Source organism: Pyrus communis, chromosome 4 (assembly GCF_041283825.1).
Source record: "Pyrus communis isolate YQ-2024b chromosome 4, ASM4128382v1, whole genome shotgun sequence".
NCBI lineage: Eukaryota > Viridiplantae > Streptophyta > Magnoliopsida > Rosales > Rosaceae > Pyrus > Pyrus communis.
The window spans coordinates 16417532-16482570 of NC_142568.1; the positions used below are offsets into that span (position 1 = coordinate 16417532).

The 65039-nt window shown below is 36.0% G+C and overlaps 5 protein-coding genes across 8 annotated transcripts in view; 2 read left to right on the plus strand and 3 right to left on the minus strand.

Moving 5' to 3' along the window:
* Positions 1-297, minus strand: part of LOC137721878 (expansin-A4) — a 2183-nt gene extending 1886 nt beyond the window's left edge. Inside the window, exon 1 of the mRNA XM_068460906.2 lies at positions 1-297. This exon is cut by the window's left edge and continues 6 nt beyond it. Within this exon, the coding sequence (XP_068317007.2) occupies positions 1-142 (142 nt within the window). The 5' untranslated portion in view covers positions 143-297.
* Positions 298-17474: 17177 nt separating this feature from the next.
* Positions 17475-24289, minus strand: LOC137723584 (ribonuclease II, chloroplastic/mitochondrial). The gene is given in 14 exon segments (XM_088692656.1): positions 17475-18210; positions 18573-18797; positions 19077-19445; positions 19834-19993; positions 20582-20731; positions 20807-20913; positions 21026-21088; positions 21250-21432; positions 21649-21870; positions 22671-22802; positions 22872-22949; positions 23057-23175; positions 23341-23477; positions 23902-24289. Coding segments are annotated over 14 exon segments (2349 nt in total). The 5' UTR covers positions 24183-24289; the 3' UTR covers positions 17475-18087.
* A 695-nt stretch (positions 24290-24984) lies between these two features.
* On the minus strand, positions 24985-28525 carry LOC137723020 (RHOMBOID-like protein 1). The gene is made up of 6 exons (XM_068462175.2): positions 27974-28525; positions 27184-27347; positions 26837-27000; positions 26474-26739; positions 25790-25916; positions 24985-25271 (listed from the first exon to the last, which is right to left on the minus strand). The coding sequence occupies exons 1-6, from the start codon at positions 28303-28305 to the stop codon at positions 25149-25151; spliced, it is 1176 nt and encodes a 391-aa protein (XP_068318276.2). The 5' UTR covers positions 28306-28525; the 3' UTR covers positions 24985-25148.
* A 4879-nt stretch (positions 28526-33404) lies between these two features.
* Positions 33405-38464, plus strand: LOC137723052 (oxysterol-binding protein-related protein 3A). Its single transcript, XM_068462204.2, has 10 exons — positions 33405-33818; positions 34300-34393; positions 35289-35405; positions 35503-35575; positions 35726-35844; positions 36037-36158; positions 36384-36560; positions 37131-37275; positions 37651-37829; positions 38028-38464. The coding sequence occupies exons 1-10, from the start codon at positions 33715-33717 to the stop codon at positions 38272-38274; spliced, it is 1377 nt and encodes a 458-aa protein (XP_068318305.1). The 5' UTR covers positions 33405-33714; the 3' UTR covers positions 38275-38464.
* A 13711-nt stretch (positions 38465-52175) lies between these two features.
* LOC137723574 (telomere repeat-binding protein 5-like) lies at positions 52176-57766 on the plus strand. Of its 4 annotated transcripts, none has more exons than XM_088692657.1 (12): positions 52176-52290; positions 52823-52900; positions 54061-54197; positions 54301-54667; positions 54752-55087; positions 55257-55448; positions 55586-55645; positions 55732-55811; positions 56399-56634; positions 56785-57099; positions 57186-57249; positions 57350-57766. In XM_088692657.1, the coding sequence occupies exons 3-12, from the start codon at positions 54117-54119 to the stop codon at positions 57500-57502; spliced, it is 1884 nt and encodes a 627-aa protein (XP_088548783.1). In that variant the 5' UTR covers positions 52176-52290; positions 52823-52900; positions 54061-54116; the 3' UTR covers positions 57503-57766. The 4 variants fall into 4 exon arrangements, with proteins under 4 accessions (XP_088548783.1, XP_088548784.1, XP_068318871.2 ...); XM_088692658.1 differs by having other exon boundaries at positions 55589-55645; XM_068462770.2 differs by having other exon boundaries at positions 54301-55087.
* Positions 57767-65039: the final 7273 nt, after the last annotated feature.

The following is a 65039-nucleotide window of genomic DNA, read 5'->3' on the forward strand; positions in this document are numbered from 1 at the left end:
TTCCAGAGGCGTCGTTGCCACCGTAGAAGGTGGCGTGGGCGCCCTCCCATGGGCCACCGGTGTAAACTCCTGGAATTCTAGCGTTGGCCGCCATGAAGAGTGAGAGCATGAAAGCAATGTAGAGCACGCGAAGGGAGGCCATTGCCGGAGAGAGAGAAAGGGGAGTGAGAAAGCAGAGAGAGGAGAGAGAGTGATGAATAGGATTGGTGTTGGGGCGAATAGAAAGCGGGAAGAAGGTGGGGGTACTTATGGAGGTTGCGAGCACGCATTAGGGTTCTGGATATAATTTACCCCTCTAATTAATGCCCACTCTCATATCTATTTATTTATTTATTTTTAAAAACATTTATAATTCTTTTTTTCTTTTCTTTTTTTTAAATTTCTTGTTTTCATATTTTCCATTGGGAAAACATGAATTGACGTGCATGTGCACCACACATGGGCTCTCTTCATGTTGATTTTGTTCGGTCCAGTGGGGGCAAGTTAAAGAACCAATGGGAGAGAGGGGGATTCAATGAGATAACTTGACTATTTCTGAAATCTCAAATTATAAAATTCAAATTACAATCCATAATTAATGTGGCAATTTGTTTTATGTTAAATTTTATCATTCTCTAATCGAATTGTCAAATATCATTTTATTATTTAAATAAAGCTTTAAATGGTCCTAATTATTAGAAAATATAGAAACAAAATTTTGTTTGGTTGAAATGTTAGTAGAATAAGAGACCTCTCATTAAAATGAATTAAAAATAGGATAATATTAGGGAGACCAAAACTTTAAACCAAATTTGCAAATTAAATGATGTGTCACCAATAAGAAATAAGCACGTTACTCAACACTTAAGTAATAATTCAATCATCAATATTCACATCATTTGGTTTACAAAATTTGGTTTAGAAATTTGGTTTACAAAATTTGACATTGATGTTAACTATGACTTCAAATTACAAAGCCTTTAAATCCAGTCAGCAAATAACAACTATGTTGGATAGACTTTTGATGTCAAATATGCACAGTGGGTTCCACCTAGAATTTTGACATCTCCCTTGAAGATGTTCTACACATTCTATTTTTTTTCTTGCTACACATTCATGTTTAATTATATTGGTTGTTTTCATTTGATTTATTCAATCCGATAGTAAGAAAGGTTAAAAATGATATTAAAAAATCAGTTCTCATCCTACCTAGCACGAAATTAATTGTGAAGCTAGGCAGGGCCAACCCCATTTGATTTTTCAGATTGATGAGGGAACCTTAAGTATCATTAATCCAGCCACTTAGTACTACGGTCTAGTACTGTTCCTCTTCACTTGCAAGTGAGAAATCTTAGGTTCGATTCTAGGCAAAAGCGAATTATCTACACTAAACGGGGAATGGGGTGGGCTTGGTCTTACAATGGGCTAACAATAATTTGATTCAAATTCGCATTTGGTGAGAATCTGTGACATCCCACATCGCCCAGGGGAGTGATCCTTAAATGTATATTCCGATCCCTACCTAGCGCGAGGCCTTTTGGGAGCTCACTGGCTTCGGGTTCCTTAGGAACTCCGAAGTTAAGCGAGAAGGGGGCTAGAGCAATCCCATGATGGGTGACCCACTGGGAAGTTGCTCGTGAGTTCCCAAAAACAAAACCGTGAGGGAATGGTAAGCCCAAAGCGGACAATATCGTGCTACGGTGGTGGAGCGGGCCCGGGAAGTGATCCGCCCTGGGCCGGGATGTGACAAATTGGTATCAGAGCCTAACCCTGGCCGCTTGTGTGCCGACGAGGACGTCGGGCCCCTAAGGGGGGTGGATTGTGACATCCCACATCGCCCAGGGGAGTGATCCTTAAATGTATATTCCAATCCCTACCTAGCGCGAGGCCTTTTGGGAGCTCACTGGCTTCGGGTTCCTTAGGAACTCCGAAGTTAAGCGAGAAGGGGGCTAGAGCAATCCCATGATGGGTGACCCACTGGGAAGTTGCTCGTGAGTTCCCAAAAACAAAACCGTGAGGGAATGGTAAGCCCAAAGCGGACAATATCGTGCTACGGTGGTGGAGCGGGCCCGGGAAGTGATCCGCCCCGGGTCGGGATGTGACAGAATCGAACCTAAGACCTCTCACTTATAAGTGAAGAGGAATACCACTAGATCGTAGTACTAATTGACGGCTATTTTTTAATAATTAACAATTATCTATGCCTTAATTTGGACCTCCATGTAATACAATGAGTAACCTCATGATTCAGGCTTTTGCATGAAGATATTGGAAACATGATCTCCTAGAGGATGTAGGAAGATGAACAGTTCGGATTGTTGATATTACATTTCGAAATTTATCAATAGTGAAAATATAGCTCGAAGTTTATAAAGTCCCTAGAAACTATATAACATCAACTCATATTTTAGTTAACCGTAAATATCGGAATGTTATATCAACGATCTGAACCGTTCATTTTTCTACATTGCTAAAAGATCACTTTTCAGAAAAGAAAATCTAAAAAATGAAATTCGGTGAGTAGAATAAAGCGTAAACAACAATCGACAGTTAAATTTAAATCTAAAGTTTATGGATTATGGTGTCGAATTTAGGAGTTGACCCTTCACGAAAGTTGTAAAGCTTGCCATTACGAGTGATTGTATTTTTTTTTTTTCACATTTGTCACACTTCTACAATAATTATTATTTATTTTATTTATTTTGCACTCAAATAAAAAACACTATTCATGAGATTTGGAGAGTTTTAAAAATGTAAACTACCATGTAACAATCGTCTAAGCGTAGAGGATGCAATCATGAGTCTGCTTTCACATTTTTCAAACTTATACATTATTGATTATGAATTTTATTTATTTTGAACTTCCTTAAAAAATACTATCCATGAGGGTCTGTATGGTTTTAAAAATTCAAATGATGTTGTACTTATCCTCAAAGCATAGATGATGTGATCACAAGGGTTTGCATATTTTTTTTCACATTTTTTGCACTTGCAAATTAATTATTATAATTTTTAATGTGTTTGATATTTTTTTTAATGTGTTCTATAATTTTTTTAATCTCACTGTTTGCCTATAGTATACTAAAAAATAAACAAATAAAACTTAAAATTTTAAAGAACAATTTAAAATATACACCAATTTATGCATAAGACGGTCTTATTTTCCTCATATATTAATTAATGAATATGCAGCAAAGTCAAAAATAGCAACAACAATGCAGCAAAACTGCAAAAAAAAAAAAGAGGAAACGTAAAATCTAGCAGCATCTAGATGTCAATCTTCCTCAAATTAAGGGATTAGACTTAATAGAGAATCTCATGGAAAGAGTTTATATAGAATAATAATAATACAATAATACATATTTAATAAACAATATATACAAATCCACTATAGCTATTGTATTTTATAGTAAGTTTTTTTAGTAGTTTAAAAAATTAAAATCATCACAATAATTTTTTTTCTTATTGTGTCGAAATAGGTTACTTATCTGGCGCTGCAGCCTATGAATTTTGTTTCAACAGCTGCTGTCACATCCCCGCCCGGGCCGCCACCACATCTTGGGCTCGACTCCACCGTAGCACGATATTGTCCGCTTTAGGCCTCGACCACACCCTCATGGTTTTGTTTCTGGGAGCTCACATGAGAACTTCCTACTGGGTCACCCATCATGGGAGTGCTCTTGCGCCCTACTCGCTTAACTTCCGAGTTCCAATGGAACCCGAAGCCAATGAGCTCCCAAAAGGCTCGTGCTGGGTAGAGATGGGAAAATACATATAAAGCTTACAAGATCCACTCCCATGGGCGATGTGGGATGTTACAATCTTACCCCTTCAGGGGCTCGACGTCCTCGTCGGCACACGTCCGCTCGGGGATTGGCTTTGATACCAAATTGTCACATCCCGTCCCAGGCCCCCACCACATCCCCGGCTCGACTTCACCATAGCACGATATTGTCCGTTTTGGGTCTCGACCGCTCCCTAATGGTTTTGTTTCTAGGAGCTCACATGAGAACTTCTTAGTGGGTCACCCATCATGGGAGTGCTCTCGCGCGCTACTCGTTTAACTTCGGAGTTCTGATGGAATCAGAAACCAATGAGCTCCTGAAAGGCCTCGTGCTAGGTAAAGATGGGAATATACATATAAGATTTACATGATCCACTCCCCTGGGCGATGTGGGATGTTACAGCTGCTACCCGGGATATCTACAGATAATGAGAAGCTTAAAAAATGAAGGAAGAAAAACTTGTTGGAAGAGAAATATGCCTTGAAGAAGCAAGCCCATTTCAGAGAAAGCCATTGCTAGCTAGCCTAGCCTAGCTAGCGTTTTTCCGTGTGTCACCCTCGTGTAAACCTGTTAAGGACGCGTTATGAAATGGGTTCTTATTATGTGACCAAATAATGATCCAATTAGTTATCATGTTAACCTGAAACTTATTATCTTCATATCGTTTACGTGTCGTGTTAAAGGAAAAAAAAAAAACTATAATTATTTGTGATATTACTTTCACTCATTTACTTTTTCTTTCTAAACATTTATGTATATTTTCGTCTCTTGATTCTCCTATAATTTATTTAATTTAAAAGTTATAAATTAACAATTTTTTGATGTCTTGTAATCATGATAATAACTTCAGCGATGTGTGATCTCAGTAATACGTTTAGTCAATTATTTTTCAATGTTAACCACCAAGGGGTGGCCAGTGGTTCGGGATGAATTTTAGTTTCATATTTCACACAACTCATATTGAGTTTGATTCCTAACGCTGATGAATTGCAAGATGGTAGTCAGGACGGGGCTGAAAAGAATTTACTGGGCTCCCAAAAGGGTGGAGCCACCAACTTGTCTGTTAAAAAAAAAAAATATATATATATATATTCAACGTTGTTTATTACAAGATATGTAGCGGCGCGCTCTCCATCCCACCAAAAGCATGAAAATCTTGTATCGATCCACAATTTGTCCGATGTAAGTTGTGAGATTTGTTTAAATACCAAACCCATTAAGGAAAACCAAACAGTAATGAAACTAATTGATTCTTTTTGCTCAAAGAATGCTTGAGAATATGTACTCTCACTCTCTCTCTCTCTCTCTCTCTCTCTCTCTCTCTACCTTATCCTTTTAGTATATGAACTTTTCCCCAACTTGTAATTTGGGGAAAAAACTAAGTCCAACCAAAGCAGACATGTTTAAAAGATCAAGGAAAACAATACAAAATTTGGGCAGCATAAATTACAAAAAAAAAAAAAAAAAAAAAAAAAAAAAAAATTCCATAGAATTTGTTCAAATTCATGAAGAACAACAGAAAAAAAGGAGTAAGTGGAAGCCACATTTGGCTTGGATCACAAGCTGAGCCATCAGCAATGGCTGCAATTTGTCGAGAAAATTGGCATCTTCCCCTTTTTTTTCATGAAATTAGGTTTGTTTTGTAAAATTGAAAAAACGATAAGAAAGATGAACGTGGGAATCCAAAGCCCCGAGACCACCACCTCCGACTCTCCTCCTAACCTTAACTACAAGCGCACAAGGGACAAAATAGCAACCTTGAGACTCGAGATAAGTTCCAAACTTATGAATCTGCTCGACTACGGTTACAAGTATGGTGAAATTCTCTATAATCTTTTTGGACCCGAAAGAATTAAATAACCGTGATTTGTCACCAATTATCATTTAAATTTTTTTTTTAAAAAAAAACTCAAGGTGTAACGAGCATAAAACTTTGGGACCCAATCTCTCCGTACATCCTCAGCAGGGTAAGAGGCTTAAAAAGGGGTTGAGGACGGTTGGTTCTTTTTGGAATGGTTGCTTCTTTGTATGCAATGAGTAATTTTTCTTTATAGTTGACATGACATTATTTCATACAAATGTTTTTTAATTTCAAACGTTTATTTTTTGTATCATCGTCTAGAGATGATACGTAAGAAGAATTCATTTGATAAGGAGGACGTTTTGTCATCTATATAAATCACTACAAATTGAAATTTCATAATAAAAATATAACTAACATAATCGTTGATTTGTTTAACACATGTGAAAGGATAAACAATCTCTAAATCTAATGATTTTTTTTCGAGAAATAATGTTTTAGATGATAATAAAAAGAATGAACGGTTCTGATTTTAACGTTTGTCGATGAAATGTTGCCATGTCATCTTTGATAGATAAATGAATACTCACATATATAATAATGACTAATTATTGTTTGTAAGCCATATTCATTGTACATAACAATTTATATGAAACGGTTCGCTATTATTATAGTGTGCTAGTCTAACACTGTTCAGTGAAAAAGAGACATACACGAAGCATTACATTATTAAATCATTGACACGACATTGGTAGTGAATCCGTTTTGTAGAAGTTCTCTTTCATCTTGCGGCTCATTGGCAATGAGCCTTAACCATAAGTAGGACCCACCTTGGAGGGTTCACTGTGATGCACAACTCATGCTTACTGGGACGAGCTCGGCTTTTATTCCGAGTTCTCGAGTCCCCTTCCGAGTAAACTAGGTAAACCAACATTTTGGATCAAATTTACAAATTATATGATGTGTTATTAATAAAAATTAAGCACGTTAATCAACATTAATTAATAATTCAATTATAAACAACTACGTCATATGATTTATAAAATATGTTTAAATAGATGTCACTTAGTACTACGGTCTGGTGGTATTCTTCTTCACTGGTAAGTGAGAGGTCTTAGGTTCAATTCTCGTCAAAAACGAATTTGAACCACATTATTACTAACTTATTATGAAGTTTAGCCGACTCTAATGATATCGTTTGTTAAAAAAAAAAAAAAAAAAAAAAAGTGTCTGACTCCCTCCTTTATAATCTAGTTGCCTATTTTTGGGTTGAGCACATGGCACGTCCACCAATATCAACTGCCTGCCCTCCTCTTTTGTGAAAATCCATTTTAATAGCCTCCATTTCTTTTTCCATTTATAAACATCATGCATTTATTTCGGAGAAAGGGAATTCAATGATCTACTTCTTATATGAAATATTCAAAAAATAGAAATATCTTCCAACAAAAAAAAAATATGTAAATATATAATCTATATGTATCAAGAAGCAGAAACCCAACTTGAAAGCTACTTTACAAATATGGTAAATTGCTTCAATTGTATCTTGAATTTGTTGGGGGCTAGTGTGAGCTTATTATCTATTTAGCTTGTATATGCGCTCATGAAAACTTCTCGATACCCATTAGCTAATCTCGTGACGAAAGATGTATAAAAATGATTGAACACTTGTTTGGATGACAAATCTTTTTCTAGGGTGATCCTTTTAACGACTTGAGTTATACAAGTCGAAGAGATATCTGCGTGGTTCTAGCAATTGAAAACCAATCAAATTGTACTGTTATATATATTGTCTCAACCTAAACTTTTGTGAGTCGTGACTTGCATTAACAATTCAATAATATAACATGCTAAGCTGAATTTACATTGTATTAAAAGACTACTCACAATTGGAGAATTGATGTGTACCTTAACCCTAACCAAAGGATTAGAAGTAGTAGTTGCAAGTTGCTAAGTATCTAAGTAATGGCCATCAAAGACCATAAGGCGCCGTGAGTCAAAGGGCGCAGGGAGGGAAGGACCAAAGAGTGATGATTCAAAGTTCATACCTGGCTAGCTAGCTGAAAGTTGAAACCCTAATTGCTGAGATCCTTATCCATAAAGGTTCAATATCTCCATGTAACTGGAATTTTGTACTTGAAGTATCATAAACTTGTCCTACATGAGTGCTTTTAATATAAAAAAAAATTTGTTATTATGGCGCGGAGTCTTTTGAATTAGGCCCAGTCAATTTTTCGTTTAACTCAGCATTCATGTTGTTTCGATTAAAAATCTAATTTTGCATTTATTTCTTACCTATACATTCAGTATCAAAATTCAACCAAAGGTATCTATACATTCGGTATTAAATCCACCTACGGTACCTATATCAAATCACAAAATACATATAAAATGGGTATCAAACCCGCCAACAGACTTTCATGAACAAAGATATATACAGAAGATCGAGTAATCAACCTGTAACTAAGGTATTCTACCTCTATTATAAAATCAAGTTCAATTGCAATAATTCACCTCTCAAACCCAATATCATTTTTCATTTACTTTTGAGCGTGAGCTTCTCTATGACCAGATCATGAAAAACTTATCGAACGATTGTGTTTGAAAATAAAAAAAATTTAAATTTCAAACTAAACAATCCAAAAAAGAAATAATATTTACAACATTGATGACAAATGAAGCAACAAATTCAAGGCGTCGTTGCTACATGCTTGCATAAAATTAAAGCAGAAAATTCAAAATTTTAATATATTTTATAAATCATATGATGTGGCAATTGATAGTCGGACTTCTTTCTTACATTATTAAAAAAGAAGTCCAGCCATCAATCGCCACGTCATGTGGTTTATGAAAAATTGTCTTAAAATTTGGTCATCCTAATATTTTACTATAAAAACCTCGAACCAAGGGAGCTAGCTATATATGGCTAAATAAATTAGACAAATATAATCATGTTACCATCGTGAGATAAATGGAGAAACATGAAACATGATCAAATGATAATACCCGCACACTAAATTTGACAATATCATAATAATGCATGGATTAATCACTTTAGCTAGTATTTATTCTGCAGAACATCCCACAAAGAGTCGATATTATAGTCTCTGCGCAGTTTTAACCCACATGTTATGTGTTTCCTTCTTCTTCTTCTTCTTTGTTTTATTTTGGTTCTTACATATTATTCTCACGTGACAATGTGTCAAAAAAGGTGCACATATGTTGCTTTGACCACCACCTTTAATTGCGCGTTCATTTGTTAATGGACTGTTGGGTTGAATGTGTATGGGAAATACTTGTGTTCATAAAACGCTTTTATACGTCGAAAATTTTGTTAAAATTACAGTGCTTTATGATTAAGTACATTTTCAGAACATATTGAAATTGTTTTAGTAACATAAAACACTTTTGAGTTTCTGTTACACTAAAAACTATAAATTTAGTTATCTAAAAATGCTTTTAGCATTCTGAATACAGTTACGACGAAACCCTCAACTCAAAAGATGGCATATTGGTGATCTTATGGTTAGAGATTAGAGAGGACATGTGTGGGCTGGTAGGTGTAGCCAGCTAGCTAGTACTTTTTTTTATGGAAAGAGATTCTTTCTGAATCCCTTTCTTCTAATCCACTAAGTTTAAGGATTCGGGTCATTGAAATTTAAACCAACGGCTACAAATAGGGATTCACTTTAAAAGTTATAATAACTTTAGCCGTTAGATCAAATTTCAATAGCCCGAATCCCCGAATCTGGTGGATTAGGTGGAAGAGATCCGGAGAGGATCCCTTTCCCTTTTTGACACCTAATGTGTTTTAAACTTAAAAGGTGTCCCACTCATGCACCGAGCAACGAGATCTAGCAAATCTGCCAGGTCATCATCATCACCAATATCGATCGGCAATGGAGTTAAGAAGGTTGGCTTTTGCCTCAACTAAACAGCACCAACCCCATGCATGGCAAGACATGTGAACGTGCCCCCCAGATCGCCTTTGAGCCCTACCTCTTCGATCTCTCCTTCTGCTCCCCGATCCAAATTTTCCACGTTGTGTAATGTGAATTTGTGAAGGAGATTAGTGAGGCATGTGATGAAATGTGCATCGATGGTGTTGCTTTAGCTTATTACGTACGTACTCAGCTGCTGCATACTGCAACACTAGCCCCACTTGGCCCCCCTCCCAACACGGCCTTCCATTTTTGTGCGTACGGAACTCAAACTTTGTTAATTAATTCAAATGTATCAAGTCAATATGCAAGCATGGGCTTTGCTTAGTTTGTAATTTGACCCCATTTGTGATGTTTACCATCATCAATTGTCTTTTTATTGATTCTATACATTTTATTTTGTTAGTGTGTTTATACCAAGTGGGTACCCGATTCAAGAGAAAGAAAGAATGAGCGAAATGCAAAACAAATTTCACAACCATCTACGTTGAAATGAAGGACTATCGATGAGTGCTAATTTTAATTGATGTAACACATAACATGACAATTGATTATTTGTTGTAAGTAAGTGAGATTTAAGTAAAGAGAAATCGAATAATAACTTCCATTTCTTTAGCAATGAGCATGCCTATAAACAATCAGTATTTACATACATGGATAATGCTTTTGTCCCCCAATGGGGGTCTTACTTGTTATTTACTTACGTTTAACGAACTTTTACCTTCAAAACATTATAATCGGAACCATTCATTCTTTTTATATATCATCATCTAACGATCACAGCTGCAAAAACTATGCTTAAAAAATGGATAGTTCATCATGCGAATGCTACTCGTTACCAAAACCGCTGATTGGTTTAACATGTATGGATAACTAAACAATTTCCAAATTAAATAATAAAGAGAATAAACAGTTCCGATTATGTGTTCGGACGGTAAATATTCGTTAATCGTAAGTAGGGGGAACAATAGTAAGTCCTCATAAGAGGGACACAAGCATTATCCTACAGACATTTCAGTGCTTAAGTGGCACAGATTAAGACTAATTAATCTCTAATATCTGACTAAACTCTACTAATTAGCAAACTGTTTTGACATCTAACCAATAGAATCTGACTTCATAAAAAAAATAAGTGAGATTCAAAGAGGCCGAAATATATAGACAAATGAAACATTTTTACTACTTGAAAAGTTTGAATATCAATTCTTCTTGTTAATTCAAAAATAAATTGATAAACCAATGCAACATTTGATTTAGGGTTTCCAGACATTTCTTTGTCTCATTCATCGATCATCATATGGATGGTGGCTGATTGCTTTCTAAAAGGGTTGACTTTGACTACATTGCATGTGTACGGGTGAATACACAAGCTTTTTGGGATCCAAGCACGATCGCATGCAATTTTAGGATTATATATTTCAGAGGAGCATTAGAAAACACTCTTTCATCATGAGCTTTCTCTTCGTATAGCACTCCATTCCAACGAAACGAGATAGTCCTTAAAAGTTTGCTTTCTTGCTATGCCGCCCACTTTCATAAATAATTAAGTTATTATATTACTTGTTTGCCTCCGACTCCAATCATGTCTATGGATTATGGAATATCGATTAATGGGAGCTTGTGTCAACTTCGCTTCAAAAGTTGGTTTCATAAATTGCTTATATGAGTTAAATCCCACTACGTCAAAGTCAAACAAAACAATAAACCAATGCTAATGTATTGGGTTAGTTTGTGTTTTTTTAACAAAACAATATTTAGAGAAGTCGTTAAATAATTATTTTTATTTTTCGTTTCAGTTTTTAAAATCAAGCCAAAACTTGATCATTCACCCAAGTAGCTTGCGGCTTTTGGTTATCAACTTTTTAAATGAACGCTGATAACAATTATCAAACAAGTTATTTGTTTTCAGATTTCTTGTACAAGGAGAATTAAAAAGTGAAATGTCTATTAAACAAGCCTAAATTACTCTAATTTATGAAATATGTATTTGAATGTGAATGTAAAAGGGCAGATACTTTGCTCTAGCTAATTGCCCTAATTAACGTATGCATTGTAATGCTTCAACGGGTTGATTATCTATTTTCTTTATTTTCTTTCTCGGAACTTTGTTTTGGGTTTTAACGGGCTTTGTTGTGACAAGACGGTTCAGTCTATAAGACATTAAAGAAGTATCTTAACTATTCACAATAATAACTCTAAGCTTGTTTAGCGATAAGTAGACACCCAATAATAACACTAAGCTTTTATTTACTTTATATTTGGAATCTTTAGGCCTGGCCATTTGATAAAAGAACAAACTTGCTGTCCATTCGAAATAGACCAGCCGATCAACAAGAATTAACTAAATGAGTAATAGGAATTCTAAATGCATGCAAACCAACATGATTTATTCTTATAAAAATGATAAACTTTCTATATTCTAAATAAAAATTAAAAAATATTTTTAAAACACAGCCATGCATGCCAAGCAATGTTGTAGCTTAATTTCTCAAAGTAAAATGTTGTAGCTTAATTACTAGTTATATAAAATTTATGGGGTTGACTATAATAGTTACATGTGTTTAGTCTGACGGTCAGATATATTATTGTGAATTTATGTATTTCATACAATCATCATTTAACCGTAACAAAATGTGATTATATTAAATACATATAAGTATCATTGCCAAATCTCAAATTTTTTGAGTTGAGCCCTTGCATGACGGCAGGGGTTCGAACTCTATCGGTGACTAATCTAACAAAATCTATTGTTTGACAAAAAAAAAAAAAAAAAAAAATCTCAAATTTTTATATACAAAAAGAAAAAAATTATTCTATTTATGTGTAGGATGAGAGATGAGTTGGCCAAGGGCCATACATACGTATAGCTAAAGTATCAATGTATATTATTGAGGTTTGACCATTGTTTAATATTTTAGCTATGATCCGGAGCAGAGAGTGACCATGTTCAAATTAGTTCTGCTGTTTTCTAACCAAAGGACAATGCTCCAAATTATTCCGTACCCTCTGATAAGCAAAGGGATTTTCATGTTAGCTATCACCTGCCTATCATTAAATTATGGTATTATACTTATCGATGACTCTAATATATATTTGTTCATATAAATTACAAGCTCATATTAATTAAACAACATTAACATTAGTATTTTCCTGTCTGTAGAACATAGTAACATGCTGATAGTGTTCTAAATTATATTATTTGGCTTCATCTATTGACTTAATATTTCTAAATGCATTGTCGAATTTTTGACTTTTTGATTTGTGTATATATAATTGTTGTTTGATACCAACTTGGACTTTTAATTAACAAGAAAAAGAATGACACGGTTTGCAGAAACTGTGTACGGCTAATTCTATGTTGTGAGTTATACTTATTTTATACATCTATAAAAGAGAACCGGGATTTCTTATTGATCACTCCTCAGTTGCATGTTGTTGAAAGCATTTATCATTTTCAATGGAAATTATGCCTTTCTTATTGTACAAATTACCAGTTGAAAAAGTCTTTGCTGACTGATTACTGGAAAATGCTAAGGGGATTCTCTAAAAAGGCTCTTCATGAACTATCTATCACTTTATGTTTTTTGCACAATATTTTATAACGTTAGCATGTGAATTGATATTAAACTGTGAGATGATAGATAGTCTATAGAAAGTCTCACTTTTAAGAGAATCCCTTAATATTTCTCACTTATTTATATATCTCCTTGACATGGGCAATCTCTTGATATACCATCACGCAGCATACATGGTAGATTATTTTTCCCTTTTTTATTTGTATAGATTACATAAAAATAAAAGTCATAAACAGTGTAGAATTGTCGCACTTGTAAGCTTCCTAATCTAATATCATTAGCTCAATTCAGCAAATACATTGAAAATAAAAAATTATTCCAATCACGGAGATTGATTCGAATTCATCTAAGTTGTACCGCGACGAATTCTAGTACTTTGATGAAAATAAAACCTAGATATATAAACCTACTTTTAACAAATACATTGAAAAGAAATAAAATCTTATATATTGTCTAGAGTCAAATCCGAATTAACGTCAACTAAAAATCAATACCATTCAAGAGTTGTCACAATTTATATTTGCTAATATTAACTACTTTTAAGTTTCAAAAAATACGAAAATAGTAAGGGAATAAGAACCTATGTAAATTCTCCCACATGAGAGAGCTGTGTGAATATGCCATGAAAATTCAACAAAGAGCAAAGAGTGGAGTGGACGGTGTGACAAGAAAGATCGACAGCTGCATGCCATGTGGTGTCGGTGAAGAAAAATTTTTAGGAGTGCCGGGTACACCAAAAATTTTTGGTGTACCCTCACTCATAAAAATTTGATTTTATTTTTTTATTGAAAAATAAGTGAGGTAGGGTCCACCATTATGAGTGAGGGTACACCAAAAATTTTTGGTGTACCCGGCACTCTGAAAAATTCCTCGTCGGTGAAAAAGCAAGCGATCAGAGGGGTCCTCTACGGACTACTTTTCCCCTGACCTATCATCCATCAACACAACTCTTGCAGATTTTCTACTCTTTCCATGTGATCTCTCACTTCTCTGCATCCCTTAATTCGTCCAAACACAATTAGGGTTTCGACCTCACCAGAACGGTTGCGACCTCTCTCAATCGGACACGTACATCACGAACCATTTTATATTTGGTGTTTCTTTTGAACACGCATGCATATGTAGTTTCGTCTCATCATGTTTAATTCAAATTAGGGTTCTACGATGCGTCTGGGACCAACAATGTGCAATGTGAGTTTGTAGTGAATGTTAACACAATTTGGTTAGTGTGATTAATCTGTACCCTAATAGAGAGGAGCGAATTTTATCAATTTTATGATGTCAATGATGTGTCTGAATTTAGAGAAGAGTGATCTTGCGAATCTAATATTACTCTTGCATTAAGATTCAATGTGACTTATTACACACTACAAGAAAATAGGATAATAGTGACGAAGCAAGTGCACTTATTGCTGAGGTAGTTACTTTTAAAGTGTGACATACAAGAAGTAATAAAGTTGTCATACATTGGACTGTTTGTCACGCATTTAACAATAACTTGTAAGAATTAATCTGACCCTTAAAAACAACGAAGAAGATAATGTATAGTAGACTTCAATAGTGACCTTCTTCTCTCTTGTAGAATCAATATACTCGACTTACAATAGGTCTCTTAAGTCTAATTATGAGCCATCATTTTGTTAGAGCAAGTGTCCACAATTTATATAGACGATTAATCCAAATGATTCCCTTATTAAAATCCATATATGATCAAAATATAAGTGATAAAAACCAGTTTACATACTAAGTCCAATTCCATGTAACTTAGCACAAGTGATCCTCTTTTCATAAGCTTTTCTAAACCAATTTGAACTCAAACATCCCAAAATACACTTACACTTATGCTCATATTCTAACATAGCTACGCCAACAACAGCTATACTTGCTCCGTCCGTGGCTGTTGCTTCCTTGAAAACAGTGTTATAGCCGGAGCAGACAATTATTGAAATGAGTTACCGACAGAAACACCAAAATGAGGTAAATATTCTCTTTACTCCCAAAGACAACAGTTATATTTCTTGCATGGTCGTTTAATACATGCACCTATTAAGTGTACGAGCTTTTGCTGGGCAGACTGGGACCTTTACAAGGATTTGCTACATTAATATGTGTATATCATACTCTGCTGTGATTTACAAACAAATCAAAACATGTGATTGATATCTCAGATTAGCATGTAATGTTGGCAGAGTTGGGGAACACCCGCAGAGGGGCTGGCTCAATAAATGGACATGTCAATGAGTAGTACCCATCAAACTACTAACTTCGATCGGACCAAAAATAAACTCCTAATTTTCTGAACAATAATGTTGGTCTGGAGAGATTTTCAAAATGAGCGATGAGATTTCAATTTTCTCACATTGCCCTTTAAAGTTTTAAAATTATATCAATTTAGGTATTATGTATAATGAATTGGCATGAAATCCGTAACTAAATTGACATGTAAATCACATTTACACCCGTATAACTGGCTCGATCTCGGTGTTTCTGCCCGGCCCCTACTACCATCATCAAGTCCCACGTATATCAATCCCTCAAACATGTTGTAAGGCCCTTGTTTTCTTTTGGATCGATCCATGAACCCATCAGCCGATAATCACAACCCAAGCCATGTGTTGGAGTTGGCTGCACAAATGAATCCCTTCCTTTTAGTATCGGAAAATGAGGAATCAAATTCCAAACCTTGTTTAACATTGAGAAGAGAACTACTAAAGATTTATTAGACCACATTGCTCATGCCTCTTATGTAACCTAAGTTTTGCGTTTGATCTCGATCATTTGACCATAGTTCGTAATCATTTCGATGATTTTGCTCTAATCTTGCATTTTAAGCAAAACGACGTCAATTTTAAGCTACTATACTTTTCATCATCTATTTTCATTTACTAGTGAAAAAAATAGGACATCCGATAGTAAGTGAGCAAATTGAGAGGCTCCTCCACCTGTTAAGTGCACACACCCTCTCATTTGGTAGTTAGCTAGCTACCTCATCATGCATGCCCATTTGAGGACCAAAACAGAAGCCAACCCTAGCTAAGCTAACAACCGTTCATATTATGCCCTGAAGGTGTCGAAGCAATTAGGTACAGCCTCACAAATGGGGGACACAAAACTAGTAAAGGCCATTGGAGATCATGTGTCCATGTTAGTGCACTACTACTACACATGAACCCTAATTCAATTTTTCACCATATATCTTGCACCTTTTAGCACTTTAATTTAGCCTCTGAAACATGTGAAACCCTAGACAAGTATTATCATGTACGCAGCTTTGCTATTTGATGATGAAGGATCCCTGTGAGGTGAATCTCGTGAAAATCCAGGAAAATTTCAATGCAGTTTTTGCAAGCAGCAGCTGCAGCACAGAAGTTTAAAAGCATGTCTCCCTTGCCGTACGCGGCTTGGAGGCAATTACTACTTACATTTTATCCTCTCACGTGACTGACTGTAAAAGCTAACATGCATGATGCAGCTATAGACGACAACAACTACCACACCAAATCTTATACCATTAAGTAGGATCGACTAAAGAATTCTATAACAACATTGGGTACGGTTTTGCACCAAATCTTCCGTTTGCTCCAAGTACTTCATATATTTTACGATGTAGCTATTGACATCTTCTCAAAATAAAATATCGGTAGGGTTGTCTAATTTAGGTAATGTCTAGTAGGACTGCTTGATTAGAACAGCATCAAGTGAAATTGGATGAAATTCAATGAGACTAAAATATGAATATAAAAGAAGTCACGCTTTAGTAAGAGATGCATGCGGATAACATGACGAGACACGCGTACCTAAGTTTGTTATCCTCACGTAAAATATTGGTAGGGTTGTCTGATTCAGGTAATGTCTAGTAGGACTGCTTGATTAGAATAGCATCAAGTGGAATTGGACGAAATTAGATGAGACCAAAATATGAGTATAAAAGAAGTCATGCTTTAGTAAGAGATGCATGTGGATAACATGGCGAGACACCCGTACCTAAGTTTGTTATCCTCACGTAAACCTCCGTAGCCATACTAACGTCTCTAATTCTGCGAATTTCAAAAGCATACGTTTAAATGGGTGGCAAAAAATAATTGGCATTGCAGAGGCATAGAAAAAGAAAACAGGAAATAACCATAAATAAGAAACAAGTAATATCAATTATGGCAAATGGTACTTTACCCCAGTAGCGAAAAACATTCATGTCTATGCATTCTAGCTCTAGTTCGATTCCCACTGATTACCTTTCCCCGAACAACTACCTATTAACCCACTAAACGCAATCTCTCCATTCAACAAACAGGTAATAGCAAGTATCAAACTGAAACAATCGGATCCATTTTTCTACCATCTTGTGCAAATTGACAAACCACCACCATTCCACAAACATTGAAGGTCAACTGCGAACGGAAAACTAAAATATTTTACTGTTAAGATTTACAAATGCACCACTTTTTCAACACTCCTTATTTCAAGGATCGCATAGTATCTCCAGTTTTCTTAAAACTTCAGCTATGCAAATTTACACCATCGTCTGTCTTGACATCTTCAAATTTTCTGATTCATATACTATTTCTCAAACTTCTGCTAGTTTCGAATTGAACAGATGATATACAAATGCTTGCTTCTAAAATCAATCAAAATTCGATGCGGAAAATACACAAAACTCACCAGGAAATGGTATCCCCTGCGTCTAATGCTGACCTGCCATTTCGGCCATGTATTGAGCAATATAGCCCAAGAAATTGGATGCCAATAGCCCACAGAAAAACAAGTGGAGTACGGGCCACATGCGGAGCTAAGGTCTTGAAGCGAATTCCTGTTCATCATATTTGACGGTTTTCCTGGAGGGTTTGACAAGAATAATGCTCGGGCATCAACTGCTGCAGGTGACGATGCTTACAATAATTCCTCACAGCTGGTGTAACAAGAGAACATCGCTTACCCATAGAGATCATTGTCATATCAGCGACTGTCTCTGATGACAAAATCCGGTGAAACGAATCTATCTTTATCCCTCAAATGACAACCTCTTTAAGTAAAAGCACATCATCGCGTGGATAAGCTTCTTCTACCCGAACAAGAACTTCATCTCCAATTTGAGCTCCCACGGACACCCACACGGAAGATTGAAGTCCCACCTGCAAAATTTTAAGTTGGATACAATTGACTTATATGTACACACTCGATCTGCGTATACTATATTTCCACAAAAGTCGTTATAATAATATCATAAAACAAAAATGCTACTCTTACCACCTAGTGTACCATCATTTATACCATCTCTCTAATAGAGATGGGACCCACATACGTTGGCAGGCCCTATCTCTATTAGAGAGATGGTAGAAATGATGGTACAATTAGGTAGTAAGTGTAGCTTTACTCATCATAAAACTGTATAACTAATTACTCAGACGTAATACAATACAAGAAGTTTCAAACTACAAAGAATGCATGACACGAATATCTGCATTTACAATTAAAAGATGCAAGGGGATGATACCTCAATTAACAATATGGCCGCAATCTGATCCTTGATGAATCTAAGAATCAGCGCACGATACTCTTTTTCTTTTGGCTGCCTTCTCAGATATTCTAATATCCAGTACCGAAGACTGCTGCTGAAGAGCCTCCTTGCTACTCTTACATTCATGTTCACAATAGATGCCATCCCTTCTAACTGACCAGCTGAGAAAGGAAGAGATTCCCCTGCAAGAAATGCTTTCACCTACATAACAAATCCATTCATCAATGCTTAACGATATTATCTCAACAATTTGGCTGAATGCAGTGTAAAAACAAAAATTTACAAAACATGAAGAAGTCATAACACTTGGCCCTGCCACCTTAAACTCTCTGACATTGGCTTTGTCGAATTTAAAAGATTTAATTAGTAAGGTCAAATAAATGTGTGCAACCAGGACGACCCTTGTAGAACTGTTCAAAAGATATGGTGAAGCACCAATTTTCTTCCAGAATTCCCCGTGAGAAGAATATGGCTAAAGACGGGGTTTAAAAAGGGTAAATACATAAAATACCTGCATTTTTATTCTGCAAGCAAATACTGTCCTACAGAGGAAACAATTTCAGCAGCACGCATTAGTTTAACAAGAGCAGAGCTTCTAACAGGTCCTTCTGGAAGATGTGCAAACACAGAGGTGTCGATGTTGGATTGGGGTTGTCCTCTATAGGGTAAAGGAATGTTATTTCTAGAACCAAAAGTGGCTATAACTTCTCCGTAGAGTACCACCATCTCAGTGACAAGTCGCATTGCAGGGTCTGCCTGGTTTTCTACATACAAATTAATCACAGGCTGCGGATCCTCTGGATTAACCACTTTGATGCATGCTTCCAATGTGGCTGTGTCAATTGCACCCTGAGAAATGCACATGGTTATTGTCAGAAGAATTGGAGGGTTACTGATATATATCATTGCTACAAAACCATCCTTGCGGAGATCTTAAACCAATATTGTCCTTTAACAAATGTAAATGCATGTTTGTTTTATCAATGAAACTGTTCGAAATGAGTTTTAGATTTTTTTTTTCTTTTTTCTTTTTTTTTCCCATTTGTTCCCAATAATTATGATCTTAACGATTTTGCATATGCTTAATATTTATAGTAGAATCTCTATAGGGTCCATGTTATTATGAATAGTACAACCATGATTATGAGGATCATGAGACACCAAAAATATCTATTGGAACTTTAAGTCACACTACAAAGGTTCAGAATTAAATTGGCTCTGGTTCTTTAAGTTCAACCTGTTCTCGACGCCATATTGACTGGAGAGTTGCAGCCTCAGACAGGATTTTCAGTTCAGCCTCTTCTTGCAGGTTCAAATGAAGAAGCTCAGATGCACTCTCATATGTCAACATGTATGTTGGTTTAATAATTGAGTTGTCCACTGAATATTCTGCAATGCTGCCAAACCCCAAAGAAGGTAGAGTTAGTTCATTAGTAAAATTTAGTAGGCAAAAAGAAAACTACCCTTCAAATTAGCAAAAGCTATGATGCTTGAAAGAAACATCCACCCAACTTGTTCCGAATGATTATATAATCTTTCAGTGTAAATATTCACAAAGGTAGGAACATTCTAAGAATCTAAATATATAGTTGGTAATCGAAGACCCCTAGGTTAAGTTGGATGTCTTAAACTGCTATGAAGTACCAGACATAAGTCAACACACAGGTTGCCATTCATTTTGGTATAAGAGACAAAAATATGGTAGTGGCATAAAACTAAGGTCATAACACACATATCCAGGTGAGAGGTACGTAATGTGGATTTTGGAATTATCCTACTGACAACAGAATGATTTACTCATTCCACTGTCAGTAGAATAAGGATTCATTCAAATTCAAAATATATCTAACCACCACCTTCATACACATATCCAAGTATGAAGTAACAGTCCCCAAGCCCTCCGTGTAACTCCATTAAAATAAAATACAGCATCGATTGGGATGAGATCTCAAAGAGAGGGGCAAATGCAAACAAAAATGTTTTACCTTCCATTGGAGTGCAGCACCACAGATACAGTAACCGCATTGCAAATCTCTCCTTGTTGCAAACTCATTCCCTCAATGGCAAGTTTCTCTGGGAACATAGGATAAGTAGCAGTGGGCAAGAATACAGAAGTTCCTCTTCTCATTGCCTCCCTATACATTATAACTAATAAAAAATGAGTGAAACACAAACATATATCCATTTTGTTTTGTAGAGTCAAGAGCTACCTGTCTACTATGCTCCCAGGTTGAAGAAACCTAGTTGCATCTGCAACATGAATCCATATTTTAATGTGTCCATCTTGTAGCCTCGTTGCACTCAGGGCATCATCGAGCTAACATATTACAACAAAAAAATTTCACAAGAGAGGTCAAACTTTGACATGGCAAAATTTACTTTTTTGACATCAGAGGATGATATCAGTATTAGGCATGTGCAAAACATACCTCATCAGCCTCGTCCACATCAATAGCATAGACCTTCAAGTGAGTGAGATCTCGCCTTTCAATCTACAGAAAGAACATTTACAGAATTATTGTCTAATTATTTAACTAATTATTTTCACACACACAAAATGATTCCACACAGCATTAAGTACATGATCTGAAAATTATATACTGAATAAGATTCCCCATGAGTATTACTACACTGATAAATGAAACAGGCTAACCTCATCTGAATCAGAGGAATCTGACAAAAGATGTTCTGCAGATGATATAACTTCATCTGAATGATCAGTACAGATGTTCAATTTCAACAGGTCAAGATTCACATGTTCAGGAAAATAGCCAATGTCTATGAGGAGATTCAAAGCTGATGAGGCTGTTTTTACCATCCCCATTGTTCTTAGGATCTGACAAAAATGTATATACAAGAAGATATAGATCAGGAACAAAGCATCATGTATTATGACACAGGGAATTAGGGTAGAACATCATTCAAGATCTTTTGCTCCTGAAATATCATATGAGGGTAACCTTTCTCTTGGAAACCCATACATTTACAGTGCTTAGTAGTAAGTACCTATCAAAACAGCAAACTAAAACACTGTCGTTTAAGTCAGACTTACTGTTCCAGCTGTTTTCCTTTTGTCATCAATTGTGCAAGCATCAATAGCATAAGCTTCAAGAGACTCAATTTTGTGTCTGATTTTCTCTTCTACCAACCAAGAAGATTTGGGAGGTTTAGCATCTAAAGGCATTGCCTTAGCAGATTTCAGTAATTGTTTAAACTCCTGCAGTTCTTTCTCAGCAGCCTCCTTTGCAAGCTTCCTACACAGAAGTTCCTCAACCTAGTTCCTCAAACAAAATGACTTTCATGGTAAGATTATTGGAAAAGCAAACAAGTAATCAAGATGAAGGCTATCACAGATTACTCAACCCAATAATCTTGCATTCACTTCTAACAGATGGAAAAGCAAACAAGCAATCAAGATGAAGGCTATCACAGATTACTCAATCCAATAATCTTGCATTCACTTCTAACAGATGTCAAGAATAACTGTTTTTTTCTTTTTGAAATATATGCATAGCACCCTTACATTGTCAGGCCAAAACCAAGACAAAAGCACTGAACTCTAAGAATCACTACATGGTCAATACATGGCCACGAAAAGGTCAATGCCAGGGCACTAACCTATCTCACTCCATGAACAATGAAGCAGGATCCCTCTTATGAAGCTCCCCCTATATGTAAAGATGCCAAAACATGAAACAAAAGAATATTTTTTAGTTGAGTGGCAAGATTAGTATCTGCCAGTATGCTGAAACCATCCTAAGATGATCAACTTCAGCTTGGACATTATTAAATTATAAATCACCTGGGTAATATGCACCAACAGACTACAACAATCAAGTTCTAATAAATTTTCTTTACCATCTAGTACAAAATTATGAAGATAGAGTGACATACAAATGACAATATCACTCTTTCAAGCATACATCTTACTATAATCACTCTTTCTTGAAACACATCTAACATGAGGAACCATAGAGTTAGACATGTCCAAGCCAAGGAAACATATCTAATAGGAATCTGGACCCACATGAACCATTTTCTTGGACAAAGATATTGAACCAAAGTATAATGTACCTGCAGAGCAGGTCGAGGACCATATATAGAGCGAGAACCCTGTGTCTCCAGCACAGTGAAGTATACTTCATCTTCTGAAAGCAACAAATGAGCACAGTAGCATTCAAGAGGTTCCACGCTACCAAATATCATCTGTGTGGATGAGCTAGCGTCATTGAAGGAGCAGTAGTACATAAAAACTTTAACTTGAATGTACAGTACCTCGGCTAATTCTTCTGCCGTCAACCGCTTATTCTTTTCAAGGAGTTCAACCCAAGCGAATTCAAGCAGTGCTGGATCCTGCACCAGACCAACAAATATCCTTCACCAAAAACACAAACCAGCAGACAAGAAAACGTAAACATTCTTATCCACAACTACTTTTGGGCAAGAACCGATTCACTAACCGAGTTATCTTGAGCTTTCTGAATAAAGTCTGATATCTCTGTGTGGTCAAAGTTCTCAACACCGGGAACAATATACGTAATTTGTTGTGGTTTAATTGACGATGTAACACCATTCTGACATAAGTACAACAATCAAAACACAAATTTCAGAATACCAGCAAAACAAACAAGCTACAATCTTTGCGTTTATTAAGGCTAAGAACAAAGAACAAAGAGTTTTCCAACACCTAGCAACCTATTAATATGCTGCATTAGTTGTTTTGTGTTTCTAGTAGAACCTGATCGGGACACCATCCAGTTCTTCTTGCCATCAGGTTTCTGCGCAACGGCCAGCAACACTCTCTCTGCATCCTTCTTGAACTCCAGTAGCAGACCTTGCTGCAGTGTCCGGCTCACAAGCTTATCTTCTACAATCCCTCCACTACTTGTCAGCTCCACCCCACACAATAGTAAATATCATATTTGCATTAAAGTTCAGCCTTTTTCTTTCTATTTAACCAAACACCACATAATTACATTAAGTTTCGTTTGGCTCTAGGATTGGATGGGATTGGATTGGACTGAAACGGATAACCGGAAAAGGTTTACCGGAGGTCATTTCGAGGGGATTAGACTGCGATTAGACATGAATGTTCTCCCTTCTTATCCTACAACGAATAAGTTTTCTTCTCCATTAATCCATCTCCTACCTCGAATTTCGCCACATTTATTCCTTTCACATATCCAATCCAATCCAGTTCTCTACACCAAACGAGGTCTAAGTCCTCTAAGTTCATAATCAAGGATAATGAAAAGAAAATTAAAAGAAATGTGATAATTTTGTGAGGGAGAGAGGGAGAAGTTACTTGGCGGCAGCGCGAACTAGTCTCCGTCTGCGCAGGGCGACCAGCTCTTCCATGACGCTATTGACGAGGCCGTGAACGGAGGTGCTTTGAACGCCGCCATGGCCTGGAGCTAGCTTACCGGACCGAAATATCGGGAAGCGAATGCCTAATTTGGAGAATCGGCGGAATTGGAGAGTAGTGAAATGGCAAGGGCAGCAGCGGAAGGAAAGGAGAGTGGGGGAGGAAGCCGAAGAGGAGGCGGAGCGGAAGACAGTGGAGCTTCCGACGGCTCGAGCCGCCATGGCGGATGAAAGGTTTGGGGAAATGCGAGCGAGTTTTTGGTTTGCTCTGCTTCTGTTGTTTGATAAAATGGTATACCACTTTGCGACAGCGAAATGTTTGTTCTTACACGCGCCCTTTTGTTTGAGTTTTGTCACACCCAAATAATATAAGTTCTCACACTCAATATTATATAAAAGTATGCTTATTTAATAACTATTTCGGTTTTTAGTTTTGTGGTGCAGTTAGAGAAAAAGCATGCAAGAAAGTTGAATATAATTTTTTTTTTATATAATGGTATTATGGTGCGGAGTTGGATAAGTAATACAATGAATTGTAATTATTGAAATAAAACGCACAATGGAAAGTAAAAAAACTTAAATTGAACTCGCAATTTATGAGAGTCTAACTGTAGATTTTTACTCACAAGTGTAAAAAGATACGACAAAATTGAAGTGCTAATACAAGTTTAAAATGCTTTGAGTTGTTTTCACTTTCAAGTTTTATGTTTTTATATATTATTCATCATTAACATTCTTTTCCACGTCAACATAAATGCAGGATTAATCATTGTCATGTTATTATTTAACAGTCAAATACAATGACTGATTGAACTCGTAAGTTTGTAAATAGCATTAAAATGTTAAAAATATGAGGTAGGAGTTTGCAATTGCACAAAAACTTCAGAGGGATGAAATGTAATTTACCACTTTAGTAAATTTTTGTGTAAACTTGGTCGGTTGGTAAACTTGCAAGAAAAAAACAGTAGCTGAATACATATTTTCGCATGCATTCACTTGCTGCTAGATCCATGTTGTATAAAAAAAAAAAAAGAACAAATCAATCGTATTGATGTTAAAGATCAAGAGTCAAGGTTACACAATGATATGAATACATATAAAAACAAACGTATCAGAACGAAAAAACAGAAATCCGTGACAGCAAATTTATACATCTGAGCAACTGATGGAACCTCTCGGCTGCAAAAATCAACTGCAAAGCTGAGAACATAACCCCTGGATCTGAGAACTGCTTGCATTTGGAATCGCATACGTGCCATTTTTACCATTGCTCGAGCATGTTAAATAGATTTGATCACCCATCTGGTTTGACTGCAGTGAGATCATAGCACACAGGAGTCAGATCGATGCGGTTATCACCAGATCAGTACTGGAAAGACCCTTTCTGCTCACTAGTGCCATACGTACATTGCCTCAAAACATTATTGCATAGAGGACAAGACTATATATAAACTGACTCTTTCTAATGACAAATTCCGTCTGACATGCACAGACTTGGACAATTAGCGTCTATTAATAACTTTACAAAGATGCGTTATCAATTGAAGGTAATCTTCTGTTTTCATGGCATGTCTTCATGGGTAACGAGATTCGAGACTATCAACTGCTACTATCTTTCCTCAATTCCTTTACTCTTTTTTTTTCTAAAAATTTACACAACCTAGTTTAAGTAAACTCAGATGACAATATTTTCAGTACATTGATAGTCAAGACCTTTTCACCCAGGCAAAAAGTTGATCCAATTTTAGAAAAATGGTTTGAATTGTAAAAATTGATTGCGCGTTTTATATAATATGCAGAAGGTGGAGCGGGCGTAGAGTGTTAAGTACCGTGCAGTACGCAGGCTCCGTGTTGCAGCTCCATCTTGAAGTAGGGACACAAGATAAATAATGACACCAAGAACAATGTTTATTGGCATCAACTCCCCGAAGAAGCATAACCAGGCCAACTGTAAACCTGTCATATCAGCAAACATCTGTTTAGATTATAAATTTGTGTTACGTAATTGACTACTAAATTTCCAAATTACAAAAATTTCCTAGCCAGGCGTAAATCCAAACTACCTAAGTTTACTATATATGATATCCCTTTCGTACCAATTTTGACATGACATAATAGAAGGAGAACATAAAACAAAGAAGAAAAGCAAGAACAAAAATAAGTGGCCGCAATTGAAGATACGATGAGAGAAAATCAATTAAGGTGGTTTGGACATGTAAACCGAAGACCTACAAATGCTCGCAGTTAGAAGATGCAATTATGAGATAGAGTCAGAGCAAAAGGGGTAGCAAGACGTAGAAAGAGACTCTATAAAAAGACATGGAGTACTTGGAGCTAACGGAAGACATGGCGCAAAACCGAGCGCAATGGCGTTGTAGGATTCAAATACCCCACTTGGTGGGATAAGGCTTTGTTGTTGTTGTAGTCTTTGATATATACTTTTACTACAAGTACTACGGCAGCCTAAAATGGAAACAAGAAGTGTATAGAAGCACAGAAACAAATTGGCTTACCCAACAATTAAAACTATCACAGAGAGGACCCACAGAATGCACTGATAGGTCTTGAACTTCGATTTTGTTTGAGATGAGGCATATCCTGGACCAGGAGCAGCATATCTTTGGTTAACCCATCCGAACTGGGGGCGGATAAGAAACACAAACCCAAGAAAAAATCCCGAGAGGAATCCTCCAATATGAGCAAAGTTGTCAACGTGTGGGAGTATTCCCACTGCCAAATTGATTGCTATGATGATCAGGAGGGTGAAAAGTGCTCCAAACTGAACAAGAATAATGACTTAGATACGGGATCCTGAATGTCACCAAATTTTTTGTTTTCTGAAGTATGAAGTTCCTTTAAAGTAGTTCAACAATTACCTTACTAGCATATAATGTCCAATTAGTGATAAGTTCAGAAAGCATGGCTCCCAGCAACCCGAAAAGTGCACCAGAAGCACCAACTGAAATGTTTGTTTGGATGAAAAGGGAAGACAACAAACTCCCACCAAGTCCAGAGATGACATATAGCAACCCAATCCGGACTGCAACGAAAACAAACAAGAATCATGCAAAGGGCATGAACTACAGCTTTGTATACTGACAAGAAGTTAACTAAACCGAAAGCCTAACTTGTTGCATTGTAAAAGAAGAACCATCAGTCCTTGAACAATGAAAATGCTTATAATCACAAAATTAAATAAACAAAACTGATTTGGAATACATACCAAAGCCGAACTCTTGCTCTAGCCGATATCCAATGACTAAAAGGCTCAGCATATTAGCCAATAAATGGAAGACGCCCGCATGTAACCAATTGCAAGTGATTAGAAGCCACCCCTGGTGTCTGTTAACCACCTTCTTTACATCCAAAGCCCCCATCTTCTGCAACCTAAACCAACCAAAATCCAACACAATACCAGTTCATAATTACAATATCTTTCAATTAACCACCTTTACAGCAACAAAAAAAAAAATGCTAAAGTGTCCACCCGGATCGAAAACACTGATTACAAACACCCACCAGATGATTTCAGATCAATCCCCAAACTTGTAAAACATGTTTTTACGGAAATAGAGCAACGGAAACAATGAAAACCAGCAGTCAGCTTAAAACGCAAATTGGAACGAGAACAAACAAAATGTATCAAATTAAAAAATTTCGAGAACATGGGTTTGGCCAAGTTGGCTAGAGCAGTGAGCTCCACTCTCTACAAGTTCGAATCCCTCTCCCGTAGTTTAGATGTATTTCGTGTAATTATCCTATTGTTTGTCAAAAAATTCAGTCAACAATTTTCATAACATAAACAGCTAAAAAAGGGTCAGCCACAAATGAGATTAAAAGTTGAGACAACACCAATTGGAAATCTAATTCCAAAGCTCCAAACACCACGATTCCACATAAAGTTCTAAACTTGGATAAACATGTTTCTACAAAATATGAAAACTTAAAAAGCAAAGTCGAAGCGAAAAACAAACACAATTATTCAAATTTAACAGCAGAAATTAAGAACTCACGTCGATGACGAGGGTCCTAGAAGCGGGTTCTCCTTAAAAGGCTGGAAGGAGAACCTCCCCAAGAACGTGGCAATGCAAGAGACGGAGTTCTTGGGACAGTTGTTGACGTACATGGTGATGATGAACATAACAACATTGGCAGCAATAAATACAGGAATCAGCCAGACAACCCATTTCTTAAAATGCTTGATCTCTCTGTACACGGGCGGAGACGCGGCCGGAGCTGGGGAGGCTACAGGCGGCGTCTCGATGTCTACTGGGTGGACTACGTTGTGGTGCCGCCGTGAGTTCATTTTCATTTGGGCCCCCGACGACGGTGGCTCCCCCGCCATTGTAAGAATCGAAAGATTGGTTTGGGAAATGAAGGTTGTTGAATGTGAAGAGGGAGATGATGAGAGAGAAAGAATAGAGGTTTTAGAGAAAGTCAACGTTAAGCTGCTGGCCTAAATCTGAACTGCTTCTTTGCCGACAGTGCCATCCATACGTGTCTTCGCCTACCAAGTCTTAAACTTCAAGACATTGTTTGTCAAGAGAAATTTTTTATTATAACTCGAATACGAGTGGTACATTATGTGCTATTATATAAGTAATATAAAGTTTAATTTCTTTTAGTTATTAATTTTTTAACATATATATCTCATTATTTATATAGTAACACATAATGTATCATTTCGTGTTCCAATCACATTGAAGAATCTCTTGTTTGTCGAAACTTTTAACTCCTTAGACTCATCTTTATTTTTCGTCGTTAGATAATAAGATTGATATAACTCTTTACTTTAATTTTTGATACTTAAAATCTATAAAATTGGTCCTTAAGTTTGTCTACCGTCAATTATTTTGTTTTTCAATAAAAAATATCCATTAAATAAGAAAAAAATATTAAAAACATCGAATAACGCTTTTATCGATTTTGAATTTTAAAGACCACAAAAAACTAAAATCCCATAAAAAAAAAGTTTGCACCATGAAATTTTGAATGTCGAAATTGTTTCTTGTTATTACATATTTCATGCGAGCAGAAAGATGATATGAAAAGTGTTGTCGAAGGATTGCAGCTGTTCAGGTCAAAAATGTATTGTATGACTCGCGGTATCCCACTGAGGATTAAGTAATAGTGAATAATCAAGTGATTGAATAATTCCATGCAAAAGTTAACGATTGAGTATTAATTTATGGATTTTGTATGGAGCATGATCTTAATACAATTCTATATTGTTAAGCTAGGATAGGATGACAATGGGCGGATAGGCTTTGAATGTTTCATTTACAAATTCAACTTGTTTATTTTCTCAAAAACTCGAAATCGTAAAATATTCGATTCTCCATAACTGAATCTGTCAGTTAACGAATTTTTCATCGGATGCAGTATATTCCTCATTATAATTTTTTTTTTAGATGTTCTATAACACTTGCTAAACTTTATCTCATAACTTAGCGATTTTTAGGGTTAGTTTGAAGTTGTAGTGTGTGTGTGTTTTTTCTTCAAAGGTTATTAAAAAATTTGGAACATAAAACAAATTAAAAAAAAAAAATGTTGTTAATGACAGTAGAAGAACAGAAGCAAAAAGTGTTTTATTTATTTATCAAAGCATAGTGAATAGGGTCCATTTAATGAAAATTTCAAATGGCAAGTATACCCCGCATATTTTACAAAACTATAATCTTTGCTCCTCCATTATTCTACTTGGCAATTATTCACATTAAATCCCATACCATTATTAGTTATTTAATATATTTTTATATAAAAGTTTACCGAACACTCAAACATTTTTATTTTACATTTGTTTGTTTTCACAACAAAACATAAGCAGTTTTTTAAAAAGCATAGCAATACGAAACTAACACTTACCAAATAAAAAAGGCACTTTCTAACAAGATTTTAAAAGGTGCTACGCACTAGTAAGGTGCCAACCTAGCGTCCAGCCATTTAGCCAGAGGCTTGGGCGATCTTTTTTATTGTAATTAAATTTATTTTATAGCACATAATAAATGTCTACTTATACTTAAAATAAATATATAATTGTATTGACGATACATAAATTGCAAAATAGAATGATATATAAATCTAAAATACTAGAACATATTTAAAATGTGGAGAACAAGCATATAATGAACGCGCATCCAACAAGTTTTTTTTTTTAAGTGAGAATCGCGATTTAGACGGGTACATATACATGCGGCTAAACATGTATAAACGATCTTTCTTATTTTTTAAGTCCCTAGAAATTATTATGGCTTAACCAACCATCTAACAATTAGATGGGACCTAAACAGCGCTACGGGAGTTTTTTACAACATTGCTTTTATAAGCATATGTATTGGACAAAACTTGTATAACATATAAAATACGCCGACGAACCACAATTACTGATCACCAACCATTTGGAAGATAATATTTGATAAAAATAAAAGGGAAGAATAGGACAAATGAAGTAACCATGTTTTATAGGTCGCCAAACCATCCGACAACTGTCTCATTCATTGGTGACGGATGATGTCAGTACGTGTTCTCAAATTATGAATTTACATATCGCTTTATATGATGACAGATGATGACAGATGATGGCAGTTACTGTTTACTGAGCGGATAACATAGTGTATTGCCTGAGGAGAGGGTTCCTATACTGGAACTGCTCTAAAACGTCAAGTGCGGTGGACTCATTTCACAAAAATCTTTCTTCTTTAGCATTCAACTCTATTCAATTTCAATGATTTTATACGGATTCATATGAATTGTACATGAACGGTTGTCCTTTCAATCAAATGTTGAAATATATCACATCAATCGTATCTTAGAGAAAAGAACTTTGCTCCTCCTCTATCCAAGTTTGAACAATCTGTTTCGAATAATGAAATTTGTGCTAGTTCATGCACAACTCATAGGACTCCCGGCCATCGACATGAGAAAGATGAAGGTGTCGACTTAAAATTTTAGAGTTTGTTTGGAAGTATTTTTGAAATAACTGAACTCCTCTTCCATCAAAGTTTGAACACTCTGTTTCAAATAACAAAGTGCCAGTTCATGCACAACTCATTGGACTCTTGCCTATCGACATGAGAAAGTCTAAAAGTGTCGACTCAAAAGTTTAGATCTCATTTGGAAGTACTTTTAAAATAACTGAAAGTGCTTTAGAAGAAAATATTTTTGAAATCAATTCTTAGTAAAAATACAAGTAAATCTTGAAAAACACTTTAAGTACTTTATGACTCAAAATCATTTTTTTCCTAAAAGTATTTTCAATCATATCAAAAACACTCATAAACGAGCACTTAATCTTCTCCTCCACCAATAAGCCATTCTAACTGCATCGAAACATTTTAAGATAAATTTTCACACCTATCTTTTGCCCTGTTCGACGAAGAGTTCGGCCTTGTATGAAAAAGTCAACAAAAAAGCATACCGATGAGAAATGGGCCTTAGTAGTCGATTGAACGGGCTATGGTCTGGCCCAACGTTTTTGTCTTCTAAAACAGTTTAGCCCAGCCTTTTAGTCCAAAAACCCAACCCATTTTACCACCTCGATTCCCAGCCGGTGAGAACAAGGCATGGTGATCCAATTGCGTGATAGCAAAGTAATACTGACAAGCATGGTGATCCCAAAATAATTCGACAAACCATACAAAACCTAGTTTACTTAGTTACATCTTTTGTACCAAGAGTTGAGGGAAGTGAATGTAAACTCATGTTTACTTGAGTTGTAAGGTTTATCTTCTCAGGACGTATCGAAATATTTCATATCGAAAGTTTATCAAATATTAAGGAGTTTCAGTCCTTATATTGCTAATCGGTATAGTTGAACTTCAATTTTCTTCATGACATCAGAGCCAAGTTACCCCATGCCTAAAGTTTACTGGCCACATGTGTTCTGCATCCAATTTATGTTTTTACTGTAGGTCTAAAAATTCGCCACACGTAAGGAAATGCGAGGTTATGAAGAAGTATTCCACATCAAAAGTTTTTCTAAGCTTGTTTGTCTTAGAAGGAGTTGAACCGCTCTACATATTGCCAGCTGGTCAACTTTCTTCATATCTAAATGCATTTTTTATCAACGAGCAATTGTGATTTGAAATTTTTTTTCTTTCTTTTTTTTGTTTAGAACAAACAAAATTATCTATATTAAGGGGGAGAGGGTTTAAGCTAAGTCTCACAAGACGATAATCGAATTTAAGACCTCACACTTACAAATAAAGAAAAATAACACTAAACCGTAATAATAAATGATAATTGTAATTTAAATTTGAAACATTTTTCAACATTAAAAAGATTTTGAATTTGGAATATTGTCAACAATCGACATGTGGAAACATAAGTGGGTGTACAAAGTGTGGTAGGAGTGGGCGCTCACATGGCCTAGTAACACGTTCAATGATAATGGACAGCGAGGCCGAGCCAGCCCACCCGATTCTTCTAAATTTTTAATTGCCACCCACGCGTCGTACGTGTCCAATACGCATCTGTCTCTTTGCTTTTGCTTGTGCTGCCCGCTTTCCAGTTTTGGTGTTGGATTCGATGCTTCCGCCTTCGCCCCCTTTATTTATGGATTCTTCCCACTTCCCACGCTCTTTTGCCCAAACGCATCGCCTCCAAATTTTCCTTCTCACTTATAAAGATACTTTTGTAACTGCCGCTAATAATTCATTCACAACTAGCCACAATAAATCAGATTTTCATAATGAAATGATTATAAATGGGTACTATTTTGCATCCACGTGAGTTGAACATAAGATATTCTTTAATTAACTAAAGACATACTGAATGAGGTTAGAGTAATTATTAACATGTATACTCTTCGAGAGTTAAAATTAAATTAAAAAGGAGAAATACCCGTTGATTGTCACAAAAATACTTTCGCAACGATCTGTCGATCATTCCATAACAAGTCACAATGAACCACAACTTAGTATTAAACTTATAATAAATGTATATCTTTCTCGCACTGGTGTTGGTTGAACTTGATAAGTAAAGGCCGAATGTAACTAACATCTCGTTTGGAAATACATTTAAAATTGTTGAAAACGCTTTTAGAGAATGTTTTTAGGTTCTAAAAAAAGCACCTGAAACCATAATCACTTGTATTGGTAGAGCCATTTTTTTACAGTACACAAGTTCATAAGATGAACTGGTATTTAACCACTTGTATGAGACTATTAAATCTAACAAACATTAAATATACCAATACATTATTGAATTTTCGCAAGTGGAAGGAAATATGCATACTATTTGAAGGAAAGGGATCCTCTCCAATCATTTTTTCCTAATCTACCAAATCAGTAAATCTAGAATATTGAAATTTAATCCAACTGCTACAAACATGGGCCTACTTTAAAAGTTATAATAACTTTAGACTTAGATCAAATTTTAATAGTTTGGATTCCCTAATTTAGTGGATTAAAAAGAAGGGATTAGAGAGGATCCCTTTCCCTCTTTGAAGAGTTTGAGATTACATTCAAATGGAGAATATATCCTTCCGGTCTTGTTGACTTCAAACAGAAGTAGCGCCAACAAGAATCGTTGCTAATCGTCGCTGTTTCCTCACTTAATTTAAAATCTTAAAAATCCTTTGTTCAAAAAAAAAAAAAAAAAAAAAAAAAAAATTTAAAAATCCAACATTTACACCTCACGCCCCCCTATGTCTCTGTCTTCCTCCCGAAATTAGCCTCTGTCCCGGTCGCTTTGTATTCTTCTTCTCCAGAAGCTGTTGCGAGAGCGAACCAGAATCTAGGGTTTTACATCGGCGATGGCTCCCAATCCCAAGGATCCGAAGCAAAGCGGAGGTTTCTTCGCCTCCATGGCTTCCACTTTGACCAATCTCGGTAGCGCCATGACCAAATCCGTCAACGGGTATAACTCAAATCCCTCTTTCATTTCATCTTTCGAGCTGATTGGATTCTTTTGGAGCTTTTGGGCATTGGGATTTGGATTTTTTCGTTGAATTACGCTTTCTTGGTGTTCAATTTTAGCTCTGGTAGTGTTAACTGTTACTATGAGCTTCAAATCTGATTCAATTTGTTACTAAATTGGGATTTCTATTAATTTTTAGATTAGTTTAAGTGATTTGTGATAATTGGAGGTCTAGTTAGCTGGATTTGGGGTTTACTTGGTGCTTAATTACTTGTGGTAATGCCTAGTTTGAATCTAATGTTTGCCGAATAGAGGTTTTATGTTATGTGGTTGCTCCAGATGCAATAGATTGGTAATTCATACCCATTTTACTAAATTCAAAATGGATGATTAGAAACTAGTTTTGGATGTGTGTTGATAAACTAGTTTTGTACGTTATGACGAATCAGATTGTGACAATCCGTGTTATTCCGATGTGCAGCATAATGGGTTATGAGGGGCTGGAGGTTATCAATCCAGATGGAGGGCAGGAAGATCTCGAAGACGAAGCAAGGAAAGGAAGATGGAAGCAGGAGGTACACTACGTTTCTGCCATGGCAATACCATTTGCATACTTGATAGAGATAAAATGCTACTGTCTTGGATTTTTTCTTATATATATGTTAGGGCTGCAGAAGTATTATATTTGCATTTTGAGCACGAAGGTCTGCCTCCATAGCATTTTTTTCATGGCCTTTGAAGCAGCGTTATCATAGAAGACCTTACTGTAAACAGTAATAACCACATCGGTGATTCTAAAATCATGCATTATGACATTTCTGTTTTTTAATTGGAGAAGATGGAGCATCTTCATTATCAGGTGACTCAAAGGAAACCTCCTAGGAAGAAATGAATGACCCAAAATTAGCAATATTACACCTGTGCTGTATTTTGTGACGGAATGGTTTACATTAAGCAGAAATATACTGAATTTAATACTACAGGAGGCTTAGTATATTTTATCTCATGACAAGAACTGAGCATGATCACAGATATTAATTAGCCTGTCACCCTCTAGATTGTTTTTGTTTTGGCTAAGATAAACTAAAGGACACAACCTTAGCTAACCTGGAAAGTATCTCAATGGATTTGTATGGCAGCCCTCATCTGGACCTATTGCCAATAGATATACTTAGCCTGTTTCGGATTCTTTTTTTACTTCAGCGTCAAAGCCAATTTTGCTCTATTCTTTTTCTGAAATCACCTTTGATTGCCTTGAGAAGTTTCCCACTTAGTCTTGCCAAGTGTACTTATTCAATCTGAGCAACAGTAAAGCACGTAAGATGTCATTTACTTGTATAGCAGCTTCCATGTGTCCCATACATTACTTTTTTAATGAGATCGTATTGGTGTTGGAAAAACCTACAAATAATTCTTTCTAATGCTTTCATGCATACTCATTACAGAAGTTCTTCCCCTTTTCTTTGTCAGGATCGGGATGGTTACTGGAAGATAATGCAGAAGTATATTGGCTCTGACATCACATCAATGGTGACCCTTCCAGTACTTATTTTTGAGCCAATGACCATGCTGCAGAAAATGGCAGAGGTTTGTGTTATCTATAATTAAATGGTACTAGAAAATCTTTGTTCAATCCGATCCTGTTCTGCCCAGAAAATCTCACAGTTGTCCAATTATGTCACAGATTACGGAATACTCCCATCTGTTAGATCTTGCAGATGAATGTGAGGATCCATACATGCGATCAGTATATGTTGGTAAGTATTCTCTCTCTCTCTCTCTCTCTCTCTCTCTCTCTCTCTCTCTCTCTCTCCCCATGTAGACATGGTTGTTTTCCACTCTTCTCCCTCCCTTCTTTTATTTATGTGTCCACTGTTTGGAGACTAACTTACAATTGCTGGTTGCAGCATCCTTTTTCATATCTGTCTACTTTGCCTTTCAACGAACCTGGAAGCCATTCAATCCAATACTTGGCGAGACTTATGAAATGGTTAATCATGGGGGCGTCACGTTTTTATCAGAACAGGTGTGTTCTAAGCACCAAAACTATGAATTCTATTTTTACTTGAGATTTATGATGCTTCGGCATGGAAATAAAAGAATGTATTTGTAAATGAATCTCAAATTGTTTGGTTTTTACTGGAAGGCTTACTGTACTCTTATAGTTGTTGCTGCATTTGTACTTAATTAAATTATATTCTTCTTGTATTCCTTCCAGGTCAGTCATCACCCTCCTATGAGTGCTGGTCATGCTGAAAATGAGCATTTTATTTATGACATAACGTCGAAGGTGAAAACCAAATTTTTGGGGAACTCACTTGATATCTATCCAGTCGGAAGGTAACCCTATATGATCTTTCTCCGCAGCTATAATCTTGTGGCTAAGTGATTTAATATCTTCTCAACTCCTTTGATATTCTTTATAAGCTTATATCATGAGATTTGTAAATAAAAGCATCTCACTTATCTAATGACTCGTCTTTAAGTGAGAGCTAAATTGCGTTGTCAGCATAATCTTTTTTCTTTAGTAATAACATAGGTAACCTTTAAATGTTTTCAATGCAGAACACGTTTGACCCTTAAAAGAGATGGTGTAGAATTTGAATTGGCGCCCCCTCCAACAAAAGTTAACAACTTAATTTTTGGACGAACATGGGTCGATTCACCAGGAGATATGGTTTTGACCAATTTGACCACAGGGGACAAAGTTGTGCTGTATTTCCAACCATGCGGCTGGTTTGGGTATGACATCTTTCTAGTGCTCATCACATGTAACATTGTTTGCATCATATGCACACTTGCCTGGTAACATCTTGCGGGAGGGTATTTTGGCCATACTGTCGAAGTTCCAGGTCTAAGAATAACCTTCGAGCCATCTCTTAAAAAGAAGTTATTCTAAAATTGTGAGCCTACCTTGATGTTGTCTTGTTAGTTACCCACTTCAAATGTGAACAGTTATCTATAATTATATCTTTTAAACACCATGTATAACCGCGTTCTTCCTTTGGTCATGATTGTATTATTCAAATTCATGCACCATACGGTTACTTAAGGAGCATGATTGGTAGGGCACACTATTCACATGATGCGATGATAAGAAACAAAAATCTGCGAACGCTAAGATTTTAGACAAAACTGAGTCGCAGGGAAATATTCCAATGATTGAGGACCAAACTGATATAAAAAGACATGTAGCTAAGCCCAGTCTTCTGGGATAAAGACTTGGTTTTGGTTCAAGGATTGTAATTTATCAACTAATGTATGCTGTATGTCGGTTTCACGCTTTTATCTGATGTAAATTTTTGCTTGCAGATCTGGTCGCTATGAAGTAGATGGATATGTTTATAATTCTGCCGAGGATCCTAAAATATTGATGACTGGAAAATGGAACGAGTCAATGAGTTATCAACCCTGTGACTCAGAAGGGGAGCCACTTCCTGGCACTGAACTGAAAGAGGTTAGTTTCGTACCAGATACACCTTGCAGCTTGTTGAATCTTATCTAGGAAAACCTGGAGTGAACTTCTGTACGGTGCTTGTAAAGAGGAATTGCATGCCCCGACTCCGACTCCTAAAGGAATTGAAAGCTATATTTGTCCTTTATATATCTGGTGTCCAGTTGACGTATGAAGTTGTAGAAACCAATGAATCTTTAGAGTTAATAGGTGCTCTAATGATTATCACCATTTTATTGAACATTGGTTGACTATTCATAAAGTTTCTGCCCGTTCCTGATACGACAAAAGGAACACTTGCGAAATATAATATATCGTTTCAATAGAGGAAATTATCCTATTAAGCTCATAAGAAATCACTTTAATCCTTCGTTACAGGTTTGGAGAGTTGCTGATGTTCCAGAAAATGACAAATTCCAGTATACACATTTTGCACACAAAATAAACAGCTTCGACACTGCTCCTAAGAAATTATTGGCATCAGATTCTCGCCTGCGTCCTGATAGATACGCACTGGAGCAGGGGGACCTATCCAAAGCTGGTTTTGAAAAGAGCAGGTCTGGATCTATCTTTAACTCTCTCTCTCACTCTCTCTCACACACACACACACGATATATTTTTGAAGGGATTGGGGTTTGCCTTTAAACCAACAAGCTCAATGCTTTGTTTTGATTGTATAATTTGACATCCATTAATAGCAATAACCCGAGTGAAGAAACTGATATCTTAAATACATCTACCTACTCATTGACCAGCTTGGAGGAAAGGCAGAGAGCTGAGAAGAAAAATCGACTGGAAAAAGGACACGAGTTTACTCCAAGGTGGTTTGACAAAACAGATGAAGTCTTCAAGACAACATGGGATGACATGGAAGTGTACCGTTACAATGGAAAGTACACAGAACACCGGGCTGCAATAGACAACTCAGACAGCGTCGAAGCGATTGACGTCAAATCAATAGAGTTCAACCCCTGGCAATACGAGGATTTGGCTACTGCTTAAGGTGTATCGTGTGATTGTTTTCGCCTGTATAATATTTTTGCTTATTTATTTGTTATTCTTACCTCTGCCCGCTCTTCTTCGGAGTTGGTATTATGATGATGGAACATTAAGACGGTTAGGCTTTTCCGACTATGATATTGTTGCGTTGTGGTCCATCTCTTCGAAATTGGAAGCCTGACTTATTTTTGTTTGCCTGAAATTCTACAAATTAAGTAGCAGTCTGGGGGAAGCATTTTTGTTCACCACCTTAACCATAGGTGCATTCTAGCCGCTTACTTAAATTGTTGCCTTGCGTCTCCTGAGATAACAAGGAGGGGTGTTTTTTTTTTTTTTTTTGTTTTTTGTTTTTTTGTGTTTCTTTGTTTCTTTGTTTCTCTCTCAAATACAAGCGATATTTTATACTAAATTATGTTAAGACGAGCGGAAGAGGGAGAATTTGAACTCCGTATGAAGTGGATTGTAGAGAAAGACTAATCACTAGGGATCCCACTTAGATTACCCTGCTTGTATTTTATTGGTCGTTAACTACAAGCGAACATTTTAGATACATAAAGTGAGTGTTTGACCAAAGTATTACATCTTGATTCCTTACATCAACTTTTAAAGGCATACCCTGCTTTCTTTAGGAGCGGAGTTGAGCTTTTGATGAATTTGTTTTTATTCCCGTAACGCTAATTAGTTTTTGAAAATAATATCGTCTACCTTACTATCGTATTTTGCACGCATACTCTCTCCATTGGGAGAACAAACTCACTTCCTCCTCCCCACCTCAACCCTGCCAGGCTGCCACTAACACCACTATCACCACCCACCACTATTGCCACAACCACCATAACGCCATCACTTTCTCTCTTCCACCAGCTCCCCCTTCATTTCCACTCGACCACCAATGTCACTAGCGCCATTGCGACAATCACCAACACCATCTTCGCCCATTTTCACCACCATCAAGTTCCCACCCACCCCACCGCCACCACCACCGCCCCCGCTACCCGTTTTTTATCATGCCAATACCTTTTTTATTTGTCAGACTGTTTAATTCATATACATTTCAAAATCCTGATCACTTTAGTTATTATACACAACTACAACAATTTTATTTCACAATTTAGCAAGCATTGTGACATTATTTTCATACCCACGACACTTTTATAAAATGATTTACCAATGCTTAACTGTTTTAAAACTAATTATTCTCAAAGTAATTCAGAAACATTTTTATTTTATTTTATAAAAATTATATTAACACTTTAAAAATAGTTGAATAAACCCTACATAATACATCTCACATTTACTTTTTCAATTAAACATTATCTTAATACACCCCACTTCCTTCTCCATAATACCCTCACACCCCACATTCTCAATATACACCTTACATTTTCTACCTACACATCACATTTTTTATACATCCCATATTTGTCAAATCTTATAACACTCATTTTTAATTTTGTCAAATGATTTCAAACCATCTGAACGTTAGTTTGCTGAATGATTTCAAATTGAATGATACACCTCAATTATTTGCTAAGAATCATCATACAACTCAATATCAATATTAGTCTAATACTTTAATTGGTAAAGGGGGCGTAGTCTTATGCTTTGTTAGTCTTATGCAAATAATCAATAAAGCTTCTTATTTGGACAAAAAATGCCGACTGGAATTTTGACAAAAGATGCCACTTGAGATTTAAGCATATGTGGGTTTGTTTTCAATTCCACCATTAAAACCCATGTCGTCTATTTTTAATATTAGGTGGTAATTTTAGGTGTTCAATTCTTCACGTAATCCTTGTGATCGCTAAAAGATGAATACAAACATCAAAACTTAAATAACGCAGTAAAATCAAGATTAAATAATTATCGATGTCGTCGAAATCACTAAAACAATGAAAAATATGAAGTCTTACCTCATGTAAAGCTTTCGAAACACCGATTTCGTATTCCAGTCGCCAAAAATAATTTTTCTCAATCAACATGTTTGTAGTTTCATTGGTTAGGGTTTTATTCAACAATGGAGGGTGGGAGGAGTTTTGATAGTTGAAGAAAATAAGTAATATGTTAAAAGTGATATGAGGTATATTTAGAAATTTTTTATTATTTTTAAACTTAATAAGGTCAAAATTGTCATTGCATAGTAGGATAAATAAGTCATTAATATTAAATTTTAATGTGGGGGCTTATAAAAAAACCTACAATAATACCAAATTGACTCACAAATGGGTTTGTTTGGTTCCAATCAAGTTGAATAGAATTAATGTGGAGAAAAAAATAATCAAGAAAATTATGAAAGTGACATGTGGACTTTTAGGTTAGAAGGACATAATTATCCTCGAGGCACACCGGGATTCCCACGCGCATACAACGGACAATAATGACACAATCAAGGAAGAGTCAAAGGTGATCAAAATAGCATTTATTCAAAACCCTCTCATCACTCCTCATCAAATTATCACTCAAAAGGTAACTCCCAATTTTCCTATTCAATTTGGGATTAATTGCCAAGTTAATTGCAAGATATTATTTCACATAATATCTTGCAATTACCCTCACAATTTGACCATATGTGGCCGGCCCCTATTCTCCAAATAGGGCCAATCGCTCCCCTATAAATAGCCATGTTTTCCCACTAAAATGCAAAACCATTCTCTCCCCAAAAATTCATAAACACTTTCTTTTTCAAATTCTAACTTTGGCATCATAGATTCTTTGGCCAAACCCCTCCCCCACCCCCAAAAAAAAAAAAAAAAAAAAAACCATCATGGGCGCGTGAGGCTTTTGGCCTTAATCTTAGGTGCTATTATTCTGCAGGTGCATTTCTGTCAAAGGAAAAGGCTTTTGGCCTTAATCTTAGGTGCTATTATTCTGCAGGTGCATTTCTGTCAAAGGAAAAGACGACGAAAATTTGCATCTACAAATTGGTGCTTTCTTTGAGAGTTTGATTCACATGCTCGAAGAAGACTCTCACATTAAAAGTTTCTCATTTCTCGCTCGTTCGTAAATTTTTCATACGTTCTCATTTGTAGAATTTTTTAATTCTTTGAATAGACGTAGGAGAAAAATACTATGGCTAGAAATTTGGAAATCACAACGAACAAAACTTCCTACATTCAAAGATTGCGATGTAGCTCTACCACGACAATCCACAAGGCTCAACGCGGCAGCAAAATGAGCAACTTTGCCATCACGGAGCACCACCACCATGGCAGCCACGGGGAGTGCAGCCCATGCCTCAAACAGACAAGCCAAGCCTAGCACGAGCAGGCCCAAACCGCTGCTCAAGCAACGCATGCCCAACGCGCATTGCAGGCCCGAGCTGAGCCGACCATCCCCTCGGCCATGCGCCACCAGGGTTGTACTGCGCCCACGCGCCCCGCACGTGGCACGGCTTACTTTCGTAGCCCAACCCGCTTCTATGGCCCACTTGGTGATCCCGATTAGTCCATGACCGGTTCAACCATCCCAACTTCAAATTTCTGGATCAACAATTGAACTGAGGGCATTTTTCCCTCGAGTTTCTGCGGATTTAACCTATCTCGACTTAAACTTTGCACCCCGAGTCCAATACACTTTTACCACATATGGAGAAACTTACCATCCAAGCCATTCCATCCTGCATGGTGAACAACACTTGTCTTGACAAGTCATAAAGTTGATAAGCACCCTCGCATATCAAACGACCTTAGTGAATTAGCTTTTGTAGCGTATCGAGATGCAGCGTGCCCCAGACGAGATATCTCGAAGCAGGATAAGGACAGACGATAAACCTCTCCAGCAGCATCCTGGCAAGCAGCCCCTCAACTAGCCACGATCCAAGCGTTCTGGCAGTTTATGCTCCTATCTGGGTCCTCGGGATAACATATACTTTTGTCTTAGAGCGCGGAGGAGCGTGCACTCCCGATCAAGCCCACGGACGAGCATACGTTCACGGTTGAGGTCACACTCCGATTATCAACATGGACAACCCTCCAGGCGAAGTGATTATTCACAACTAAGCTTGCAAGAAGCATTTGCCACCTCACATCGGAGTAGGCAACATGGCAGACGGAAAGAAGCAGTCACTCAATTCGACTTAAGTTTAACCGGTAGCCGGCAAGCAGCCTGTTCATTTACCATGAATGTGGCACATGCACTGCAACCGCAACATAGAAGAGTCAAGCATAGAGAAGAGCGGTCTATACCAACAGGTCACGACCAGGGGCAGCCGAAAGTTCCATTACCAATAAAGGCAAATTCAAAAGAAGTTAAGAAGCTCATGACTGAATGATTCGTAATTTCCAGCGCAACGAGGCTACTGACAATGCGCTTCGACAAGATATGACCAACACTAGCAGGTCACCATTCACAGATGAGATCGAGTGGACAAATCCACTTGTGGGTTCACTATGCCTCACTTCACTCCATACAAGGGAGACAAAGATCTGGATCGACATCTCAAGCAATACTGCAGTACCATGATCCTTTACAGGAACAAAGATGCGCTTATGTGTAAAATTTTTGCCACAAATCTACAAGGCGAGGCGCAAGATTGGTTTCACACCTTACCGCCGTGGTCGATTTGAAGTTTCAATGAACTTTCCTTAGTTTTCACTAAGGAGTATTTGTCTAACTGCTCAATCAAAAGGACGTCTGACCATCTCTTCAACATCATAAAAGACCCTTGGGAGACAATTCGCGACTATGTCAAGAGGTTCAAAGCGGAGAAGGCCAAGATTGTTGCAATGAAGATATAGCAACAACAACATTCAAAAATGGGCTTCCCATTGAACACCCTTCATTCGGAAAATTGATCATGGGAGAAGAACTGACCTTGGTAACTTCATATGCTTTGGTGGAGAAGCACGCACTATGGGACGAGGTCAATCAGTCTAACAAAAACGAGTCGAAAAAGAAGCGCATGGAACATTCCTCTACCAAAGAAGACTTAGTGCCCGAAACATTCACCAAATTCACAGGAAAATCTATAATTATAAATGAGGAAAATCTATTTATTGCTTTCAAAATGTAATAAGGAAAATCTATTGTATAAGTGAGGAAAATCTATAATTATAAGATTTAACTGAATTCATTTGTAGTCATTGGGTTCATCATATCGTAAACAGGATATGCTTTCAACTAGTTTGTTGTAGGTATGCGGCGACTGGAGTTGATGAAGCTGCCGTAGATGGTGGCGAGAGTAGTAATATCAACTGGTAAACATGAGTTACTCTACTCTAAGGTGACAAAACAGACGAAATCTTCACCACAGCTTGGAGACTTGGATGCGCATCCCGTTACAATGGAAAATACACTGAACATAAGGCTGCAGTAGACAACTTCCTATTAGAGAAAATGTAGAAATATAGAGAATAATCCGAATGATGACTTTGAGGTACGACTTGAATCGTTCCCTTAAAATGTTATTTGCCCCCATTTGAATGAGTTTGCTAAAGAGTTCTTGGCAAATCACTTCCATGATACAACAGAGTATGGAATATTCAATTAGCAAAATAGAATTGTATTCCCTTAGAAATAACTAGAAAGAAATTGTATGAATGTGATGGAGAGAAAAGAGAGCAAGGAATGTAGAAACAAATTTCTGAAATTGTGTGTGAAACATTATGTCACAATAGGTATTTATAGGCATTAAGGCACTTGTTCATCAAGTCCTTTCATTTTAGTAGAAGATATAAAACTCTTCTTAAAAGTGTTGATCCAAAAGACATGTCTTTTATTTAGAATTTTCAGAAAATAAATATTGACTAATTATATCTTTTCATTCTACTCATACAATTTGAGTAAGCATCATGTCTTTTAACCAAAACTTGCAACCATTCAAAAAATATACAACCCTAAAAGGTTGAATAAAACACAACCTTTTGTAAGGTTGTTGCCCTTCCTGCGCACACACAAATGCTGCACAACGTAGCCAAGTCATATAATAATAATAATTTATATATTTATTATTGAAATCTCTAACAATCCTTCCCAATTTCAATAATATAATAACATTTCTCTCTTTATAATTAACCACAAACATACTGATATAATCATAAATACAATAAAGGTGTCTTTTGAATTAAACCTTTAATTAGAGTAAGTAATTCAAAGTTATAACGAATGCGATGGTGACCTAAGTTTAAACCACCTATTCTTATGTTAAAATCGGAATCACTACACACATGATTATATCTTATTTCCTTAAAGAAATTTCTGAACTAATTAAGCACTATTATGACCTTGTGCTTCATCCTGGTTTCACGAACATTTACAAGAGAAAACCCAACTCTTGGTAGAAACGGCACTCCTTCTTATGTTCATATAGGTGAGGTTCATTCGCATGTCCATGTTACTATAGACATAACTATAAATAACCTCATTAAGAGATAAAACTCATCCTCCTAAACGTAGTAGTCTTGCACTGATCATCCTAGAATGAGTTATATATTAATTTTCAGCGCTTTCACAACCACTTAACAATAACTCGTTATTACCCATTACACTTTTAAACTAGTGATGTTATAGACAAAGTCGGGTTACCATTATTGGTGGCTAATTTCCAGTAAAGGGTTTTAGCCCCATTCTAATAGATGTACTAACTACCAAAGCTCTTGAAGGTGCTGTCATTAACGGATCCGCCAAGTTATTACTTGATTTAGCATAAATAATATGTCTAGACTTTCCATTGTATACCTTATTGCATGCTTTAGACAAAGTAGCCTCACTGTCACAGTATAAAGAAATGGATGGCATTGGTTGTAGCCACAACTTTATTTTCAATAACAAATTTCTAATCTATTCCGCTTCTTTACCTGCTGCCACTAATGCTATGAATTCAGATTCCATAATTGAATGTGCTATACATGTTTGCTTCTTCGAAACCCAAGAAATTGCTCCTCCGACAATTGTAAAAATCCACCCTGATGTAGACTTATTATCATTAGCACTTGTTATCCAACTTGCATCTGAATAACCTTCAAGTATTGTTGGAAACTTGGAGTAAGTTAAACTTAGGTTAATAGTTCTTTTAAGATAACCAAAAATTCTATTTATTGCTTTCCAATGAGCAGTGCATGGATGACTACTGTATCTAGAAAATTTGCTTACTGCAAATGCAATATCTGGCCTGGTACAATGCATGGCATACATTACACTTTCGATTACACTAGCATACTTAAGCTGTGCAACAGACCTACAAGAATTATTAAGCAAAGTTTCACTAGGGTCATAAGGGGTATTTACTTCTTTTATTTGTAGATGCTTAAACTTAAGAAGCAATTTTTCTATATAATGTGACTGACACAAAGTGTAACCCCTACTATGCTTCTTTACTTTAATTCCCAAGATAGTATCTACTTCCTTCAAGTCCTTCATCTTAAATTTTGAATTTAGATACTCTTTAGTTTCAGATACACCTTTCATGTTTGTACCAAAAATTAGCAAGTTATCGACATATAAACATATAATAACACCATAATCATTTGTGAATTTATAGTATATGCATTTATCAGCACTGTTATGTCTAAATCCATATGATAAAATGACAAAATCAAACTTTTCATGCCATTGTTTTGGTGCTTGCTTCAATCCATATAACGACTTTACTAATTTACAAACCTTCTTTTCATTCCTAGGGAGAACAAACCCTTCTGATTGTTCCATATAGACTTCTTCATCTAAATCACCATTTAAAAAAATCGTTTTCACATCCATTTGATGTACATGCAAATTATATAAAGATGCCAATGCAAACAATATTCTAATTGATGTGTGCCTAACTACTGGTGCATATGTATCGAAATAGTCTATTCCCTTGTTCTGCTTAAAACCTTTGGCAACCAGCCTGACTTTAAATGTCTAAATAGACCCATTTGTATTGTGTTTTCTTGTACATACCCACTCACAACCTATTGCTTTTGATCCTTGGGGCAAGTCTACTAAAACCCATGTCTGATTAAATATTAATGATTCAAATTCATCATCTATAGCCTCTTTCCAAAAGGCTGCATCTCTTGAAGTCAATGATTCGCTTTGACTTTTAGGATCATCCTCAACATTCAACAATATGAGTATTTTCTTAAGAATTTTTGTTCTATTTCCTTCAACTAAAAATATAATAGATTGAGAGGAAATAAAATAAGTGCCTAGAGTCTTTTCTTTTCTTACCCTTTGGCTTTTCCTTGGTTCATTAACGGTTTTAGACTGTTTCTTTTCTCACCTTGAGAATGATTAGTAGCCGGATTAGAGAAAGGTGTTTGATCATTCTCTTTTCTATAAATTCAACATCTCTAGACTCAACTATTGTATTTGAGTCAAAATTAAGCAACCTATATGCCTTTGAATTTTCTCCATAACTACAAATATGCTTTTAATTCCTCTTGGACCCAACCTGGATCTCTTAGGATCGAGTGCCTTATAAAAAGCTACATAACCCCATACTGTCATATATGACAAATTTGGTTTTCTTCCTTTCCAAATTTCATATGGTGATACATGTGTCTTCGTAGATGTAATTCTATTGTGTATATGGCATGTAGTAAACAATGCTTCACCCCATAATATTTTGGAGTATTAGCATTGATCATCATAGAATTAATCATTTCAGTGAGTGTCCTATTTTTTCTTTCTGCCAAACCATTTTGTTGTGGTGTATAGGGTGTAGTTCTTTGATGTGTAACACCATGCTCTTCACAAAAATACCAAATTCATGTGAAAAATATTCACCACCTCTATCACTATGAAGACATTTAATTTTCTTTCCTTTTTGGTTTTCAACTTCAGCTTTATAGCACTTAAAACACTCAAAAGCTTCATCTTTATTAGACAATAAATAAACATAAGTGAACTTAGAACAATCATCTATAAATGTGATAAAATATCTTTTTCCTCCTCCTGTTAAAATACCATTGAATTCACATATGTCAGAATGTATTAAGTCTAATAAATTTGTATTTCTTTCGGCAGTTGGAAAAGGTTTCTTAGTCATTTTCGCTTGAATACATATTTCACATTTATCATTATAATCATCATTACAAGCAATTAAATCAAGTGTGCGCATGTATTTTAAAGATCTAAAATTTATATGTGCTAAACGTAAATGTTATAAATGAGAGGAAGATTCAACAATATAAGCAGAAGAATTCACTTTATTATTAATACTTAGTTTGAACATCCCATCACAAAAATACCCTTTCCCAACAAACATTTCATTTTTCGACATTATTAACTTGTTGAACTCTAGAACAGTCTTTATACCGTTCTTACATAATAGATTTGTAGACACAAAATTCTTTCTAATTTCTAGAACATGCAGTATATTAAGCACCGTCAATTTCTTCCCAGAAGTAAACTGAAGTTCAACGGTTCATTTTCTTGGAACTTTGGCAGAATTATGATTCCCCATTAAAACCTCTTAATTGTCCGTTGATGCTTCATATGTCTTGAATTGTGCCTTGTCATTGCACACATGTATAGTAGCCCTTGAGTCGAGCTACTAATCGGAAGATTTTATTGCTGTTGTCATATTTAGTTCGGTAATCATGCCAATATGCATCATTGGTACCACTGCAACAATGTTATCAATTCCAGAGTTTTTCACCATATTTGTGCTGTTGGTCTTATTGGCATATTCCTCACTTGCTTTTGTGTCTACAATCACGAATGTAATGGCCTTTCTTTCCACAATGGTAGCAGACACCATTTGCATTCTTTTGATTGTTATTGGAATTGGTTTTCTTAAACTTCCCATTGTCAATTTTGACTTTGAAGTTCTTTTTATATTTGTTTCCTTCGATAATATGAACTTTAGAGGAATCTTGATTTGCAAAATTCTTATCACGATTTCGAATTTCCTCTTCAATTTGAATACCCTTTTGCAAATCCTCTCAAACTAATATCTTCCACCATGTGTAGAAGTTTCTTTCCATAGTTATGCCATGTTTGGGATAATTTTGCCATAATAGCCCCAACTATAATAGGATTCGGAATAACTATTTTAAGTTCACGAAGCTTTGAGACCAAGACCAATAATTCATGAACTTGGTATAGGATGAGTTTGTTATCAAACATAGTGAATTCATAATATTTGAACATTAAAAATTTATCGGTACCTCTTTTCTCCATTGTGTACTTGTGTTCAATTGCTTCCCAAATTTTATTTGGAGATTGAATGTGTGCGTACATGTCATATAAGCGATCAGATAATGTGCCCAAGATGTGTCCTCGACATACCAATTCATCTTCTTCACGCTTCTTTCGATCAACAACTATTTTGTCCAAGTCTTTGTCACTTGGTTCACGAATATGCTCCAATTTCGGGTCCAACACATATATGACATTTAGAACAGTAAGCATGAAACGCATCTTGTCCTTCCATCGGGTGAAGTTTGATCCATCAAATTTGTCTAGCTTGTAGACATCTTAATTGATAATCTTCAAAGCCATGTTATCAGCAGGGCCGTCTCTAAGATTTCAGCGGCCCTGTGCGAAATTCATAAAAAGGGCCTTTCTTATAAAGCCATCTTTTATATTTCAAATATGATCAGAATAAAATTATAGTAAGTATGAACAATGAAACCTGATAGTCCGTAATGTGTGTGCGTCTAGCGATTTTTTGTGACTCCTTTTCTCTTGATTTTGCCCTGAAAAGTACAAAAGAAAAAAAAAATCATTATAGATGAGAAATACTTGAATCTTCAAATTTCAAGTCAATATACTTAAATTAGTAAATATATTACTTTGATCGAAGTCTACATCACTCTAATCAGTTGAATTGTCTTCATGATTTGGAAGTTTCTCTTCAATTTCATAAATTTATAAATTAGGGTTTAATAATTTGTGGGAAATATAACAATGGGACGAAGAGAGAATGGGAAGTAGACTGGGACACTGGAGACAACGTCTAGAATTCTAACTTCTGGTGCTCTGATAGTCTGGTGTGAAAGAATAAAAAAAAAAAAAAAAAAAAAAGAAGCAGCGATTAGACTTTGGCTTGATAGAAGAAGTTTGAGTCTTTGAATTGTTTGCCTCGATTAGTGGAGTTCTCCACTTTTAATTGATTAGCTTTGCCCTTTTGTTTTTTTTTGGCTAGACTAGCTTTGCCCTTTGTTAATTATTATCTTATATAATTTGCGTACAAATTTTAGGTCGTAGTCTGATGGCTTTTGGGGCCCATCAAATATATATATATATATATATATATATTTTATTTGATTAGTATTTCTATATATTATTTTTATATAATATTATTTTATATATTATTATATTCAATATAAAAATATTTTTGGGAGCCCCCAAAATTTTGGGGCCCTGTGCAATAGAACCGGTTGCACTCCCCAAAAGCCGGCTCTGGTTATCAAACTTGTTCTCCATAACGATAATAACACTTTAAGATTGTTCCAGAAAATGTAGAAATATAGAGAATAATCCGAATGATGACTTTGAGGTACGACTTGAATCGTTTCCTTAAAATGTTATTTGCCCCCACTTGAATGAGTTTGCTAAAGGGTTCTTGGCAAATTACTTCCAGGATACAACAAAGTATGGACTATTTGATTAGCAAAACCGAATTGTATTCCCTTAGAAATAACTAGAAAGAAATTGTATGAATGTGATGGAGAGAAAAGAGAGCAAGAAATGTAGAAACAAATTTCTGAAATTGTGTGTGAAACATTATGCCACAATTGGTGTTTATAGGCATGAAGGCACCCATTCATTGAGTCATTTCATTTAATTGAAGATATACAACTCTTCTTAAAAGTGTTGATCCAAAAGACATGTCTTCTATTTAGAATTTTCAGAAAATAAATATTGACTAATTATATATTTTAATTCTACTCATACAATTTGAGTAATCATCATGTCCTTTAACCAAAACTTGCAACCATTCAAAAAAATATACAACCCTAAAGGGTTGAATAAAACACAACCTTTTGTAAGGTTGATGCCCTTTCTGCACACACACATGCTGCACAACGCAGCCAAATAATAATAATAATAATAATAATAATAATTTATATATTTATTATTGAAATCTCTAACACTTCCGACTATGTCAAAGGGATTGACGGCAATGGAGGTTCAACCCCTGGCAATACGAAGACTTGGCTAGTTGCTGCATGTCAGGTGCATGGTGTGATTGTTTTCGCCAGTCAGTGTCATGACGACAGAATTATAAGGCAAAAATAATTTTCGCACACCTTTTTTTTTTTTTTTTTCCTTATCCACAAAGACGAATAGGCTTTTCCGGATATGACATTGAGATGTGTTGTGGTATATATCTTTAGCTGATATCGTTTTTCATGAATAGCAGTAGCTCAAAAGTTGGATAGAATATTTTCTACAAATTTAATAGTATATATTACACGTGTAAGACAGTGAGCTACTTCCAAAGTTCTTGGCGATGTAGCCGTTTTATCAGAGAAGCATTAGGGTTTGTCTTTTGAGATGTCTGATGCGAAAAAGAGGTGAGAAAGTGGTGGGGGTGGCAATGCTTTCTTTCTCTTTCAGTTTCTCCTTCCTGTAACTTCGTTCTCTCTCAATAGACCCTTTTCAGACTTTTGTTTTCATCACTTGGTCCTCCCTTATCCTCTCTCTCTCTCTCTCTCTCTCTCTCTCGCCACAAAAAATGAGGCCTCCCTTATCCCCTAACTTATCGTTCTTTTGCCTTAATTTGTGTGCTTGATTGGACCTCATTTTACTGCAAATTTTAATGTGGATTTAGGGTTTAATTAGTGTTTACTGAATTTTTGGTTTGTACTAAATGATTGGATATGCCTTTTCTGTCTAAAAGGGATGCCAAAGTAGCTTTCATGTCATAAATTTTGCCCAACAAACATATTTTCCTTCATATTTCGTTGGGGTTTTGATTGGTTTGGCAACCATCTGTTGCTCTTTTTTTGGACTCCAAATTTTACCCACGAGTCCTCAATGTATAATATAATTAGCTTAGGTTCACTCGATAAAATTCTTTAAATCAGAGCACATTCCGCTATTAGATTTAACAATATTCTATGTCATATATTGATATACTTTAAAGCTTCTGATTGTGGGTATTGAGTTTCTTGAAACTTTCATATGATAAACCATTCTTCTAACTTTTTAAAAAGAGCGGTCAAGTTTATCTATGACATGTGAACTACCACTTTTACGCATATTGATAATTGTAAGGTAGAAAAGTGAGCATTATCAATAACATCAAAGCATCATTGGCGATATAACACCATTTATTCCTTTTATATTTTTGTAGGAAAATATTTTATTTATAAAATATCTTAAAATTTACGTTGGATAGTCATCACTATCAATCCACAACCTAATTCTAAAATAAAAAACAAAAACACAATTTTTAAGTACACGATACGCTGAATGAATATAATCATATATATGCAACACCAATACTAACATTAATTAACAATAAGGCTTTAGCTTGTTGTTATTTTTTTTTTATTTTTGACAAACGATAGCGTTAGTAGATTAAATTGTTAATTGTTAAGAAAGATGATCGAATCTACACTACGAATACAGGTTATAATTAATTTTCAGTAAATATCACTAATTGATTTTATAAATTGAAGTTTTACCCATTTTCTTCCCTTTTTTTTTCCTTTCTTTTTGGGTAAATGAAGTTTTACCCATATTTGTTTCTACACATGATTGGTTGGTCAGACAAAGAACGTGGAAGTCGGAGCAAGTGCAGCAATGGTCTCCCCCACACGTACAGTAATTTTGAAAGTACAAATTTATCCCAAAGACATGTTTTTATGTGAACGAGATAAGATTTTAACCCAGGAATTCGGAGACAGTTACACGTGTCGAAGACACAAGTGATGTGGCTCAGACGTTGGAACTGGTCCAAAGAGGTTTTGGTTAACCAGTGTAGCCGGTAAACCCCCGCCAGTTACCGGTTGGCTCTGAATTATGGGGACGAGGCTCAAAACTTTATAAACAGTTTCGCGGGGTTTAAGAAACAAAAAAGAAAGCTGGGTGGTTTTTGTGGGGGTTTTTGGTGATCCGACACGGACAGACCCATTTCCGTAGGTGAGAATATTTGTGTTTTTAGACACCGATTATTGTGGCCTTTTTGTGAAGAAACAAGTATGATTCTCTCTTTTGGTGCAGAGTTTTTTGTTTCGTTGATGAATTTTGGATGGGTGTTTTTCTTCATGAAAAGGAAAATCCAGATCAGATTTTTGCATTTATTTTTGTAGAATCTAGGATTTTTGTGTGTGTTAAATTTTTTGTTTAATTTTGTTTCCTCTGATGTGTTGTTGTACGTTTGCACATTTGAATTTCTTGGAATTTTTGTCTTCCTATTCATTTTAAAATATATGAATTCTATGAAAGTCTCTCTCTCCATATAAATTATGGTTTTCGAGACCTGAGCCAAGTTGGCTAAAACATGAAAGTACATAGAATATCGCTCAAATAAAAGATATGTATATATAATTTTATGATCTGCCATTTTACATTCTGTCAGGGTTTAACATTTTGGTTTCCTGCTGTTTTATTAAAATATTTACATCAATATATATTTTTTATTGTTGTTTGAATACGAGAATGGTTTTTGCAGAAACTGAGGTTTCCAGATCAGGCTCAAGATTATATTATTGTACTTTGAAATGGAGGTTTTCCAACTGCCCTTTTACTCGTAAGCCTTCTTCACCCTTTCAACTGTCAACCTTCTTTTCTGCATTGATGCATTTATGCATTTGATTTACTTTTTTATTATTTTTATATATTATAGGATTATATTTATGTCCTATATTTAATTCTTCTTACCATTCCTTGGATTTTGACGATCAGGAAGTATTAAATAACATGTTTGCTCAAGAATTAAAACTGCATTGAACCTGTAAACTGCTAAAAAGTTAGAGGCTAAATTTGATTGATAGCCCGTGGTGATAGAATAGTCGAAAGATAGTACTGTGGTAAAAAAATATTAGAATCTAAACTTCTGTAGTGAGGTCTGTTAGGATTTAGGTCTAAAATTGAAAGTTTTGTTAACTCTCTGTTAATTGTTAGCACGTGAGCGTTACATCTGACTAAAAAGATAAAATTAGGCTCACATGTGAGCTTCACGTGCTAACAAATAAAGGAGAGTTCTATTTTAGCCTCACATGCTCACGTGCTAACAATTAACGGAGTGGTGTTGGAACTTTTAATTTTGAACCTAAATCCTAATGGATTTCACCACGAAGGTTGTCTTCCAACTACCTATCACCACGGGGACTAATAACCCAATTAGGCCAAAGTTAAATGAACAAATTCCCAGAGTATAATTTTAATTACAAAAATAAAGGAGAGGAAAGCAGGAAAACTACATTTGCTTGGACAGAATTTGTGGAATTTATTTTGACTGTGATCTTCTGTTGTTCAATCTGTTGAATTGTGCTTTTCTTGGTTGAATTGGTCCCGAAATTAGTCTTTCAGAGCTCAATTTGGCTTTAAAAAGTTGGGTTTTGCAGCAATTGGTACAACCAGGATCATATGAGAACTTATCTACATTATATCAGTGTAGTTAAAGGAATAGTATGATTCGTTTGATATATTTGTCTTAGTGTTCTTGGTCAATTTCCTCTTAAACTGAGACGATATTGGAACGTCACAAAAACCTGTGCCTATATTGGGAGTGTTATATGCTGGTCAACTGGTGTGGTCATTTTTCTTCTGCACATGCATTTGATGCAGGAATTTCCTGGCTGCTAATTTGCTATTTCTTTTGTCTCCAGTTTCTGTATATATCATGATTGAATGCAGATGCGAATATCAAGTCATTACGCTTATCAATGTTTTTTGATCGTATTGCAGCGGTGGTTGTTACTTTTAGCAGATGACTCTTTGCACTTGTTATGAATGTCTGAGATATGGTATTGCAGCGGAGGTTGGATTATGGCTTCAGTGGCTACCGGATGCCCGAGGTTCCTCGAGCTTCTAGATCAGCTAGGGTAAATAAAGGCTCCCATGACCCATTTATGGTTGTCTATTGACAATTTTTTTCGTGCGTATAAGGAGTCCTGATCGCATTTTTCATCATTATCTTTGTTTTAGGGGAGGGGACCTATCAGGAAGAAACTTGACGCCAATCAGATTCATGCGTTTGAGATTTTGGCTAGTGTAGCTGGTAAATTATTGCAGGAGAGCAAGGATCCTCTACCGACTAATGATTCTTTTGGAAAGGACCCGCATTTCAAATTTGGCGGTATTACTAAAAGCAAACAACAGGATAAAGGAAGCTTGTTGAAGGAAGAACCTTGTGAGTTGGGAAGCTGTGATGAGGAAACCTTTTCATACGTGCACGGGTTGCAAGAGCGCAGGAAAAGCTATACGTTGAATGGGGTTTCACATTCTCAGGAAAATTTTAGTTACGAGATCAACTCGGTGTCTAAAAGTCTAGATTCAGAGAGGATCAATTTTGGTAAGGGATTGGGTGCAGTTGATAGCAGAAATTCTTGTGGAAGCCATTCTAACAAAGTAGTCAATGACTCTCCCTTATCTGAAGATTCCATTGCAGAGAAGCCACAGGGTCTACTTAAGAGGAAGCAAGTGACTGAACCATCACAGGATACGAGTATGAAGGAAGAAAGAACCGAGTTTCTCGGCAGTTCAGAGGATGTAATGGAAATGGAAGAAAGGCCTCATGAGCTGGTCAGTTCTAGGCATGATGTGAAGACTCCATTTTCAGGGGACTGCAAAAATCACGGTCCTTTTCTCGGCCATTGTGCTAACATTAGAGTAGTTAATAGAGATGATGACAAAAACACCATGACAAAGGAATTTGAACATCCACCAGAAGACGGTGATAAGAAAATAACAAATCTGGCTGCACCCGGTCATGGTAATCAGCTTTACAATGCACTCTTGTTTTTAATGTAAGATAGGCTTTAGGTTCTACGGTAGCAATTGATGATCATATCAATGTTCTTGGCTTAGGACGGAAACTCTTTTTCTTGGATTTTATGTTTGTATGATAAATAATAGCTTTGAAACCGAACTGATGTTTTCAGATGGGAAAATAAGGCAAGCTAACTGTAACTGGAGAACTTGTTACGCACACCAAAGGTCACAAAAGATATATCCTTTCAAAAAGAGAAAGTTCTTTAATTGGAGGCCACTCGCTACATCTGATAGAGGGTGTAACTGTGAAGGCATATTTAACACTCCTGACAAGATACTAAATGGCGACAACTGCTGCGCAGGTTAAATTTTTCATGCTGTCTGCTTTCCGTTTTCTGCCTATATGTAGATAATGATGTATACTCTCCGTTTACGTTAAGGGTTTAGATTTTAGGGATATATTCAAGTTTGGCTGAACAGTCCTAGCTCTTGAATGCAGCAGTTAGATCATCCTCAACAACGGGTCAGCAAGTACCTCCCAAGTCTAACGATTGTAATGGTAAGAATGTCTGCAATAAAATTCTACAACATATTTGTCATTTTACTTTACAATTGTCGTAGACACTTCTTTCTTTTGTTGACCAGTGAAGCTTAGCATTAAATCCTTCAAGGTTCCAGAGCTCTTTATTGAAGTTCCTACAACCGCAACTGTTGGTTCGTTGAAGGTTTGTATTATTGCCATTTTTGATCTGCTGATACGTCAATTTTGCTTGCATTTTGTTCTCTAGGCCTAGTTCTATCTTTTGAGGGGATGGGGGTGGTTAAAAATACAGTGCGGTCTTTCCAATTTCATATGCAACATCAGGTCAAATGAAATGTGTTACAACCGAGCGATTGAAGGTTACTTCAATTTATGTCGTACAAATTTTCAACATTATTTTGATACTTCTTAAGCTGGATAAATTAAGCATGGCTGTCATAAATGATTATTTCTTACACCGAGCAAGGTTGGTTAGGTGGAGTGTATAGTTTCAGCCCTGGTTTCTACTTTTGGGAGCACTAGTAGCGGAAGTAGGGAGGCATTTTGCTTTTTTTGGTTCATAGCTGGAACTTAACTGTTAAGTTATGATTAAGAAGATGCAGAAGGTATGCAATCTTTATCTATCTTAAAATCTTTCCGTTTACGTAGTTGATGAGGCCTCTTAATTGTGTTGGGGAAGAAAAATAGATCCATTATTGGGTTCAAGATATCTCATTCAATCATTTTGTTTAGATTTAGCTGGTGATATCTGATTAGGTAATTTTTCTGCAGAGGACAGTAATGGAGGCAGTAACGTCTATACTCGGAGATGGATTACATGTTGGCATCCTGGTCCAGGGAAAAAAGGTCAGAGATGACAACAAAACTCTACTGCAGACAGGGATTTCTCAGGATGACAAGCGACATAATTTGGGTTTCATCTTGGAGCCCAAACGGGCAAAGCTTACGTATCCTCCATGCAGTGAAGATCCATCTTTGGTATCTGGCAGATCTCAGGAGTTAACCAGGTGATCACATAATAAGTGTTAACTTATGAATTGAATCATCATACTCGTGCCCCAGTGGTAGCTCACACTCGCATTTACTTCCTAGTTTTCGAATCTTAGGTTAGGATTAATCTCGTTGCTTATCTTTATGCGAGTATGTTTTGTTGTCAGGCATTCGGCATCTTTGGTGTCACAACCTGGGACTTCAGATGTCTCGATGAGTCCTCCAGTACTAAGTTTAGGTGGCTGCATTGAAAGAGACTTAAAGGAAGTTCCTTCTCTTGCTAGTACTTCAACTGACAAAACCCCGCCAACATCCCAAGCTCTCGTCGCAGTTCCACCAATTAGCATGAAGGCATTGGCTGTGGTTCCTTTTCATCGGAAATCTGGGCATCAAGAGTATGTACAGCGCCGAATCAGGAGACCTTTCTCTGTTCCAGAAGTAGAAGCATTGGTTCAGGCTGTTGAGAAACTTGGAACGGGAAGGTTGGCTTGAACTTTGATTATACTTTGCTATAGTTGAGAAAAACTAGTACCATGATGCAGATTGTGAGAATTTTCTTCGATTGCAGGTGGCGCGATGTTAAGTTGCGTGCTTTCGAAAGTACAAAACATCGAACTTACGTGGATCTGAAGGTGAGTGTTTTATTTGATAATTGTTTAGCTGAAGCTTAAATGGAATGGCGTTCAACGCTGTTGTCATCTCAACAATATTTGGAAAATTGGGATGGTGCAGGACAAGTGGAAAACGTTGGTGCACACAGCGAGGATCTCCCCGCAGCAAAGGAGGGGAGAGCCGGTTCCACAGGAGCTCTTGGACCGCGTCCTAGCCGCCCATGCCTACTGGTCTCAGCGGCACGCCAAACAGCAGGTGAAAGCGGCGGTCTGAGCCCGAGGCTCTGTAACAGAGAACCGGGAAGGAGAATGGTATGTTGTCTATATGTAGAATTACAGACAGAAAAATTGACATGTAAACGTGACCTGTTGCAAAATGCTGTCTTAACTTGACCCACAAGACACCAAATCCTTTCGATCCCAATTAAAAAGTGTCTTGTGAGATCATCTTCAGTAGACATGTCAAACAATTATTGTCAAAATTTTATTCCATCGCTAATGCGGACAATTGAATATACATGTTAAATCTTCTTTCATATATGCATGTGTTAAATCTTCTTTCATATATGCATGTGTTAAATATAAAAGCATTTGACGCCTAAGACCATCTCCAAATGAGATGTCAAATTCTAAGTGGAATGCCATGTAATCAAATTTGAAGGTTGAAACTTGTCAATCCTATGTGAATTGAGATATGAGTTTTCATATGCTAAATTTGATATATGAGTTTTCAGAGAAAATGTGATGTCAAATAATTTTTAATTATTTTATTTTGTGAATCCCATTAATGCACCAATTATAGATCTTGAAAATTTATTTTAATTGATTTTTTTTTAAATGGGTCCTATAAATATCATTTATAATAAAAAAAACATATTGGTTGAAAAAATAAAAAATCTGACAATGCCACGTTAACCATCAAATTAACATTTAATATTTATCTTTTTAACATATTTATTGAAGATGCTCTTAAGTTTTGTGCTGTCAAAAAGGACAGACAAAGGCAATGCAGTGAATCCATGTCAGTTTATATGACATTTTTGGTCAAAAGAAATGTTGCCGTTTTTTGTCCCACATTGCATCTCACGTCACATTTGAATGCTTTGACATGCAAAATAATTTGTTTTCAATTCAATCCATGATTTTTCAAAAATTTGAGCGTTGTTTGTAGCCACATTTGACTTGTGAGTTATACCTTATTCTTAATCTTGTGACACGAGTCAGGTGCTAACTTGTCACAATGGGTCACCAAATCACATGGAATATGAATCATCTCTCCCTCCCTCCCTCCCTCCCTAATGGTTAGTTTTGCCAAAGCCCCTTGGAACAATATTAACAAAACCATTTTGATACCAGAGTTGAAGAAATAATAGTTATGAGTTATTCCTGCACCTGAAATCGAAGAAATAATAGTTATGAGTTATTCCTGCACCTGAAATTGAAGAGATATTCTCGTTACTAATTCATCATGTAACAAGTTTTTATTGAACTCATGGTTCAAATTTTCAACATGTTGTAAGCACTAATTGATCGGGTAATGCCATGAATTGATTGCAATTGAAATTATGTGTTGGGTTTCATATTCTCAGTATTAGTGCATTTGAGGTTTTATCCAATTCCTAGTGTCACTGCACTCGTGTTCCTTCTTATCCCAAGTATCAGCTGTAAATAAAAAAACAAAATGAAAATGATAGTCACTCTTTTTTTTTTTTTTACACAACCATTCGTATTTGTGTCCACAAGATTGGATAAATTAAGCAAAACCTGATCAACAAGAGAATCACAAACACACTTTATTTAATACATAACTAATATGTAGAAACAGGAACTCTCAGGGTACTATACTAGATACACATGGTTCACCAATCTATAGAGAGACAAGAACCAATCTATAGAGAGACAAGAAGCATGTGAAGGAATTTCAAATGGTGCATTTCTCATTTGTGGTCCTTGTGAAGAACACCACTTGACTGTTGCAAATTCAGCAGCAACTCCTACTTCTATCCAATCATAAATAGACACATGTTCAAATAATTGAAATAGTAATCACACATTGAACATGTGTCCATCTATGATTGATTATGAACATGTGTCCATCTGTGATTGATTAGAAGCAGAAGCGGCTGCTAGATTTGTAGCAGCCAAGTAGTGTCCCCTTGCGAAGTGCATGTGCTTAACTTGGGTTGATCAATTAATTAAGCACTAATTGCAGCTAGAATTATTATTTAAATTGAGTATCAGGTAGACAGTTATGTGTGGTCAACTCTTACTACACTTTTTATGCTAAAGAAGTATTATGTATTTGATAAAGTACTAATCTTTTGGAAAGATCAACCTCTTCGGATCCATTTTGTGGGGATTTTAGAAATCTTCACATTCTAGTTATTCATTGTACATCGTGCAGCCAATTTTTATAAGATACTATTTGTGTTTAATTTTAATAAAAAAAATCAAATGATTTATGACCGCACGATGCACGATGAATGGCTAAGATGTGTAGATTTCTAAAACCACCACAATTTGAATCCGGATGGGATCCAAGTCCAATCTTTTGCATCTCCAAAACACAGTTAAATTTGTGTTTTTCAATGAAATTTTTTTAGTGTAACGGTCATACTGTTACATGGATGTTGTTAGTATTTTAGTATGTATTTACCATACTTAGTACTACAGTCTAGTGATATTCTTTTGCACCTGCACATAAGAGATCTTAAAATCATATTTTGTGAATGACGAGTTCGATTTCAATTATTCCCGTCATTCCTTTGTGTAAATATATTTTTGTATAATGTTGTGTCCCAAACGTTATTTTTTTTTTCACTAGGTGAGGTGCTAAGGGAATTCCCAAATTAGGTGAGGTGCTGGAGGTTGAAACCGATTCGAAATGATTGGTTCAAATGCTCAACAAAGAGATCCAAGATGATGTTTCTATGTAGGTATTTTGGTTGATATTTGGAATATGATGCGGTCATTCCAGTTGGTGAAGTTCATCTTCACCCCTCATCAATGCAATCATGCAACCCATATGGTGGCGGTGTACATTTTGAAGCATGGCGGGATAATTAGTTGGGATGAATTAGGACTAGAATTTCTTTTTAATATTTTAGCAGAAGAAGCAAATGTTTCCATTCGTATTTGATTATTAATATAATTCTAACTTTCGACAAAAAAAAGACCACTTCTATTAACAAATAGATACATGTGTTATACCATAAGTGAATTAGTAACATCACTTGACAATATGACGTACTAAAACTCTCTTTCTAATAAAAGTAAGAATTACTTGTATTATGAATCCTACTTTTATCAGAGAGATAATTTAAACGTGGTGTCTCTCCTTAGCATCACCCGTTCCGCTTTATCCTCTTGCATTTCCCCTTTTGTTTTCGGGTAATTGCGTGATTGAACAAATCGATCAATGATGAACGTAAACAAATAAAGAAGTGCAGGTTGGTTGTTGGCATAACAAAAATCAAAGACAGTAGAGAGCCACACAAACACACATGTGAACGAAAAATTCATCATTCTTTTGGTGGCACTTTCAGCTTTTTGAAAGATGCCCCTATTCCCACGGACCATGTCATTTGTCATGCTACTTTCACTTGGTATGCTATCCAACATTTAAATTGTTTCCAAAATTCAATGTTTCACATTGATTTTTCTTTTCCATATCAAAGAGATCAAAAAGTTGTTGTTGGGTTTTTTTTTTATTTATTTTTTTTTTTTTTGACAAACAAAAATGTTAGTGCGTTAATTATGTTGTGAATAATATGTGGATGACCTACATGAATAGTTTGTAACTATTTATGCACAGTATTTTCACTATTCATTTGTGAAAAATTTGTAAAGTGAATAGTGTTATCTTTGCTTATAAAACGAATGAGGGTATAGAAGCAAGGAGGCGCACGGAAGTGGAAGAGAGAACAGAAGTGGAAGAGAGAAAAGAGAAGAAGAGAGAGAAAAGAGAAGAAGAGAGAGAAAAGAGAGGAAGAGGAGAGGGGATAATAGAGAGAGAGTTATTTTGTACTCTTATTATTCTAAATTATAATGGAAGTACCATTGTTGTCCCAAGGACGTACTCCAGTCACACTGACTGTAGAGGAACCTCGTAAATTTTGTGTCTTGTTTCTTTTATTCCACTGCATACACCATCGCTTTTACAACACGTTATCAGTACGAGATGCTCTCATGTTAGTGGAAAGCATAACACCATAAATTCGGACAAACAAAGGTACAACAAAACAAGCAAAGGTATGTCCATTTTTTCGTCTCACCCACCGTGCCAGAAGCGCCCCACCGAATTCCGGTAAGAATTAAAATTTACAACGATCTGTAGTCGTCACGAGATAAGAAAAGTCGTACCTAACAACTGGTTTTCAGAGATCCAGAAGAATCTCATCAGACTTGGAAACCCAGATTGCGTCATTTTCGACGGATCTCGAGAACTCCTATGAATACTCAGTTGTCTGAGATGGTGATGGCAAGACTGACTCCACATAGGCCTCCCTTTCTTGTACCTCCATCAACCCCGATGTCATCTATGTTCCTGTATGAAAGTTCTTGTTTCACGATGCCATATTCTTTGGACCATGCAAGGAAAATTGAAGAAAACACGAGGATGGGAAATGGTATTCCTTATCTGGCCTTTCCCATGGAAAAAGTAACAGTCTGTGCGTTTTTGCAGAAAGAAAAAGAGGCAAAAGCAATGGAATTATGCATCAGCACATTTTGAAAAAGCATAAGACAAAATAATAAAATAAAAGGAAAAATGATGGTGCGTTAGACACCATGTGGAAACCAAGAAAAAAAAAACAAAGGTTTTTTGGATTGTTGCACCATGTGAATGAATAAGAAAAAAAAAATAATAATAGAAAAAAAAGGGTAAAGGCTTTTAGATGGTGTTGCACCATCTGAAAAGAAAGAAGAAAATATATATGTATTTATTTATGTGAATGATGTTGGTTTAAAATCCTTTCACAAGTTCTATTTACTTTAAAGCAATTTATTTATCATGGACGATTTTACTGCCTACTGCTTTAAGTTTTTGATTTAAGTGAATGGTGCTGAATTAAAACCCTTATCACAAGCTTTATTTACTTAAATGCAATTTATTTACTGTGGCTGGAATTACCGCCTATTGTTTTAATTTATTTATTGTACTTATCTTTTGTTACGATGAGTATATATAGGACCTGAAATTCCTTGATCAGATCAGAACCTGCAGTTTCTTGATCCTAATCATATAAAATGATTGGACCCGAAGTTCCATCATACCAAAAGATCGGGTATGAAGTCCCTTGATCCTCAAGATCAGGACATAAAGTTCTTTGATGAGTACAGTAAGTTTGAAGTGCCATAGTGCCTCAACTTAATTATAATAAAAGTCATAAGAGTTTCAGTCTACAGACTATTAAATAAGGATAAGAAGTTCCTTATATCCATACTCAAAATGGTTTAGCAGAAATATTTATTAAGCGGATGAAATTGATTACCCGCGCTCTGCTCATGAAAACAAAATTGTCAAGTTTTCTACATGGTGACATGTCATGATGCATTATTAGTTTGGTTGGGACCTGTCTCCAACCATCAATACTTCTCAATACAACTCGTGTTTAGGAACCAACCAAACATTATACATTTATGTGTTTTTGATTGTGTTATCTATGTGCCTATTGCACCGCCGTAATATATTAAAATGAGGTATCAACACAAATTGGAAATTTATGTTGGATTTGATTCATCATCTATCATTCAATATTTGGAACCCTGGATTGAGGATATGTTTACCGTGTAGTTTACGAATTGTCATTTTGATAAGACAATTTTCCCGCTGTTAGGGGGAGAAAATAACTTCGTTTTAGAAGAACGATTGGAAAATATCATTCCAGAAGAATGATGAGAAATGACCGTTCCAGAAGAACGAAGAGAATTTGTCTTATTTTGATTCATGAAGCAATCAATATAAAAACGAAGTGAGAATAATTGAATGATGTAACGATATGCAAATCAAATGCCAGATGCATTTAATGATGCAATGAAAGTGATGAAATCACATATACTTGCTGCAAATGTGCCTACAAGAATTGATGTCCTTATTGGACAAAATAATGATGCAGTAAATGATTTATCTATTTCACGTCTGAAGCGTGGTAGTCCTTCAGACTCAAAATGGTTAGTCATTTGAAAGAAGAAGAATATGACACTATTGAACTATTACATTCCCGAAGCATAATTGCAATATGCCGGAAGCATGACAGTTGCTGCATGGATACACGTCCTAGAAAGGACAATCCGGGACATGGGAATGTTGATGTCTCATGGATGAAGCATGATTGACGTATAGGTTCCAATGACTCAACTCCCGAAGTGGAGATTAAAATCCAAGCTCTATAATGCTCAAGAGGAGGTTATGATCCGCATTCTCTAAACTATGACTATCCTGGAAGAAATAGTGTAATGCTCTTGAAGAGGCAACGGATATCCAAAGAAATGGAAAGCTTTTATGCATGCACATGCACATGAAAATATGGGATCACAAATTGATGATAACCAATGGTAATTTTGGTTTTTACAAGTAGCTACTAAATTCATCAATGAGTTGTATTGATATTGAGTCCCGTTCTTTTTCTGTCAACAAAATTATTGGCCAAAATGGAGAAAGGCAATTCCATTACAATTTTGTAAGAACGTGGAAAAATAGACCTATATACTTGAATGCAATTCAAATAGCCAAAGGATGTTAAACCTAGAAGGTTACATATGGGCATTTGTAATACTGTGAAATACACTCACACGATATGACACAAGGTTATAAACAAGTTCATATGAATAGAGAATTATATACGAAGGGTTATGTGTCGCCTACATCATATCTCCATAAGTAAATCCCTCAAATATACATGGAAGCAAATTGCTCTGTATAAATTCCAAAGGAAAATGTGTCATAAAGTGTAGAAAATTCTTGAAGGATTCAAATTGCTTAAAGTAAGCCCCGAAAGGGTAAAGCATAAAATATGTACTCAATACCAATGGATGGTATAAATTGCCTTAGTGAGTGCTTTCATTATGATATTGTTGCAGCATACTAAAATCTCTTGCAAGAGTTGATGATATTAAATTGGGACTCCTGAAGAGTCTAGAAAGATTATAAAGTGTTAAGGGAAATATTGTCTTGAACTGCAGATCGATCAATATGTCAACACGAATGTTATCCATGATGTTTATAATATTAAAGAATCATATGTATTGAAGATTATGAGTTGAATACTCAAATGATTTAGACACTAAGAATGATCAATTATCTTCGTTAGGGTAAATATAAATTGATATTTGGTCCAGAAGTACCAGATCTTAGTGAAGTATATGCTTTATTGTATTTGGCACAATACATTGAATGCAATAAAACTTATTTATTAATATCTCCGAGAAATTACAGACATGTACATACACATGAGTTAAAACAAACAAACAAGATGAGCTTTCACAAAGGTTGCTCATGTGAAACCTCAGTACTCGGCAATACCCCATAAGGGGGAGGCACTAGAGATTGATCATGTGGCACCCCAGTACTTGACAAAACACCAGAAGGAGAAGGCATCAGTTGCCTTCGGAATCTAGCAACGAACCTCTGGTGATCATTTTGAATCCGACTTTCGGATTCTTGAAGATGGTCAAGTTTTCTTTTCATGCTCGTTGAGTAATTATTTGCAAGCATGTGTAACACTCTATTCTCGTGCTTAAGCCCTCTGATTTCTTGTTTAAGACTTGCCACCTCAGCCATCAATGATTCAAGTTGGTGATTCCGAGCAAGT

Bases quoted from the DNA above. Each gene is read 5' to 3' on its own strand.
- LOC137723020 (XM_068462175.2), bottom strand. From the start codon at position 28,305: ATGGCGGGGGAGCCACCGTCGTCGGGGGCCCAAATGAAAATGAACTCA. The intron at 27,348-27,973 runs GTGAGTTCTTAA...TGGTTGGTTTAG, and splicing joins CTAGGACCCTCGTCATCGAC to GTTGCAGAAGATGGGGGCTT. The intron at 25,272-25,789 runs GTACTTAACACT...ATCTCACTGCAG, and splicing joins CGGAGCCTGCGTACTGCACG to TCAAACCAGATGGGTGATCA.
- LOC137723052 (XM_068462204.2), top strand. From the start codon at position 33,715: ATGGCTCCCAATCCCAAGGATCCGAAGCAAAGCGGAGGTTTCTTCGCC. The intron at 35,406-35,502 runs GTTTGTGTTATC...ATTATGTCACAG, and splicing joins TGCTGCAGAAAATGGCAGAG to ATTACGGAATACTCCCATCT. The intron at 35,845-36,036 runs GTGTGTTCTAAG...TATTCCTTCCAG, and splicing joins TCACGTTTTTATCAGAACAG to GTCAGTCATCACCCTCCTAT.
- LOC137723574 (XM_068462770.2), top strand. From the start codon at position 54,117: ATGGTATTGCAGCGGAGGTTGGATTATGGCTTCAGTGGCTACCGGATG. The intron at 54,198-54,300 runs GTAAATAAAGGC...TCTTTGTTTTAG, and splicing joins GAGCTTCTAGATCAGCTAGG to GGGAGGGGACCTATCAGGAA. The intron at 55,812-56,398 runs GTTTGTATTATT...ATTTTTCTGCAG, and splicing joins CAACTGTTGGTTCGTTGAAG to AGGACAGTAATGGAGGCAGT.